The sequence below is a fragment of the Falco rusticolus genome, chromosome 2 (genome assembly GCF_015220075.1).
Source record: "Falco rusticolus isolate bFalRus1 chromosome 2, bFalRus1.pri, whole genome shotgun sequence".
NCBI classification, from domain to species: Eukaryota; Metazoa; Chordata; class Aves; order Falconiformes; family Falconidae; genus Falco; species Falco rusticolus.
In genome coordinates this window covers 92,782,521-92,854,609 of record NC_051188.1, presented here as the reverse complement: position 1 = coordinate 92,854,609, position 72,089 = coordinate 92,782,521, and the positions used below count along the sequence as shown (strand labels likewise).

The following is a 72,089-nucleotide window of genomic DNA, read 5'->3' as shown; positions in this document are numbered from 1 at the left end:
CAAGAAAAAAACCCTTATGCTTTACCTCCCACAGCAGGTGGTGCTTCCTGGGAAGCAGGGGCTCAGCACAAATAGTGGTTGGTTCAGAAGACAAACACCTTAATAACGAATGCCCTCCTCCATTCTCTTAGCTGTTATTGCTAACCATGACATCATATGGTCTGGACTATCCCTTTGGTTGGGCAGCTGTCCCAGCTGTGTGCCATCCCAGCCTCTTGCTCAACCTCCAGCCTACTGGCCCATGGGCACAAGGCGGGTTGGAGAGGCAGCCTTGTTGCTGTGGGAGCACTGCTCAGCAGTAGCCGAAACACTAGTGTGTTACCATCACCGCTCTAGCTACCACTACGAAGCACAGCACAGTATGGGCTGCTAGGAGGAAAGCTAAGTCCATCCCAGCCAGGCTCGGTACAGACAGCAAAGCAGTAAGCTTGCCTCTTGTCTGTCCACCAGTCATGGGAAATGAGTGGCTTGGTTAAACCCCGAGTCCCCGACAGCTCCCCTGCCTGCCCACCATAGCGGAGACACCTGGGACCAGCTTCACCCAAGGGGTCTCCAGATCCGTGGGCCCCAGACCTTTTGAGCTGGTTGGCTCAAAATCGTTCAGGGTTCTGCATGCTGCTTTGTTCCCTGTCCTCTGGAAGGGAATGGGAGGGATCTGGTTACTGAAGCCATCCCTAACACCTGGCACGAGGCTGCGTGCTCCCAGACCTGGCCTTGCTGATGGAGCTGGTGCCCATGGTGCGACATGGCAGGAGAGTGAGCAGGAAATGCAAATGACAGGTATGTCCCCTTACACTCCCCTGTTTTGCAGGTGACACACCAAATCTATCTTCCATTCAGCAATGAGCTTTGAAATGAACCCAGCTGAGCCTTGATTGTCTGAAACTACTGCACTTCTTTTGCAAGTCATTCCCTTCTAGTCATCATAGAAAGATTACTTTAAACGATACTGTTTCCACAAGTTTGAATATATGTATTTTTAAAAGGCACAAGAAAGACCTCTATTATGGTTCCCAGACTGCATCATGATTTCACTTTATTGCTGTTTAACTTTCAAATAAGTCTTCCTGGAAGAGAGAACAGTCTTGGTGTTGCAGAAGCAGATCCTGGCTGAATGCATCATAATCAGAAATGCTTTTTCATGTAAGCAGAATATATATCATCTCAATGGATCTCTGGTTTCAACTTGAAAAGAAAAATAGATAGTCTGATCCCAAGCTGTGTTCAAAGGAGGATGTGCGAGCAGGCTGTGGCAAAGACATTAAAGAGAAACACTATCATTCTGAGATTTGTCAGCTCATCTTTCACTTATGCACAGCGTCATTTATCACCCAGTTTTCATAAGAAGCTGCTATGTATTAATCTGTCCTCATGCAATATTTCATGTTGTCTATCACCTAGTAAAAACTGAAAATAAACCTTGATTTAAAAAAGATATTAAAATTGTGTAAGATCTTTCAAGAGGGAAAAAAAGCAATAATTGGATAAATGCGATCTGGAAATTAAGCATAGATACTAATGGACACAAGTCCTCAGCTTTTATTTTAATAAATATAAAATACAAAAGAATAATTAAATAAAAAAACAAATGTATTTCTGAGGAACACTAAGAACCAAGGTTACTCCATAGTATGGTGTTGAGATTACTTTGGTCATGGTGAACACCTGCACACATAAAGAATGTTCTGGAAGAATTTAGGAGATAGTGGTTCTGGATGAGGCTCCTCAGAAGAGGTCACTGAAATGAGCTGCCTCCTAGGCAGGAGCAAAGCAGCACAGGGAGCAGAACTGCATATTAAACATTCACACCCGAAAACTGCTGGCACTTTTTATTCTCCTGTTTCACTCATATAATCCTGACTCTGCTGTCCTGTTCCTGGTTCATTCTGTCTCTTCTTGTTTGCTTTTCCCCCATTTGTGTGCCTCATGCCGTCCCTATGGCCTCTCTTCCTTCTCTTTGAAAAAGAGCTATTCCCATTCTCTTCTTCTTTGCCTGTTCTCGCTCCCATTCTCCTTGATATCTTCCTGGTCGCTCCTTTTTTAAAGAGGGTTCACGAAGAGCACTAAATATTAAGGACATCAAGTCATGAACTAGCTTGTTCTTTTTTTAAAATCCTGGGGGAGCCAAGAATAAAGCCAGAGGACATTCCAAAAAGCCATAAGGCAGGGCTGGGCAGCTAGCTGTCACAAGCAGTGATGAGCAATGTCTGCATCTGGACACACATAAGGATCTATCAGTTATTAAGGGCATTTTGTGGTGACATACTCTGGAAGGCTCATAAAATATCTAAAAAAGTCCCAGATGAACTGCCAGAATAATAACATCAATGACGGTCAGTTAAACCTCGTTTTAGTTAAAGCGTATTCTTAGAGAGGAGGAAAATCCCAGTTAGGGCATGATAGAAATACATGTATTTTCACAGTGACAGGAAGGCATCTGCACCACCTTCAGACTACAGAAATGTCAAACGTCACCCCAGGAAGCTGCAGTAGAGTCTGGGCCAAGGAGTGCACCTGGGCTAAGGTGTGAGCTGCATAATTTACTTCATACTATACTTAATTTCTTGTAGTGACACAGTGACAGTGAACCTGCACAGCAGGTGGGCTGCTGCCAGTGGCACAGAGCCAAGATTGGGGGAGGCCAGGGGAACAGCCCGTGCTGACTGCATACCCAGTGCCATTGGAAACGGTGCTGGGGAATGTGCCAGAAATACTATCACCAGATAGGGTTTGAAAGGCTCAGACTGGTTATTGTCTGCACCTGGGGCTAAAATGCCTACATTCCTTTTCATTGTAACATTTGCCTGAAATTATCTCTCTATAGATATCTGTATAAGCATCGGGTGATAATGTGTTCAGGAAATAAGGTATTTACTCACTTGTCAAGACACTCGTTCAGCCCCAGGGACAGGGAGCCCTGGGGGAGGACAGCTATGTGGGTTGCTATAATTTCTTTTACTGATCTGTTTCAGAGTGTATCTACATTACTCTTTTAGTTTGAAACGCATGCACTTTTGAAACAGAACTCCTAATCATCCCTAATTCATCTTTGGTTTGCGTTGTGGGGCACACCTTGGAGCACATGGACTAAATTAATTTGCAATGAAATTCAATCAAAGGTTGTCATCCAAGAAGTATATCTAATATGCCTAAGTACTAGCAGCTATTTGGGGCCCAGAGTAACTACTCGTAAGTAAAACCACTAGAAATCGTGTAGTGCAGATGTCTGGTCCTCACTAGCACCAGCTGTTTCACTCCACAGACCTGAAGATCTGACTGCTCTGCGCTGCTTGCTAGCGTGGACATAGCCTCAGTCACCCACTGAAATACCACAGGGGAAGTAATATCTGCTATTTTACACTCTGCATAGGAGGCCAGTCACAGAAGTCTTGCTTTAAGAACACAAAACCATAAAGGTAAAACCTGTTTGTAACCAATGAAACGTGACAGCTAAACTACTTCAAGGGCAAAAGTACAGGAATTGCTCTTCTGCCATTTGAATCTCAGGCTGCCTCTGTAATCATAAGTAACATGTTCCTGGGATGTTCTTCTGGCATTAAAAAAAAATAAAAATTCCCACTTTCAGACAAGGTGGCCACATTACAACTGCTTTTTGGGAACGGCTTGTCCTAACCTGCAAACTGTGCCTGGGAATTGTTTGGGGAGTGCTAGGTGGCTCAGGGCAAAAGCACAACAGAAACTGCTCTTACCATTTATAAATGATCTGGGTGTTGATAGTTACATGACTAGCTATTACTTTAATTTAGGTTTTATATATATATGTATGTATGTATTTGCTTTACTAGAATAAACATAGCCCAAAAGCTCCAGAAATCTAGATGGACCTAAATTTGTAGAGAACAAGAAGTGCAAGATTTGGGCATGCAATAATTTCAGTTTATGGTTTTTATCGTAAATTGACTGTGTGAGACAAGGTGTTCCTCTCAGATGCCGAACTCTCAGCCACCAGTTCCTGTGTCAGAATCTCAGGTTTCAGCACCTAAAAAATAGGTTCCAAGTTTCATAGCTGCTGGAAAAGATCTGTAGAGATTGAGTGTATCTGAAGGATACTAGAGAGCAGGAAAGAAAGAAAATGAAATTGTTTTTAAAAATCTCCTGATCTGGGGGAAATCAGCTCACCACTTGAAAGTATTTGATGTTAGCAGTGCTCCTATTTGGAATCAACTATGACTGAATGAGTGGGGGAAAAAAACACTCAATATTAATAATTTGGTATTTTGAGGTTGTTTATTCTAAACTAGAATTTCAAATATTCCTGAATGTCCTGTGATGTGAAGGGATGGTCATTACGTCAGATGTGGAAGACTCGGCAAGGCTGAGCTGGGTCCGTCTTCAGGAATGGAAAAAGCAAAGACGCATGCCCAGTAACACTGGTGTCAGTTCTCACGATTGCTTTGTTCCCCTTATGAATCATCCTTCCAGCTGCAGTCGGAAAAGCCAGAATGTTTATTTAACCCTCTGCCATAACCACTTTTTATATTTTGTCCTATTAATCTGAGGTTGAGTAGTTCAGAGTTGAATTAAGGGTATCATTACAAGATAGCATAAAACACTCTTGTGATTTATTCCTTGACAATGGACTTCCTCACCTAGGAAAGAGCATCATTTCAGGGACCCTGGTATAAATCTGACACAGCTTCCCATTAGATTTGAGGGACTGTTCTTGCAGCACCTTTCCAATGCAGTGAACTAGACTCCAGAGCAGAATGGCATGATTTGCTGCCCACAGAAATCTTGCCATCAGTAAGACGCTGAAAGCTGGATTCATCTTTTCTATTGCAGCTGATCAAGGCGCAATTAAGGATTTCTTACAAGTCGCAAGCTGCCACCTGGCTGTGATTTAGCTCTCTGGGAAGGAGGCCAGTCTCCCGCAAGGAAAGCACCCATCAGCCCTGTAACACTCACCAAAGAACTACAATCTGAAAACTGATCCCTTTGGCAACTGTCCCTTTTGTGAACGTAACATAGATGGCCTTCATTCAGACAAATATTTACAGTTTTAAATGCGAAATATTAAGGCAACAGTTGGAAATTTGCTACTGCCTAATGTTATGTGTTGCATATACAGTTGTGAATTTGTTGCCTGTTTTGTTCAGTGAATTAGCCACTAACTAAGGGTACTAGATCAGAAAAGACCTCCTTCCCCTGACTGATAGCCCTACTTCAATTTGTCCAAAGGCTTTGTTGAAAAGGGGAGAGAATAAAGGATAAAAAGCAGAACTGCAAACAGGCTCTGAAATTTATAAAATGTGACATTTTATTATAAGTAATAAAGTCAACCTACAAAGCAAAGATAAATGTTAAACGATATAGTTGTGCATTTTGTTATCTAGGCAAATATTTTTAACCATGTCAGTTTTGGTTGGGTCTATGCATGTTCTGGCTGACCACCTCCCTGAGACAGAGAAGATCTTTCTTCTGCTCATAAGCACCACTTTTCATGTGGGTTATCATGCAGTCACACTTTCGGCCATGTCCTTTAATGTATTTAGTTACATCTCTCTCGATTCATCAGTGGTCATGCTGATCGCTGATCGCTGCATTATATTGCTGTTAAACTATCTGCATTGATTGCCATGATTTTTTTTCTCCCAATTCTGCATTTTAATCAGCATTCCACGCATGTAACATCATTCTTTCAGCTCATATAAAAAAAAATTCCCAAGTTATATTTGCTTTTCATAATCTGTCAATCTTAGACCCAAAATTTCCATTTAAACCTTACCAATATTCAAGTGATGTATGACTCTGTGGGTGTGTGAGTGTATATATACATATATAAAACCCCAAACAACATTTCTAAATTCATAACTTGGATTCACAGTTTGAATTTATTCCCTAGCCTAATTCCCTATGTCAAAGTAGATGTATTTTCTAGGCTTTATCAGTAGTAAGGCTAAAGTCTAAATGTTTTTCTTTGCACCTGCCTTGCTTCACTGCTACACTTTAAATTATATTAAGTATTAAATTATTAATATAATCATTATTAATATTAAAACATTTATATTGATATTAAAATGGCGAACATAGGAAGTGAGAGAATATTAAATAGTGCAGGTTAACTTTTAATGCTAATTAAATTTATTGTGTAATTAAAATTCTTGCATTTTACTAAGTCAGGAACTTAATTATTCTATTAAACTCATGTACTTAAGTGTAATATTGCTGCAATGTTGGATAGAACAGACAGTTCTTTTAATACCTCAGTTTAACTTCACATAGACATCAAAGTTGTCACAAGGAGAAGGAAGGGTTAGATTCACCCAACGCCAGCATCCATCTGCCCTGAAGAGCACCAGAGCTCAGTCAGCATGCAGGGGTGCCCAAAGGACTTGGAAGGCCTTGTCTGCTTGAGCTGATCACCCCACGGAGGATGCTGATGGCAGTTGCATACTGGATGCACATCTGGAGAAGCTGGGAAGTGAGTTTGTTATTTTTCCTTCGGATTGAAACACGGTATTTGATTTTGTCACTTTAGTATACTTTAGCCCTTCAGTCTCATTTCCTATCTCCCTCCAAGTACAACTCTCAGTTTGCTTATTATTTTCCTTTTTCCTTCCCTGTGACATAATTGTCTCCTAAACAATGTAGCAAATTTTATTATCAGCCTGTGATATCCCATATGTATACGTTATATTCCAGTATCCTCCTTTCATAGTCTTTGGAGTAAGGAACAGTTTTTATGACTCCGTTAGTATAGACCCTGCACTGAGAGGTATTGCATGTGACCATGTACCAGGTGCATTCCAGGAGCCTGCCAAGGCTGCCTGGTGGGGGCTATGCAATGGACTTCCTTGCCCATACCAGAGTCGCAGTCTGTATTCATATATCTTGGAAAGCCTAAAATTTATTTTCTGGTCATTTGATCACTTGATTGATGCATTCAGTCCTACTCCACCAGGCTCCTTCTAGGCCTTTTCATCCTATAAAACCTTTTTGCATCCTTTACAGTAGAAATCACACTTGTGCCCATTTTTTTCTCAGAGTCCTTGTGTTAATTTACAAAATACATTTTGGGTTGTCTCTAAGGTTATTTATTTTATGAGCTGAAGAGCTGTTGCTAACACCGTCACTTCCTTGACTCAAGTGCTTTTAAAATTTTAGTACTTCCCATTTCTTTGCTGTCCACATTTCTATCCATTGAAGTTTTACCCCAAGGATCTTCTTACTTGCTGAAAGCACATGCAGATGTTTCCCAGCCTCATCTTACGTTTGCCCTTGCTTTCACCTTTTATGGTCTGCAGCCCACAGAAGATACTCAGGACTCAGAGTCCTCTTCCTATAAATGTCTCACAGGTTAAAAAACTTACCCACTTCTTCATAACACATTAACGCTAACAATGCCCCGTTAAGCCTCTGTCTTCCATGCTGACTGGAGGTACTCACAGAGTACTAGTGCATCTCTAGATGGAGTTGTAACTCTTAAATGTGTTCTTGGTTTTAAGAACACAAATTGCCCCATCCACTTCAAGAGAACATTGATTCAGCTATAGTAGCACTTCACTGTTTTTATATATGGATGGGAGATTCTTTGCAATGACTGTATGCTGTCATTGAGCACCTCTGAATTGACACTGTGAAGGTTTTTCATTCCAATTAATGTTTCTATTGTGCTCCTACTGCTGTCTTAAATGGTTCAGAAAATACGTTTTTCAAATTAGAAGTAGGTTTATTTACTAGAAATAGGTTTGATTTACTAGGAATGGGTTTAGAATAGGTTTATTGGGACTTACATGATTCACGCCACCAAAATGAATACCCTCTTAAATTATCTTTCAAGCATGGCATCATTTTTAATGTATCACTTTTAATCATGAACAGACAAGTGCAATTATTATTCACTTCCTGATTTTCTCCCCATTATCATAACTACTTAGCCTGCATTAAGCCACTCCAAATAGGAGTTCTTCATCAAGCTAAGAAACAACATCTTTTGTGACTGAAAATTATAAAGATGTCAGCCTTTTCATCCTTTCAGCTGGGGAACCCCATCCATCTCATTCTTGCTGAAGAAATGTTGTATGAAGAGCTGCCCAGTTTTGGATGGAGAAAGGCAGTCACTGCCTGCATTTTAGGTGAGAAGCAAATTTTGTTGACAGTTTGCATTTTGAATTCCCATCTCCTGCATGCCTTATCTATTGTGTGCAGCGTTTGCAAGTCATCCTGTCCCAGAAACGGGCAAAGTTGTTCAGAGCTCAGTCCCCCTGAGCTATAAGCCTTGGGCATGTCTAGAGGCATTCTGCCCCTGTGACTGGAGAAGTCAGGAGCCACCAAACATCATTGCCAAAAGGTACCGTACTTTCCATGTTGTGCTGAAAAAGCCCAGCCGGTACTATGTCCACCTCCTTAAGATTCTTTTTGGAATATATTAACTAGAATGATTTCAGTAAGTTTCATGGAAGCGGGAACTCTTCGGTATGAGTGCAGTGCTGGCACTATTTTGTGTCCTTCACATCTACAGATGTGTTCTGAGATGTGATCAGATGCAGTTTATTGTATGATTGAGATTTCATGACCTGCCTCAGCAAAATGAACTTGCAATGCACTTTGATGCTGTGCTAGCAAAGAAACTGTTTCTAAAACAGAGAGACTGTTAGGAATTTGTTTATAGATGATAGCTTTCTAGTTTTCTTTTTCTGAGAACCATCCTCCTTTCCTCACAAGAACAGTACAGTCAAAGACCTCAAAAAATAAGTAGTATTTTCACTCCAGGTTTTTAATGCAGGTTTCCAATCTGAAGATCAACTGGAAGGGCATGCTTAAATTAACTCCGCCTCCTCCCTCACCTTCAATTTTTCAACTCAAAGGAGTATTCAGTTATTTGTCTTGGTATGTTAATGGAAGAAAAAATGGATATGAAAATTTATGTCTATCAGGTCACAGTTTTTTAATGTTTCAGTATAGATGGATTTCTCAGAAGAGGAGAAGAGGGAACAGAGTACAGAGCAGCTCAGTGAGCATCAATGCCACAGCAAGCTAGTTAGGGCTATAAATGAGCAGTGCTGCTTTTTCTGGAATATTCACTTCGGTGATTCTGTTTCAAAAGGTAGGTCAGAAACCAAAGTCATTCAAGAATGGGTCATTAAACCACCGTGGTGAGATTTACAGTTAAGGAAAAACTACAGAGACTGAGGAGACTGACCCTCTTATTTTTGGAGAGGTAATAGAAGAGCACTGTGCCACAGCTGTAGAAAGCTACCCACAGTGGGTTAAATTAAAAAGAATGACCTTGGGGATGCAGTGCCAAATGCTCAAAATTCAGGAGGCACAAGCTGAATCTGGTTCCATGAGTGTTTCCAGCCTGCCCACAGGCCTGCCTGCCCTGCCTGCTGCACAGATGTGGCCATGCATCAGTCGGAGCATGTCCTTGTGTCAGCCCAGTCCTTGCAGCTGGGAGGTCCCAGCACTCATCACGTATTTCTGCAGCTACCTGCTGCAGCTCTGCAGCCATCCCTGAGGCGTCTGGGGCTGTGGCTGGGCTGCTTTGGGTAGCTGAGTTAACTTCTCTAAAATTAACTCAGGGACATGTCTCTTTGACTGCTTTTACAGCACCAGTCCCAGTGTAGGCTTACCCACCACTGGTAAATACATGATACTGGTTTTTTGCTAGACACCTTAGCTTTTTTTAATAAAGATATAGCAGCTCTTTGTTGCTGAGTTTTGCTCTCCTTTCTCACTGCTTTGGCTCCATGTTTTACCTCCTGCAGGCTGTTGAAACCACACACTGGAGGCAGAATTATTCATTTGTTCCCATGATATCTATTGATGCTCGATCTGTTAATGACTTGTATTTTTGTTACCCAGCTATTAAGTACGGATCCATTTTGCAAAAAGGGAGCTGAGACACAGCAATTAGGAGTAAAAAAAATAATCAAAAACCCCACCAATTTTGAGTACCCAATTAGTATACTTTGGACTTTATTTTTTCAGAGCATTATGTAACTCATTTGAACTCAAGCAGCAGATCTGAGCGTTCAGTGCTTCGATAGACCTGATCCCAGGGTCTCAAATCACATATCACAGAAAATGAAGAATGTACCATTTCTGACCGTGTATGGAAAGCTCACCATTATGCCTTCCTGGTCTTGCACAGGAGGATGGTGGCAGAGGCAATTATTGTAGCTGATCCTCCACAGCAGCACATAACCATCCCTTTTCCCCCGACTGGCTCCTGCAAATCCTTCCATTGTCTTTAGTAAATGGTACAGAGACCTTACAAGGACCTGTCCCCTCTACTGCTTGTTTGATCTTTATCCCTTAGGAAGTTTAATTCTGTGTTTTGACTGAGGATGTGACATTTGGGCAAAATAATAAGTGATCATATAATCGAAGACTTCAAAATAAAGTGCCGAAGAAAGATGGAATCACTTCACACTGACAAACTCAAATCTATTATTTCTTAGCTCTGAAGTGCTTCATTTCCATTTTTTCATTTCATTCATTCACATGGTAATGGTTCCATCATGGTAGGGTGCTGGGGTTGGATCACCTGTAGGCAACTCAGGTCTCCTGGACTCCTGCTCTATGTGGGTCACCATGACCAGGCTAGGACACCCTGGCCATTGTCCCTCATCTGCCGGTTGGAAGCACAGGGTGGATGCAGCTGAAGTCTTCAGCCTTTCCACATGTGGTGGGGGAGTCTGATTCCCCCCAGTGCCCAGTCTCCTTACCCACTTAGTTCCAGTTTCTGCCTGACCTGACTTTCTCCTCCTTTCTTCCCCTTTCAGCCTCGGCGTCCCCACACTGAAGTTTCCCATGCCTGCCTCTCCCAGGCTGAACTGGACATCGTGAGGCAGTGAACGTCTCCACTGCTCCACAGAAAAGGACACCCAGAGACCTGGACACCTGGCTGCACAGAGCAGTCCTCACAGGGTGGATGGATGCTCAATGGGGAGGAACCCGTTAAGCTCCCAGACCTTTACTGAAGGAGGAGGGAGTGGAGGTTCCTCAGACTGAGGATAGATATGCACAGATTTCCCCACCGTGGCAACAGATAGATTTCTGATGGAAAGCCCACAGTTCCCAAGACCCTAAGCCAGAGGGCTTGGGTTTTAGCGCTCTCACAAAATGAGATCATGGGGGTTTTCATAACACTGAAAATGAGCTGCTCCCTCCAGGCCCCCCTCTCTGAGTTGTTTTCTTCATTCCCAGAAGTGGGTAATCCGCTTTGCCTGAAACCTCCGAAAAAAAATTCAGCTCAAAACAGGCATGTAGCACTGACATTTTCAGCCTGAAGCGCTCATGTCTGACAAGGTTAGAAGCAACTGAAAACAGGGTGTCATAAGAGGAAATACCCAACAGTGATAGGAAGCTGCACCACTTCTGCCCATTGTAATGAATGATCCAGAGAAGGTAATTCAAAGGACTCTCATTTACCCTTTCTCAGAAGACATGTATAAGGTGACATTAAATGAAATGGAAAGGCTAAAGGGAAATATTTCTCACATAGCATGCAGTGCATGAAATTCACTGCCACAGGATAATGCTGAGAACAAGAATTTAGCAATTCACAGAAGAGTCGGTTCCACGTAATGAGAACATCTGATTTGATAGGACACAGTTACAGAGAACATTTTTCTGCATGCTCGAGGGCATGTGGCAAGTGCTAACTGCCTGAAGAAGAACCTTCCCTTACAGGCTATCTGGCCACTGTCAGTATCAGATCTGCTCCTCCAAAGCATTCAGCATTATTGTTGAATGTATTTTCATTGTGAAGTATTCTGACCTACCTGTCTATTTATGCAGACCTGAACAATCTATTTGTCAGATCCAGAAAGGCAATTCCAAGAACCATGATAAGAAATCTTGCCCTTTTAATTGTATCATTTCCCCCTATTTGGATAAACCTTTTGTCTTTGTCAGACACTGCTGGGTGGCTGGTGGCTTTTTTTCAATTTACAAGCAATTTAAAGGGGCATGAGTTGCTCTGTCTAAATGATGAAACATTTATGTTTGTGACTTTAGATACTCTCATAAATGAAATAATTACAGCTTTAACATCAACATTCAGTGTTCCAGGGAAAAAATTGAAACTACGGCTACTTATTTAAAGTATAACCTGTTTTATTGATCACTATCTCCCCAATGATTTTAAATTGTACCGTATGCCCTATTCCATAGTCATTGTATAACAGAATACATTTCAAAGGAAGAAAAGGGAAAACCACCTTTCACAGCAAACATCTAAGGGCAGCGCACTCTTTAATTGCCAACTTGCCCCCACATATTTGCTGCCACTTACCTAAATTGCTACTGAACATTGTTATCAGTGCTACAGTTGACTAGTAATAAAACAAAAACTATTATGTCCCTTAGAAGCTGTTCAACCTGCCTAGGCTGATATGATGAAAATGTACAGGCATTTTGTTTAAAAGTTATCCTTTAGCTACATGGTTCATTGTATCTGGGTAATGATGGGCCTTGTATAAGCAGAATACATTCCCTTTGAACCACAACAGCTTATCACACGCTAGCTGTGAGTGAGTAATCACTCACCGTTATCAAATTGTGCTATATGCGTTTTTGCATATCATTTTCTTTGTCTGGTAAACCTCTAACTGCAGCTAACAGTGGCCACTGATAGTCTTATTCTTCAAATTAATGGTTGGTTTGTGGATTAGTTTCAATTAGTCTTGATTCAGCAATTCCAGCTGGGCTGGAAGTAATCTGAATAATGAGTTTCTTTTATTAGAATATCTCAGTGTTTTGGTGACCTTCAAAATGAATACTTGTGTACAACTCAGGTTAGATATAAATTTTACAAATATTACCAAAGTATCACTTTATTATTTTCATCAGATTAAAAAAAAAATAAAATCACCACCTGCCCCCCGCCCAAAAAAAACCCACAAAACAGCAAAATCCCACAAACAAATGAGAGAGCATAAATAGCTTTACATATCTGGGATTTTTATTTTGTTTTAGATTTATCGGGCTTATAGAAACATAAAACTGTGGAATTTGGAAAAGACCTTTAAGATCATCAAGGCCAATCATTAACCTGGCACTGCCAAGTCCACCACTAAACCGTGTCCCCAGATGCCACATCTACACACCTTTCAAATACCTGCAGGGGTGGTGACTCAACCATTTCCCTGGGTGTGATATGGATCAAAAAGTGATAGAATCAGAACAGTTCATGTTTCTATCAAAGCCTCTGTTTCTCCAGCTGTTGAGGCAGAGGGTTACATAGTCTAGTGGAAAAGATCTCCTTCTCTGGACCAGAAATTCATGCCACTCCTGATTTTGACAGGACAAGCAAACAGGCTGTAGCAGGCAGAACCAGTGAGTGCTGTATCTGTGTGCTTGCTACAACCCCCAGTAAAGTCACCTGAGCACCTGGAAATGAAGAGTCAGCTGGTGACAGCACTGAAACTGTAAAAGAATGGTCAGAATTCCACAAACTAATAATTTAAAGGCACTCAGAGGAAAAAAAGTTGTTCGTTTTATAGGGTCATTAGAGGTTATCAGGGGTTTTTTCAGTGACAGAATCTACCAACCTGTTCCAAAAAGCAAGTAATTTGCCTTATCCATCCTTACTGTGGGGTTTTAGGTTTGGTGGTGGTGGTGGGTTTTTTTTCCCTGTACTGAATAATCAGTGTAGTAATTCAATTCACTGAAGCAACGCTGAGTAAATGCAGCAAGGATGCTGAGACTACAAAAAGCTTCTGCACAGCTACGTAAGCACCAGCAGTATGGGTACCACTTCACTGCTGAGAGAAAAAATCAGAGGGAAGCAGCTGGAAAGCCAGATAAACTGGGAGAGGACTGGTGCAATCTGATATTCGGCAACTTCATGTTAGCTCGTCTCGCCCTCCTGTCTAAATTACTTGCTATTTTCTTTATTTGGCAGTAAAGCCGATAAAATTATAAAAACTTGAATTATACTGAAGTTTCTCATTCTAAGTAGGTGATCCAAAATATCTGGAGGAAAAAGGATACAGAATTAACTTACAGTGCTAATACTGCCCAAAAGAAGAAAAGGTTCTTTTCAAAATATTTTGGGGGTGGTGGTGGGGGGGGGGGGGGGAATTCACAGGCAATGGGACTGAGCAGGACATTATATATACATGGTAAGTATTTCTGGCAACTGCTAGACTTCTATGTGTGTGACTATGTATGCATATATATGTGTGTATATATACATATATTTGTATCTGTGTATGCATGAGTGTACATCTCTCTATACATGTAAGGTGTATTAAATCATTGGAAAAGACAGATGTTTAATTTTATAAGTGGGAGAGATTCTGTAAAAATCTTAATTTTCTTTCTAACCTATCATGAACAGCAGTCAAGGATAATTATCTGATGCTAAAGTGACACCAGTGGGAAAACAAGTGAGAGTTTTCCTTTTCAGTTGCAGAAACATGCGAGATGATGGGTATATTTCAGTTTTTCCTGAGGTCCTGTCTCCCAGCTGAAGAGGTTCTCATCTCTGACCATTTAGCTGTCCTACTATGGATTAACTTGCTGCCCTTTCAACTCAGGCAGTTCACATGTTTGTGAGGCTGCAGTGTGCATTACACAAAGGGAAATCATCTTGGCTAAAAATAACAGACACCAAGTGTATTTTTTGCATGGATATTATTAACCCAAATTTTTCCAGTGTACTGTTTTGTACAGAAACAAGGGGTGGAAGGGAGCAATAAGGTTCATTTATGCAGCAGGAATGAACAGGCACAGAGGAGACCACTAAGGCCAGATCTATCACATATGGACGGATAGAGCTGAGATATAGAGAACTGAACCAAATGGATTGCAATGACTTTGAAAGCTCTGAGAGCAGCTGGGAAGCCGCCTTGTCTCGGAGGAGGGATCTGGCTGTGCTGTGAAGAGTTTCTGGTCTGTGGGGTGGCCTCTGAACTGCAAGCAGTGAAACCTAAAAGCGGGGGCTCCCAGGACGGTAGCTGCCGATGCCATGCAGCTTTGCTGTGCTGCCTCAGCTGCTTGCCTGTGAGCATGATTTAACTTGGCTTGTTTGCTGTTCAGAAGTGAACTTCAGGTCATGTCCCCTTCATTTTTCTCAGTGGATTTCTGCAGAGAGACACACACGTGCCAGCCCAAAGATGGCCGCCATGGGCAGGGCAGGCAGGAGGCAACACGGGTGGTAGCTGTGCACAACTGGGTGAGGGAGGTGGCAAAGCCACCCAGGGAGCCGGTGACGGGCACCTTGTCCCTGCCGAGGACTGGCACTCCTGCACCCTTCACCAGACTTCCAGCTACTCAGGGTTGCTCAAGTACTTCTAGCATTATTGGAAACTATCTTCAATGAAAGCAATTATTTTGTTTGCTTTTGCCCACCATATGCTGGTTCTTTAGCAGACATCAGCTTTTATCAGTTTGCAGCGCTGTAGGTGCATTAATCTCAGTTGTGTTGCCTGTGATTTAGAGCAATACAAGTGAAAACAGGTTTGGGACTCAGTTTGTAAAGGCTCAGGTGTCTTCACAAAAAGGAACAAAGCAGAAATGCTGCCCAGTGCCCCACTGGGCAGCTCAGATGTCATTTCCCAATACAGCCATTTTGTATGCACTGAAAATCCTGATAAAAACAGTCTTTCACGGATGCATCAAGAAGCCCATAGAGAAAACCATGCTGTTATGTCACTTCTGATGAATCTGCACGTTACCACAAGACGCATTGCTGCTACTTCATGACTTGCAGCCACGCTACCCCAGTTCAGTCAGTAATGCTTCAAGATCAGCACATCAGCTGGCATCAACCAGCACAAAATCACTCACCTCAGTAAAACTATGCTAGTCTGCATTCACCATCTGGCCTAAGGCAGTTATTATGTCTCTTATGTCAATAGTTACAGTTTTAGTTCGGTTGGTTTTACTTATCTGTGACATACCAGCTGCTAGACACCACAGCTTGTTGGGTTTTTTTATTCTTACTGCATATGGTAAAGTGCCTGGGTATTTTCACTACAGTCTGACAAGCTTTGGAAGTGCCAAATGGTCCAGGTTCACAGATGGTTAGCACTGTTCCACCAGCCTGCTTAGAAGAAGCATCTTAGGTTATGCTTAGCTACAGAGGTTTGCTTTGGTTTTGTTTACTGTATGATACAGTAACCTGGATTTGAACTGTTCTGCGTCAGCGTAAGCTTTGCACATAACTGCGTAACTATATGGAGTCTATAGCCTTTTACAAGGTGAAAGTCAGCTTCTGGAGAGAGCTTCTCCACCACCAACAACAATGGGAAAGTCGTAGCTCCCAGATTAGTCTATCACACAAGATTTTAATGCTGGCTATCTCTGCCCAACTAATGCTGGCATTTAAAACTACACTTTTTATGGCAGATGAGAAGCTGCCAAGCATATTATTGTCATACCTTTTATAATGATAATGAAAATATGCTGAAAACACAGCTATGCCATTTAACTACAGACAGCATTCTTCTTGCTTCCCAGGAAATGTCTGTGATACAGGATCACCTGCCTCTGGAGCCCCCTTGGATATGTCAACACCAAGGAAGATAAGACTGAGAAACAGTCCCTGCATCTGAGGCCAGCTGGCCCAGAGCTCTGAAATGGTCAAAGTTCCTGAAGAGATGCTGGGGCCATGCAGTAGCCGGTCAGATGGCATTTCATCACATCAGACTGAAAGTGTGTGCTGCACTCTCTGGGGTGGGGTGAAAATATAGGTGGATGTTTGACAGTTTATCTAAGGAGAAGCTGTTAAAGTGCAAAAGTTCCCTACATGCCTACAATCTCATCCTCTCATGCAGGTTGACTCAGCTTTGGGACGTAGGAAGGTCTTTGCTATTTCAGCTCTTTGCCATCATTTCCATAATGAGCTGTCATCTTTGAAATTGTAGGTGTAATGCCTACTTTCTGCTTATTTTTATTGTTTCATTGCTATTTAAAAGATGGGATAAAACTGACAAATCAATGCCCCCCCAAAAAATCAGATGTGTACAACTGTGCTAGTGTCAGCAAATCCACAGGAGGATGTGAATAATAAGAGAAATGTATGAATAATAACAGAAATAAGGGAAGTATTTTCATTAAGGTAATTTCCCTGGAAACAATTTTTGCTTGAAGCAATATAACAAACAGTATTTTGTTTAGACCACAATTTAAATAAATTATGTAATGATTCCTATGAGGGTTCTGTGATTTTAAAATAAACACAGTATGGTCTGTGTCTCCGCTCAGGGAGTTAATGGTAAAACAAAATCATTCAGCCTGGCTCTCACTGACATTAGAAGCATCTTGCATTGCCCTGCCAGTTTCAAGTAGCTGGTGTTCTGCCAGGCTTAAGAATTAGAAACTGTCCTTTTGCACGTTTGGATGAAGTCCACAAAGCATCCTAATATCAACGACATTTTAAGCAGCTTAAGACAGCTTTACATGATGAGGACAGTGGAAATGCTCATTAAAACAGATGACTATGAGGTGCAACAGCTCTAGAGATGCACACTGTGGTCCCAAAGTTGTAACAGCATCATGCCCTTATTACCAATTCCCATTCTTGTCACTTAGCTGCATTCCAAGGTCAGAGATAGCCTTGGGTAGCAATACCACTGGAACAGGTTCAGATGTGGTGTCCGTGACTGCTCCAGAGAGCAAAGAATTATTCATTGTTTCACACCAGTTTGATTTATATGTGGCTGCTTCACACCAATTTGATTTATATGTATAGACATAAATGTGTGTAGAAATTGAGACTGGTGTTCGCATGCATTGTATCAGCAGGTCTTCCTCCTCCTCCATCTCCATCTCTGCTTGATATTACAGCCTGATGTCAGTACCTAGTAAAAGCTTATACACTTGCAGATTGAAAATAAGACTCCTCCCTTAGGGTATTTTGAAAGAAAAGCAGCATGTTTTATTGTAAGATGTGATAGGAATATGTAGACCCACACTCTATCCCTCATTGTGCGCTAACATCATGCAAAGGCCTTCAAACTGAAAGTACAAATTAGCAGTGTTACTTTGGAAATACATCCCAGAACCAGCCCTGCACAAAGAAAAACATGAGTTAATAACATACCGCAAACTATTCTATTAATACTTTTATTAATATGTAATGAATACTTTGAAATCATAACACGAAAACAGATTTGGTAAATAACAAGCCTTTCAAACATCATGGAGTATCAGAACGATCCTGCAAAATCTGTATCTTTTCACAAAAACTGAAATTTCATCTGCTCTCATGGTGAATGAGTAGAGTAAGAAACCTCATAATCACAAAGAAAATTAAAAAATCACTTTTTTCTTTCAGCCTCTTTGAGAGAGAGCCAATTGCTCAGTATTTCTCGTGAGCTGTTTTCAAGTGGCAGTGACTTACATTTGAAGTGTCTCTCTTACAGCTCCAAAAATAGGCATGAATGTAAAACTGAATTTAAGTGGTCATGTCATCTTCTGAATTAGTTATTTTTTTCAGTATTGCTCCCTTCTCTTCTCAGATGTATAAACCAGTCAGTTGCAGAGTAACTTTTGCATATGTAGATTGAAATGAGCATGCACGCTCATCAGTGCCAGGCTCCTGTTTACTTACATTTCTCCCTCTCTCAGGCTGAACTCCTCAGTGTTTCACTGCATGGTATGAAGAACTGCTCCTCTAGACCTGCAAATTGAATCTGGATTTAAATCTGTAATAGCATGCCTAGTCTCTACATCCTTCTGGAGAACTGCATCAAAACAAATAAACAAAAAAAATCTGACAATATAACAAAGAGAACAGAGAATTCCCTGATTAGTATAAGAACATCTCAAAGTCTGGAAGATGGGTTCTTAGTTGCTTCAGCAGACTACGTCTTACAAGCTTAATAGAGGTTCTGTTGTGTTCTAGAGACTGTAGCAAAGTTTTGATGAAGAGGGTATTCTTTGGAAAGTAATTTTTTGCCAGATTTTGTATGTTATTCTGTGCAATGTCTTCTGAATTTTAATCCTGCTTTAATGCTGAAGATCATCTTATGAGAACTCACAGCAGTAAGGGGAGCAGGTTGCACTGTGGAGTGCAGGCAGACTCCTGCTCTAATTACAAAAACAGACCCCTGCTCTTAATTACAGACAGACCCTGCCTTAATTACTGCTCTAGATAGACTAGCCTGTTGCAGTTGCGCGGGACTACAGATACTGCTGAAGAGGAGAGAGAGAGACAGAGACGGAGAGAATAATTTCCAGCATAGCATGGACCTACCCATTTAGTCTGCCCTTGAGGGTGACGTGGTACATTCACAGAGAGCTTAATGGTGGTAAATACGCATCTTCAATATATATATGCATTTACACATTTACACAAGTCGTGAAGAGACAGCCTGGCAGAAGACTGAGTACATATCTGTATGTTTTGTACACTATCATGGAAATGTTTTTCAACATTTCTTTCAAGATATACAACCACTGAAACTGGGAGGGAGGGGAAGGTGTTTGTAAGCCCGATTTGTGTGTGATTCAGAGGCTTTCATGGGCTCCATACTGAGCCCTTAGGGAATTTTACATCCAGTCACACGTCATCCCTGTTGATACTCCTTTAGTGTTTCATGCTAAGGCAGTAACACATAATGGCTAGCTGTAAGTGGCACTCCTTCGCTAAGATTCATTAACAACCTTAAGAATGGTCGCTTCATAAATTGGCTTCAGAGGAGGACTCTTCAAAAGACACTGATAAACAAAGCCTCGCACATCCTAAGTATGGAGGGAGTAGAGTGAAAAGCCAAAATGTTATTAACAGTCAAGGTGAAGGAGATCTGTGTCTCCTCATGTCACACACAGTTACCTCAGTGCACCCCTGGCTTGCCCCAGCACCAGCCAATAACAGCAAGAAGACAGAAATCTCATGAAAACGTCAACGTGGCCAGGCGCAGCTGCCGGTTTGCCAGTGCAGCAGCAGCACAGCAGGCGAGGCTGCCAGCCCAGGTTTAGGTGCAGGGGTGCAAGCACCCAGTGCTGTGGCCACAGTTGCTGAAGACAAGCGTGTGAGAGGAAGGTGGGCTGCCTTGGGAGGAGCAAGGAGAGGTGCAGCGGCAACATTGCCTCTCTCCCATCGCGCTGCGCAGCTCAGCTCCCCCGCCCCTGGGCTTGCCCTCTCCCAGCATTTTCCCTGGGACCTGAGCCATGGCCCCTTGCCTACCCAGGGCTGGGCTTTCCCACAGTGCAAACCCCAGCAGGGGGAAAGGTAGCCCAAGGCATCTGCACACTCTTCCTGTAGACCTGAAAGCATTATCCTAGCAAAACCCGTTAAGACCTAACAAATACTGAATTTACTATCAAATAATAAGACATTCCTCCCTTGAAAATGATTGCTTTTAGTGGAGCAAAGCTATAGCAGACACAAAAAGAGATTACTGCCTCGTAACTAAAATATAAACACCCTTGCTGACAGAAGATATGTCATTAAACAGCCCAAAGCGATGTTTTGCTGAAGCGGTGAAATCTAGCATGAAAGCACAAGGAAGCTGATCTCCCTTGCAAGGGTGTAGTGAAAATTTAGCTCCGCCATACTCTGCCTATTCAGAACGTCCTCACCTAACATCATGACTATAGTAAGTGGCTGGTACTTCAAAATCTGTTTAATCATTGAGAGTCCAGACAAAGGGTGTTACTGGGTAGTCAAGTACAATCTGTCGAGGATTTTCCATAGGAAAATCAGGACAGAAAAGAAGCATGAAATGGCACAGTCCAAGTTTCTGTCTACTTAAGTCTTTTGAAATTAATTCTTCTGCATGCCCTTACATGTCATACAGCCGTCAGCCACCTATGTATTCTCCTACCAGAAGTTAATGTGACATAAGTTTCTGCAAAGGCAAGTACAGCCAGTCCCATTCTGCACTGAAAAGATTTCCCAGCAGACACTAATGACTTTTTGAACTATCCAATATTTTTTTCAGACTGTCACAGTATCCATCAGCATACTTTTTCACACTTTTTTCAGCACAAGTTTCATTAGTTTCATTTACATTTAGTAGAAAGAACTGGGAAAGAAACACTTCAGAAAAGAAATTAAAATATTCAGAACATCAAACAAGAAACTCCACCTGCCTCTGATTTATGTGGAGATTTTATTTCCATATTTGCCATCTTCCACCTGGGAATGAGAAAGAAGGGAAGAAAATAAATTGTATTTGGTTAATACACTCGTTCTCATCTTACATAGTATCAATTTGACTTAGTGGTGTTGAGCAGTTTGGGAGGATGTAATTAATTTTATATGGGATTTTGAGGTAAAGTTATGCTATGAAGCATACGTGTTTGCTGGCTTTGGTCTGCAATTTCAGCTTGCAAGATCCTTTTCACAAACCTTTGTAGTAAGCTTCCCTTTCTCAATATATGATGCAATCATGAAGTCATGTATCCAAGAAATCTTGGTCTCCAATTATCTTCCCCCATTTAAAATGCAAAACACTCAAGCCATTCTATCAAGACTGTCTTTGCATCAGTCTCAAATTCATATTTCTAAATAACAGTAATTTTTATCATCAAATGCTTACTTCTATTATTTGCTGACTGAATCATTACAAATCAAACTGGTGGTAAATTTACTCCTGTTGCGAAGCATTTACAGAATCATTCCATTTTCTGCAAAGACGTTTAATTTCTGTAAGCAATAGCAAATGTTTTCTCTGAGTATATTTCAACAGATGGGGTTTTTTTCATTTTTTTGCCTCCCAGAGCTGTTGATTTGAAGTTGGAGGCAGGTGAATAATGACTGGCACACTCCAAGTGTTTGAAATGCAATGTGGGCTCCATGGTGATTCATTAAATTAGGTAAGAATTCATTAAGGCTTTCCCAAAATTCAGGAAGCTGTCATAGTTACTATAAATGACAAATATTGTTATGAAAATAAATGAAAACTAAATCCCCGCTTTTATTCCTCAGAATATTCACAGATCACTCACAGTAATGAGCCAAGATTAAATACCTCTACGGTCTAGCGGATCCAGAATATTTAAACTCTAGACATGAAATATCCATGCTTCCTGCTGCTGCTAGAGGCTCTGTCTAGGGTGGGATTTCAGACCTCACTAAGCCGCCCTTCCCCACCACTGCAGCATACACCAAAAGGTTGGATAAAGGTGGTGATATGTCCAGGATTAGAGTGGTGATATGTCCAGGTGAGAAAGCCTGGTGCAGTTTTCTTCTGAAAAGACCTGCTCTCCTTGGAGATACAGCCTACATCAACACTAGGGATCGTTGCTAGTGGCCAGGACTTTAGAAACAGGCATGGTTTAGAAGGCAAGCACGGGAAATAAAGTTGACAGCTGTGTTGGCCTTTCAAAAGTCCTAGTCCCAGTGGGGATGCTGGCTCTGGCCCATTGCAGATTTCTCACATGGTACTCGTGCAGAGCAAGCCCCATGGGAAATCTCCTTATTACTCAATTTTCTAACTATGTTTCTACCTGCTCCACATGGATGAGTGGCCCTTTCTTCTCAAATCGTCCAGCCAAAAGCATGGTCAAGCCCAACTCAGCACGAAGACTCTCCCCCTGTCCTCAGCATTTGACTCAGGGGGCATCTTGCAGAGCAAACTTCTGTGAACATAAATTTGTCCCTTATTTCCTGCATAATCCACTGCTCAAAATTAACACCGCTGCTTTTAGCAAGACAGATAATGTCTCTGATGTCGTGCAGTCACTGCGTCGTTACACCCTGTGCGGCGAAGGCAGGTGCTGGCCTACTGTAAACAGGTCAGTTCCCCTTCTGCATCTGAAGCCCATGGGCAGCAGGAACAGCGTGTAACAGCTCCCACGTGGGGCTGTAATTAATCAGGAGGGCTCAGGGACAGCACTGAAGTGTCCAGGGCTGGCAGTGAGCTTTTGGGAGGCCCGAAGGAAAAGAAGGTTTCCCCCACTAAGGCCTGAAAAGGAGAGTGAGAAGGGGTTGCCATGGAGGCAAAAAAAAAAAAGAGGATTATTTGCCTGCACTGTGTTCAAATAAAATAAAAGGATATGCTAAACCTTCTCTAACAGGGAATGAAAGAACCATCATGCCTTTAAGCATTTAAATAAACACTCTACAATTTTGGTCACAAGGCATTTTCTCTGACTGGAGACAGTAAACAGTGACTCTCATAGAAGATGATTTCTCAGTTTGTGAGCCGAGAGTCCTGAGAGGTTTAAGATCCATAGATTTTTCCTTTCTCACTCTTCCTCTGAGGTCGGGGAAAACACATCATGTAAACCCTGAAATGCAAAGATAAAGCGTAGACAGGGTCTCATACATGGAAGTGGTCAGTGGCTGCAAACATCTCCAGCTTTAGTATAAGAAGGTAAGCAATTTTTCACTTCAAGGAGAGCAACTGAAGATTTTAAGAATATTTCCAGTGAGACTCTTTGACAGCAGCTGCCAGAAGCGTGAAGCAAAATCCTGCCCTTCATCTCCACTTCTTATAGGGCTGGGCTGTGTTTGGAAGCCGAAAGCTCAAATGGGAAGACAGCTTCAAAGAAAATTGTTCCAGGTCACAGAAAGGAAAGAACATACAGACAGGACAATCTGTAAGAAAACAATATGGTCTTGATCCTAATTGCTTTAAGCATGCCGTCAGTCTGCCTTACCCATGACATGAAAACCATTCAATATCTTCCATGGGTTTTTTGTGGACAGTTTGTCATGACAGTGTGCTACTAAGCAAAAAATCAGCTGTTTACAAGAACAAAGTAGTGGGATGTTTGATGGACTGGTTAAGGATAAAGAATTAGCTGGTAGAAAATTAAGAAGGAGAAGCTCATTGCCTCAAAAAAAAAGAGGATACAGCTGTCAGGGGCTGGTGATGTAGAAGCAAAAAATGGGGTTTGCTGGAAGTGTTCAGTTGTTTTGGAAGCCAACTGAGACTTCAACAGCCAGTTATTCCGAAGTGAGCAAAACCTCCTTCAGCAGAGCCCTGATATTGCAGAGGTACCAACATTTTTATCAAGAACTATGATGTTGATTGACAAAGTGAATATATTCTCCAGCCACTGGAACATTAATTAGCTGGAAAATAAATTAAAAAATAATAAAAGTGATTAGATGTAGCAAGAAAAATTCACTCTGTCGTAAATTCTGCAGAGTCAGTGTTGTCAATTCATCTGAGACTGGAAACATTCAAATAATTGTATAGCGACAAGCTTCCTACTAAGACTATAATAAAAAGCATTCTCTAGACAACAGCAGTAAGGTCTGTATCAATTAAAGATGCACTGTAGATGCTGGCCAAGAGAAAAACTGACACACTTCATTGCTTTAGCTTCAGAAGTGCTGAAGAGTTTACAGCATTGCAGGTAAATCTGACTAAAAAACTACGTCTGCAGAAGAATTACTTCACTTTTTTGTTCAAAAACACTGACAGAAGGACAAGGAAAGATGACACTTGTGGGGACAAAGCCAACAGCTAGTTTCTAGCTATGCCTATAGGGACTTCAGTCTGAAAAACACTGCTAACTGCAAGAGCGCTTTGTCAGGGTGACTGACTCCATGTGTCTCTGTTACTAAAGAAACACTGTGGGAAAACAATTAAGAAAATAAATTATATAGAGAAGCAAACTGTTCTCATGGATTTTTCTATCTGAAATAGTTACAGCAATAAAGAAGATCTATCTGACTTTAACTGCACCAAAATTCATCTTTTAACAGAAGGGTATATCAGAGTTTCTTAACTGCGCTGTAGCTTTGACTTCGAGCAACTCGGCTATCACCTTGGATGTTCAAAGCCGGATATCCCTTAGCTTACATCTTCAGTTTATAAAAATGGCACGCAAAGCTGATCTTAATCCTCAGTAATTAATTAGGTCATTAACTAGATAAAAGAAACTCATAATTGAGAATATCCATCTCTGTCTCTCTATTTCAGTCGTTCTGTAGATACCTTAGGAATGTTTGAGCTCTGCTGTATTTTTGGGGTTCCCATGCCTTTTTCTAAAAGCCATATTTTGGAATTGCTGCTGTCATTCTTGTTTTGTTCAGGCTCTCTTGGATCTTTAGATTCAAAATCTCATTATTATAGGTGACTGATGCAAAATACAAAGCCAGCATATAATGCACCATCAGTACTGCAGAGAAACAGAAGCGCTCTAGCACCCAACTGTTTGAGTCAAGGATATCCCTAGGATGAACAAGATAGAAACCTACAGAAGCTTTGGCAAACCAATGAATGAACTGACATAAAAGAAGCTGCCTAAGAAGTTTCGCCATGACATGGTGAAAGAGGACACTTTGAATGCCTTGTATTGAAGCATAAAATATGCTCTGAAAAGAGAGAAAGAAAATTGAAGGGAAAGTATCACCTAACACACGAGCGGAATGCACAAACAGCGAAGGAGATTGTGTGGGCCAGTGGAAAGGACACACGTCAGAAGGAGGGCTAGAGAGACAGAGGGTCAAACACAGCTGTTTTTTGAAAAGGATGGTTGGGACGAAGCATTTGCAACACATTCTCATTCAATGCATAACACAAGAGATATGACACAGATGAAAAGTTCCTCTTTGGAAAGGGCAAAAGAAATAGCAATTTTGGGCAAACGTCAAAGGGTGTAATTGCTCTGTTTATACTGAATGAAAAATGTTCTGCAAAGGAACCAATTTACATAATGTGGAGGCATTTAGTATGATTTATAGCCCTGCTTTAAAGGCAGTGGAGTGAAAAAACCTGTTGTTAAAAAGCCTGCTTTTTATCAGAGGAATAACTGCTGTTGGTAAAGAAACTTCAAGGAACATTGGGAGTTTAAAGGCTGGGGAGAAGCTGCAAGCAGCCGTGAGTTGTACACTTAGAGAGGACGCTTTGACGCCGCCTTTTCCCTATTCCTATGATGGGCATCAGGGGGAAAGCACCTTGCAGCCAGAGTCAGTGCACACGAGGCACTGAAGATAACACACTTCCCCCCAGTGCTGTAGTGTGTGGTGCAGGGATGAGGGTACACCATCCACCTTTAGCGTCAGGTAGCGGCTGCCTGCCCCTGAGGTGCCTGCCTGCCTGCCCACGCTTGAGCTCGTGCGTGGTATCTCCCTTGGCAACTTCCACCCCCAAACCAAGGGTCATGGGATGGAGAAGACAAGGTGGTGCTGGGGTGAGAGGAAAGAATACACTGCATCTGGTTAGGTGTTGGAGGTTTTCCTACAGCTCAGAAAGTGGGAGTATCTTTTCCTTCTCTAGCCTTTCTGGCACTCCTCCTCTGTTGCAGGTGTTGGGAGGCAGAGCCCAACTGCACTGCCATCCTCAGGGCTCGTGGTCCCCTCCTGATGGTATCCCAACGTACCATCAGCACAGGAGGCAGCTGCTTCCTGGCATATGAGTTGCCTCTTACGGAGTACCTGGTAGCTCCAACACACACTGAGAACTGGCATAGGTTGCTGAAAGATCCTGCCCTCTATTCTGCAGCACCCAGCAGGTGGGGATGGTCTGGCACACTCCTGCAGCGTGCGGCTTACCCGCTGAAGTCTTTCCAGCTCCATTGGCTCCACTGGCCTTCTCTGGCCATGGCTGGGAGCTAATCTGGGTTTAAAAAATGTTTCTTCATTTTTTGCTGCTCCTGTTGTCAGCTGGACCCACTTCTTGAGGCTGCCCAGGTGCACAAGTGCTCATGGGAGTGCAAAGGTGGATGTGGAAAATGCACGGCCTAGTGGAGGGGCAGGCAGCACCTCCCTTTTGACAGCTGTCCCCCTCTTTTTGCAGCTTAAAGCAGTTGCAGTACCACAACCTCATTCACCACAGAGACCCCGATGGGGAAGAGAGCTAAATCAGTGAGAGAGTTACAAGGCTTGCGATTGTACCAGGCTCCGATAGTAATCCAGCTTTCTGGTCCCAACCAAATTACACTCAATGAAGCTTAGATAACTCAGAAGAGTCCCTGTTACACTGGTGTAAGAGGGCTGCCTGAAATTCATGGCAGGGGAAACCCAGCACAGACCTGGCAGAGCTCTGGGAAAGCGATCCTTCAGGCAGTTTCCAGCTGCCCTGGGCTGCGCTGCTCTCTGCTCTCTGGAGAGCTGGGAGCACACATTCAGGAGCAAGCGTGTGCTGCTGGGTGTCTTTAGGCAGTTGTGTTTGAAGTTGTGACCCAGCTTTGCTGCTGGGAGCGAAGGCACTTTTATTTTCAGGCTACCTCTGGCCTGTGCTTTGGCCTTGCAAAGCGATTGCTTTTCCCAGGAAGCTGCTACCCCAGCACTTGCATTGTCGTTGCTCTCTGTGCCGATGCCTCTGTCCTTTTGCAGCTCTGCAGCTCCAGAAGCAAGGAGGTATTAGCTCTTTGGGACTGGCATGTGGCTGTTCTCATAGGTTCTGTGTGGCCTGCAAGATACCCTCTTCTCTGAGGACAGCACTGCTCACCTTCCAGCTGAGGTGGAATTGGTCACATGCTTATTTTGTTCTGGATCAAAAAAACCCCCACGATTGTCTTTTGGTTTGCCAGGGATATTATTTAGTACAGGCTTTTGAAGGGGAGATTTTTTGCTTTGTTCTGCAAGATGCTGAGCACTCCCAGATCTCACAGATCTAAATGAGAAATCATCATCCCCTGCACAACAAGGGAACTGTCTTGACCATGTTCCAGTGACAGTCACGGAGAAATGAGGGAAAGCTAGAGTACTTATGTATATAATAATAATAGTACTAATGTACTATTTGCTTGCCTGAAAATGTGGGGATTAGGTTTCCTCAGCTGAGTGTAGAACAATTTCTGCCAAACAACTGCTTATGGAAGGAAGCTGTCCATGTATTTTTTTGAGATGGGTGAAAAAAGGAGGAGAACATTTTTGTGAAAATTGCCACAGATAATGTTTTACCATTTACCTTTTAAAAATACAACATTAAGCTAAAGACTGTACTTCTCACAGTCTCAAGAGTTTCTGCTGACTGGGAGTTGGTTGATAGTGCATGTAAAATCAATACCAGATAACTTAATAGTTGACTAATCTCAATTCACATAAGGAAAAATGTACTATCAAGCCTGCTGTGATTTGTACCCTGTTTGGTTAATGAAAAAGGAAAGATTCCTTCCAAAAATATCCAGGCTGTTCATTTTATAGATTGCCCTGTGAAAAACACTGCTCTGCAATAGTGAGGAAAGAGGAATTATGCTTCTGATACAAAGGGCAGTTGGGTAATTGATAATTTCAGCTCCCTTCATAAATATTTTAGCTTTAGAAAGGTAGAAGAAGATTTACTTTCACACATACAATCTAACTCATTATCCCTGTTTGGTACTATAGTCTCCACACATGTAATTTGAGCACTATTCAAATAATTTAAACTCTTAGGGACCATAATACCATCACTTACAGGGAGCAACATCTTACATCATGAGTAGTCTCACTAATCTCACCTGTGGAATAAGGTACTGACCAATGCCAGTACAGATAATGCAGCTGCAATGGTAGCCATAGCAGAAAAAGCAATAAAATGTCAAAGTATTATTATGTCGGTACGAAAGGTCTTACGGTTCCCAGTCCAATATTCTCTGGTCCTGAACACATTCTTGTCACACACTTGCTGTGGGATACTCAGGCTATTTCAGAGTATCTATGACTGAGTTATAAATCTTCATAAACATAAATCATTGCCAGCATGGCACAAGTGAATTCAGCATTTCCAAGGAGAAATAAATAGCTATTAAGAAGCATACTTCTCATTTTACATGTCAACTCAAATACTGTCTCACATCAGTCAGATCTATACGCTTTAAGACTTGTCCAAAAAAACCTGTGTCTGCACTTGTAAATAGGAGCAGAAGTGCTCAGCGAGCTGAAACAGAGTCACTGAAACACAGAGAGAGGGGATGTCATTGGGCACAAAAGCTGGCAGAGAGTCACGATGCAGGACAACATGAGAGCCTTGACAGGGCTTGTGATAATGTTTTACAGGTGTTTGGTTTGGGGTTTTGTTTTGGTTTGTTTGTTTGTTTGTTTGGGTTTTTTAAGGGAAAGAATCTTTATTTAAAGGGTGGTTAAGAGTTTCGTTTATGGCTTCGTTTGGCTCACTGTGTAACGGCACTTCACTCTTATTTCATTCTTTGAATCCCTCAGACAATACTCTGAGCAAGCATTTCTGCCAAAGGTAACACACCTAGCGCTGCTAATTGCCTTGCAGGCAGAGGGATTAGATGTCAGCTGTGTCTCAGTACATCCTCATCGTCTGTTTCTCTCTTCAATGAAAAAGAAATGAGTCACCACGTACTTCACACAGCTTTGCTCCAGTGGCCCTGGAATTGCTGGACAGCTACACTGATAAGGAGCTGCTTAGCTGGCTGAGATTGGGGTTTCTATAAATCATTAGTAAATAGCAGCAATTCCAGAACAAAACATTTCTTATTATTTGTCTGATAAGAATCACATTTGTAAGAGAAGTTACTTCACTTTCAGGGCATAATCCATTAGCAAACATGTTTACCTCTATTTATAGGCTGTGATGTCTGAACCTAAAAGGAAGCATCAACCCATTTTAGACCTCAAAAAAAAAAAAGGAATCACATAAAGGAAGATATATTTTATCTTGCACCTCTCCCCATGCTGCTGGGGCAGGGCCTGTGGCATTAATCTAAAAATCTGAAATTCTTTCCTCTATTTCTAACAAACAATGGACGTGGGAGAGACGAGGAGAGGGGTAGTTTTTTGAATCCTGATATATGTCCACAGACAAACTGATGTGGGTTACTTTATGCTCATGAAGCACTGAATAAGCACTGTTAATAACCATTCTGAGCAAAAGAAAGCTTGGGCAGTGAGGTGAAGGGCCTCCACCTGCTGTGTTAGCCCAGGTAAAAAGAGCACTTCAAATTCCTTTTACACACATAGAGGTTCACTGTCATGAAAGGTATTTGATCTATCAGCTCCCTCACAGAGATTTCATAATAACATTTTCTAGCTTTTCTGGTTCTTTAGTCTCAAATCAGAGATATTCAGATGGAAAATGCAGGTTGTCTTTCTGTGCACAGGTAACGATACTTTTTAGTGTCCAGCTCAGGCAAGGTTTTCACTGCAGGAAGATGGCTGTGGTCAGACATCGGTAGAGAGTGTTCACAGTTCAGCCTACCAGCATGAATGGAAAACTTCCCATTTGACTACTGAGAGTTTGAAAAACATCACAAATCCTGTACTGCATTTCCAGATGTGGCTGAAGCTTTACAGCTGTGCTGGATCCTGTTTCTGTCTGGAAATTGTTTTAGGTACCACCATGGACATGGTCTCATTTTACCTGCATCACATTTAACACACTTGAAATGGTCCATTTACATTCTACATTGCAGAGAGCAGCCTGAACTTTGTATCTTTATTGTTCAGTCTAATCACCCGTGACTTTTTGGAAGATACCATGTACATGATGGTACAGCACCTGATCACGATGTTCTTGCCCTTTTTTCTTCCCTTTTTTCCTTGCCCTTTCTTCCATCCCAGCTTTTAACATAAGAGTCAGGGATAGTTTGAGAGGGAATTCAGCTAGCAGGGAAACTACCAATGATCACAAATTCCTTAAGGGGTTTACTTGATATTTGACATTTGGGTGAAAAAATGCATATTCCATACCACCTAGGAGCTCTGTGTTGTGTGAATAAGTATTAATATTGTAGCTCCTGCCCCATGGCTGCTGAAAGGTGAAGCTCTTCTAAAAACAACATATATCTGCTGAGCATACAGGAGCATAATATGATCAAATCAGTTTAACTCAGCCAGAAGCAATCTTTGTGTGCAAAATGTTACTGACAGCTTTAAAAGTTCTTTTGCATTTTCTGGCACAGCATATTGTATCCAAATTAACACAAGCACACTATAAGTATGTTAATAAGTAGATTGCATGGTGAACAAAAGTTACCCTGAAGTAAGTAAATGCCCTACGTGGTATGTGCATGTAAACTAAGAACATGTTGCTACCACAGAAATCCTTATTTGTCTGAAACTGTAGTTCCCTTTCATTGCCTTTCTGTCTAGCTAATTAAAAGATCTGATAATGGTGAAACTAAAATCTGACTTTTACATTTTTTCCCCCTAATATTCTGACTTCTTAAGCTTATGGCACCTCTAGCAGTCAATGTAAACTTTGCTGATGAGCAGAGCTGTGGAGCTCTTTCAGGTGCCACTGAGGTGGTGATTTCATCAAACATCAACTCTCTCCTTTGAGCCCCAGGAATGAGTACTGATAGACCGTAACCTTCATCTCAGCTTGGATTCTGAGATATTGGGATATTCTTGACAGTGATGTATTGGTTAGCACATTGGCAGAGCCCAGGGCTCATACCTTGTCTTCACAGATGAAATATGAGCGTCTATGAGAGAACATAAGCCTTGGATATGTCAATATATTAATTAGAACAAGAATGTCAAGAGCATCCAGAGATCATAATTTAAAATTTAATCCATGTTTTATTGGTTCAGTTGATCTACAGCCACCAAATAAGAAGCTGGCTGCAGATGACTGGATTCACAAAGCATTTTGGTACTTAATCCCCAGTGATCACAATGGGACTTTTATTCCTAGATGTTTTTGCGGATCTGTGTCAATGGTGGTTATACGTCTTTGTGGTCAGCCTACAGTTGAATTCGGGGGGTATGGACAATAATATCCATGGGTTTGGTAGCACATAACTCATTTCTCAGTATGAGACAATGTTAAGTATCCATTCAAAAAAGCTAAAAGCTAAAAGATCACCAGCCAGTGCTTCAGCACTGTCCTGTTCTCTGCTGCATTGTAAAAAAGTATGTCCCAGCAGCTTCAAACACTACCACGTGATAACTGCCTGCAAATGCAGATTAAGGCATTTCTTGTCATGCAGAGCAGTTCCCATTCTTTAATACAATTATTGCTACATTTTGCAAGGGACAGAAAGCCCAGGCATTAAAATAAGTGACTTGTTCCCTCCTTATTCCTTCATTACTCCTTCCTCATTGTTTAACTTTAGGTCTGTGTGCACCGAGCTGACATTTTCAGGGAATTAATCACAGTGATTCCAAGGTTGCTTTTCTTACTGGAAACAGGGTGTTCAGATCCTGTCAAATATGGATACGATTAGTCGAAGACATTTATTCTCATGAGTATGAAACTGTGTTTCTTGTCATTTATTGTCCATCCCATCAACCCAAACACCAAATTTTCTACCAGTCTTAGCAATCATCTTTCCTTGTCACTGCCTTGAGCAGCTCAGGACCACCAACTGACTTTGGTCCCTCACAGCTCACTCCCTTTACCAGATCACTTCCGAATATTTTGGCCAGCACAGAGTGCAGGGTGGCTCCCCAGCCTGCCCCTCATTGCCTTTCTCCTTGGAAAAGTGCCTCATTCCTACTCTTGGTTTCCAATTTTGTAACCTTTATTAAACCATAAGTTTCTGAAAGCTTTCAGAGAGTCCAAGCTTTCACATATTGTCTGATTACCCTTATTTACAACCTCATTGACTTCTAACTTAAATAGTATGAGGTTTGTGAATTATGACTTCAATGAACATTGTGTTGATTTTCCCCCAACACTGTTTATTTCTCCACCTAGCTACTGGTTTTATTTTTAATATACTGTCTTCTTCACACCCCAAAAGGAAAGTGTCTGTCCTGCAGCACCCTGGTCCTCTCTCCCCACTTTTTAGACATCAGTGTGACATTTGCACCACCTTACCCTCTGCTACCTTTTGCCAGAGCAAACCCATTTCTTGGCACAAAACCCAGCACTGCCAGATTCATAGGATGTGTTTTAAGAAACTCAGCTACACTGGTAGATGGTTTTGCTTTCCAGAAAACCCAATTCTTCCCTTGCTCCTCAGACATGCTAACCTGCACCCTCATGTCTTAAATTCAGCTGGAGTTAAGTGATGAGGATGCAACCAGATGCTCTGTTGATGTGCACAGCCACTAAAATGAGTCCTGCGAATGGGTGGTGGGGATAAGGGAGTACAGCCCACACAAATAAAACCAGAGTTAAATCAAACTGAGAGAAGAGCAGAAGCTCTGTCCAACTTCTGCCTCTTCTTCTCACTGCTGTAGGAAGATCCTCCAAATCCATCACCACCAGCACAGTTCAGTGAAGTGGAGTAATTTGCTGGCATCTCATTTCCCCATTTCTCTGTGTCCTCCCAAGAGCATAGTGACATCCCCTCAGTCATTTCTCTGTCCCAGAGGGTGGACTTGTTGTCAAGTGCTCAAGTAGGATGCTTTCCAAATACCTCCACAGCTGGCTCTCCAGCCTTCTTACTTTCATGGCTTTATCTGTAACCTTCTTACAGATTATTTTCTTTTTTTGTGTGCTTTATGGTTTGCCACCTGTTCCTTGCTGGCTTATCTCTCCTGCTGACACACTGACAGCAGAAACGGGGCAGTCTGTAACTACCCACTTGTGCTGTCCCCCCAGCTCTTGCTACCTGTGCTCAGATAGTCCTGGGGTTGCTGTCCTGAGCGGGAGGGAGAATTCCCGGTGAGGAACACCCGGCCCCGGCTCTGCAGGGCCTTTTCCTCGAGACGAAAATTCGGACCTTGCAAGGAGCCCCCCCCCCCCCACACACACACAGCCCCATCCTACCGCCCCCAGTAAGGGGACGCGCCACCGCAGGCAGCGGGCGCGCCGCGGGGGGGAGCGGGCAGCACCCCCCGGCCCCGGGGAGCCCCTCAGCCCTGTCCTGGGTCGGGGGGAGCGAGGAGGGGTGCCCGGCTGCCCTGCCGCCCCCCCACCCCCACCCCCCCGGGGGCGGCAACCTCCCGCCCGCCAGCCCCGGGGAGAAGCGGTCCCGTCCCAGCCGGTCAGCCTGAGCAGATCGCAAAGGGCTTTCTCGAGCGCAGCGGTAAGGGTTGGCGTGGGTTTGTCCCCCGTGGGGATGCGGGTCCGGGCCGGGGGTGCAGGGCTGATGCTGGGCTTCACCCAGGGCTTGGTCCAGAGCATCCCCACTCCCCCCGGCCGGCAGAAGGCAAGTTGCTTCCCTCACCCGAGCGCTGCTCTCCTTCTCATGGCAGAGACGGTAACAGAAAGCAAATCGGATACTAGATGTAAACAGGAACAACTTGTTCAGAGTCGCCGTTATTGAATGCCTCTATATTATGTGATTTTCTTTCTGAAGCATCCCTCAAGTACAATACGAAGATGGTAAATGGTAACATTACATTGCTGTGTGCCTCCAGTACATTGCTTGGTGAGTTTGGCCAGCTAGCTTTGAATCGCTTGTTCAGAAAAAAAGTTTAAACAGCCTTCTTGACAATGAGTTTTACCATTTCCCCCCCCAAAAAAATATGTATTTGATGCAATGTTGTTTCATTTGTTCCTATCTCCCAGAGTATAGTTTTTATTATTAATAATAACAACATTTCAATTTTTGTCTGCTTTCTGTAGCATGGGGAATTGTCCTTCCCATGACAACTAAGATGGGGGGGGAAAGCACATCTTCAGCATGCCTTTCCTTATAAAAGAGAGAAAATAACATGTGTTCAGCAGTAATGTATTGCACCAGCTGCTCATCAGTGACAACACTGAAAGAAAAAAATGTTCAAAACCCAGAAGCTCACAGGAGGGTAGTGTGATGTAACAGGGAGTGGAGCAAAACTGGCGGTGAAACCATCAGCACTGCTCAGCCCAGGGAAGGAGGTACAAGTGCTGGCGGGTCCAGAATGCTGTGTCTGCATGCCAGGGGCCAGGAGGGAAGGTTTAGTCTTCTTAAATAAGCACCTACAGGTGCCGGTGAAGTGACCCAGCTAAGGGCTGATGTGCACAATTCGAGGTCTCAACATAGATCTTATGGCCTTGCCAAATAAACACTCAGCCTGACTCTGCCCAAATTTCACCTACCAAGTAACTTCTTTCAAATTGGTGATGAGGTAACCCCTAATGGTTCCAATGGAGTTCAGCACGCTCTGATGGTCTTGAAAAAATGTAGTTAATCAGATGGGTTTGTAGCCTTGATGTTGTTGTTATGGTCCTGAGGCTATGTGCCTCACAGCATGCACGCCTTCCCATGCTGTGCTCTCAGCTGTCTCTCCAGGGAAATGCTTCCACATCCCTGCTAAGGACCAGCAGCTGCAGGGAAGTGCTGTCTCTACTGACAGCCGAGAACAGGAGATGTACACCTTCCAGGAACTTCTGACCAAAGTGCTGTGCTATAAAGTGCCCGGCTATAAAGTGCCCTTCAGGAAGAACTAGGAAACTGAGGACAAGCATGGGGTATGTGTACTTTCCTTGCTCTTTCTAATGTTGCTGTCCCCAACCTCGTTGCTGTCCCCAACCTCCTTGCACCCAGCTTCTTTTCTTTTTCCTCTTACCCTGGAAAACAAACTGCATGGAAGAAAAACGTCTTCTTCTTTAGCTGCAGCCCAGACTTTTAATCTGGTTTCCTTCCCTTCCACTGCACTGAAAATTCTTGCACCAAAGTCTGTAATTCTTTCTTTGTAGCCTAATCTATCCTAAACTGGGCCACTAGCCTCACTTTCCTTGGCCAGGCAGTTACTTAGGATGATATATTTGGTTATACACTTAACACAAAATCTTGGCTTTCCCTGCTTTTCTCAGCTGCCCTCTCTTTTCCTGCCCACTTTTTCCCTTCTTCAGGATCTTTGATGGCTTCTTTTCGTCTCCCCTCATCTGCTTATGGGATATTGGGATGATCTTCCCTTTGTACCCTTCTTTGCCCCTCCGAGCTGTCCCCATCCACAGATTTATGTCTCCTGTTCATGCAGCTGATTTTAAATCTCTGTGACTTTGCCTACATCTATCAGGATGGGAATTTTGTCCTGCAGTGTTTCCTTGGGAATAATCAGTTGCCAGCAGGAGCTCAGCACGGTTAAAAGAGATGTTAATGTTTCCTCTGCACCAAGGTGTGGCACTTTTCTTGATTGCTTATCATTCAAGCCCGTTTTCCATTTGTTCCTCTCTGCATCCTCAGGTCTGTCTGTCTTGCAGAGGTAGGTCTGTATAAAGTATGTGCAATGTGGATTTTCCTATCCCTTTTGTAGCTAAGGTTTATTGACCAGATGTCCATTATCTCACATCTTGCCTACTACAGCATTCTTTGCTCTCAAAAAATGCAATGTTGCTCCTCCAGTCTGTGCAGACAGCTGCTACCAAGGCCCTTTTCCTTGCAATCAGCTCACACCAGCACTCTGTGCATCTTTTCCAAATGCCCCCTCCTTGAGGACATCTCACACAGGCAGCAATTTTCATTCTCCCGTTCCTTTTCATATCCCATTTGCCCAGCGAAGGCTGGGTCCTTGCTCCTGCTGGCCCGCCATGCAAACATACTCTCTCAAGCTACATTTTCAGATGCCGTCATGGCTGTGTTGTGCTTCAAGCCTAGCAGGAGGTTACTGTAAATAAATATCTGCACGGTCTCTCCTTCAAATACTTCCTTCCCTGTGAGCACGCATCCTAGGCGTTATGCAGTTCAGGCATCCCTTCCAGCTCTGTCAGTTTTTGATGACTGTGTGTCATGAAGAAATGCTGGGAGTAAGTAGGGGATGTATGAAGTTCAATAACAAACTGAAGGAGCTGTCTAATTTAGGATGAATAAGCTATTTTCAAAGGCACAGTGGGAGTGCTTCACATTGTGTGGCCCGCATCTTCATTTGCACTACAGGCTGAGCATCTGCAAGGCTGTTCGGTGAAGGAGAAAACATGACAATGCCTCATTTCCATTTCCACACATGCAAGAAACCAGCACATAGTATCCACTCAGGGAGCTTTTACAGTGTGGCTTATATTCAGTTCCCTCCCCATGTCCTTCTAACCTCCAGTCATGCAGGGATGAGCCCAGGTCACTGCTTAAAAAAAATAAATAAAAAATACATATTTTAATGTAATTACCTGTGTGTAAAGCTCTTCTATAAATCAGATCCTTAGAATGGACTGGGTTAGAAAATTAGTCTTTTGTGAACATTCACTGTTAACTTTGCTGACTGAAACAGGGTGACAAACTGAGACATGGACTGTGATATGAGCAGGTAAGGGTGACAGCAATAAAACTGAAGAATTTGCTTGAAGTGATTATAGGTGGGATGCTTTCCATCACTTTGTTCCGCCTGGGAGATGAACTATTTGCAGAAGGAGGATATTTGGTAAATCAGTGGATGTTGCACTCCACAAGCTCCGAAGGGAGTAGTAATCCCTGGTTCACTGGCTCCTAGTTCCAGTAACCCAGCTATCAGGGACCAGTGGACCCCTAAGCACAGGGACATCTCTTCTGACACCTGACTATGGAAGACAGTTTATCCATCTCCTCTGAGGTGATGCAATGGCTATGCCAGCCTCGGCCAGCCTCAGGGTCTGCAGCGGCATCCTCTGACTCCCACCACCACAGCATCTCCCATGGGACCTCACAGGGGCTCAGAAACCCTCTGTGGCATGGGATTTTCAAAAGAAGACCATTTAGGTGTTTAGAATAATTGATCAGTGTCTTTCAAAAGACCTCGGCGCACTGGATGTTTGGGCTCTTTGAAAACCAGCCTGTGGTGGCTGCAGTTGTCCAAGTGCCTTTGCAAAACAGGTCCTCGTGTACTTTTCTCAGTGCAGACTGCATTTGTTTGAAACTCTGGCTCCATTTCTGAGTGGTGAGCTCATCGGCAATGTAGGAGCCTAAATGTCATTACCTTTCAAATAGGTTTAACTGCTTTTGAAAATTTTACCCATCAAGCTCTTTCACAAATCTCCCCATTGTGCACAATTACAGAGTAAGAAGAGTGTCTCTTTGCAGCTGTCATTTAGAGGCTGGCTAAAGGTTGAGAGCTGAAAAAAGCATGTATTGAAAGTAGCTGTGGAATCTGTCATTGTCCAACAGAAAACCATTATAATGCAGGACCAGTCTCGGGAGACCTGCATTATTTTATTTACAACTCTGCCAACAGCCTGTTAAGTAACTTTGTGCCGGTCACTTCTTTTTTTGTGTGTATGTATGCATGAAGGTCACTCCACTGGTGAAATATGGGTATTGATGCTTACCTTTCTTTGGAGAGAGGCTTGGGAGTTTGGAAGGAACACTACAGCAGAGGTGGCTATGCTCAAACAAATGTCCAGACACTTCGCCTGCTCAGGGAAGATAAATGCTAGAGTGACATGATGAAAAAGGTACATCATTTATAATAAACAAAACCTCTCACATGCAATTTATGACAAAACAAAAACACCTCTGGGAAACATCCTCAACATTTCTAACATTTCTAACTAAACTCAACATTTACTTCTGGGGAACCTCTGCAGGTTAGGCAATTGTGAATAAAACCTGTGTCCATGTTGGTAGTAGCCATGGGCCCTGGAACAGCCTATTAGATTTGACATAAATTATGTATGTTTTTATAATCTAAACTAAGTTTCAAGCTTCACAGAATATGGTTTCGTTTGGGGTTTTCTGTTTTGCTTTTGTTTCAGCTTTTCTGCATTTGCCTTTTCAGTTTCTTATTCTTTATGGCCAAAAGAGGTTGTTGTAAAACCTGAAGCCTGGGTTTGTCAAAACTGAAAATGATAAAGCTGTAGCTGTAGAGTTGAAGTGCTTCCTGGAATCAAATACCAGTCTCGCAAAGATGAAGGCAAAGTGAATCCTCCCAGAGGTCATGAGAGCCTCTTCTGTCACTGATGGAGACACCTGGGACATGGTGATCTGCCCACACTCACCTCAAAAGAAGAGTGATGAATACCACGGTCAGCTGGAAGATAAGAAGTAGTGCCAGCACGTATTCTCTTTCCTCCCCTTTGCTCATACTTTTTCCTCCCTTGCCACATACCGTGCTTTGTAACAATATGAGAGATTTCAGTGCAGAAGTTTAAGTGGTGATGAATGATGTCTTGGTGGTTCTACTAGAGGGGTTTCGGCAAACAGACCATTCTGTTGTCCGTCTGGAAAAATAAAGGCTCATGATGGGAGCTAGAATTGTTATGTCGCTGGGTGGTGGGTTTACAAATCCCAGAGTCTCAAGTTATTTGAATGGGAAAGGACCACAGGAGGTCTCTGGTCCCACCTCCTACTCAGAGCAGGCCACAGTCAATTGCTGACCAGGCTGCTGGGCACCGGGGCCTATCAGGATTACACTGAGTGGCCACTCCTTCCTCTTGCTTCCGAGCAATGCCCTTTCCACTTTATCCCAAAGCTCAGAAAGCAAAGAGGGGGAAGCATGCACCCCTTTGTCATGCAGCCCCTCTGACCAGACTCTCAAATATCCTGGAGGAAGTTCTGGGAGATATGTTCCACCACGTGCTGTGGCTCAGCTGCTTCAGTAGCTCCCATGGTACCTCCCCGTGCCTTCGGCAGATCCTGCTGTGCCGAGCATGGTGCTGCCTCTGGATGGCCTCTACCCAGCCTGGCAGCCTTGCACAGAGCCGGTCCTGACCCACAGAGGTGGTTTCGCCTGCAAGCCCTGATCAGACTGAGCAGTCACTCTGCATCCTCTGCTTTTAACAGCAGCGACTTCAGGTCTATTTTTAAAAACAGGCTTTCTTCTGAAAGGAATACCAGAAAATTTGGCTTCCTTTCTGTTCCCTCGAGCTCTCAGCACAGCACTCTCTTGGGTATTTGGCTTGAAAAAAGTATGTAAGTAGCCCTACTTAAAGTTAAGGGTACACATAAGTCTTTTGTTGACTTAAGAGTGAACAGTGGCAAAGCAGCTGAAAACACTGACCTGGGTCACAAGAGTGAGGCAGAAAAACAGCTACTGAAGTCTCCTGCTTCGAGTCCCACTGTGGGACATGGCTCCTGAGCACCTGGAGATTTTCCAGATTGTGTCCTGAAATGCTTCCTTTATCTAGAAACCAGTGATCACACCCTAGTGCCTGACTTGGATCGCCTCCCTCGCTTCTGAGTAATTCTAATAGTTGGTAAAACATTCCTTTGCCTACAAAAATGAGCTGTTGCAAGACAGAATGTAAATTACAGCTCCATTTAATTCTGCAGGCTGGTTTCCAAATTAACTGCATTTCTCCACAATCCAGAAAGCCCTTGCATATAATCATAAATAGCCTGTTGTAAAGCAGTGAGGCATCAGTAATAGTTATATCTTGATTAAGCTCTAAGAAAGAGCATTTTTAGACTGTTATAAGCCAAGGAAGTTTCTCTCTTCTGCGTCTAAACACGCATTACCTATAGATGCCAGTGTGATGGACACCTCCTAAACAGAAATGATGACATTGACCGGTAAGCTTTGTCCAATGTTATTGCTACCTCTAAATTAAAACATTAACAAAAAATGTGCAGAGTTCAGGCTTCCCTGGTTAACTACTGGTGAAATAGAGCTAATACTCCTTTGCTTACCTTAAGTATAATGTTGATTTTATCTTAATTGTCTTTATTCAGTTCATTTGCCCCGGGGGGATTGAATTTGGCTTTGTATCGTTATCCTCCTTCATCGGAACAATTGAATACCAGCGTGCAAACAAAGTGTGTGTGTGTGTGTGTGTGTCTTATTTAAGGAGGTATGATTGCTTTCCTGATCACATTATTTGCAGTAGGAAACAAAAGTACATTTTTTTTCTCTCTTTTTTTTTTTTTAATTTCTTTTGGCGAGGCTCTGCAGCCCATCTCACCAGGTATAAATGAGCAGATTGTTGTTGCTGTCGGTGTTTTTTCCAGCTAAAGAACTAAGGGTGACTGGTGTGGGGGTCTCCCCGCCCCCCACCCCCCGGCAGTGAGCAGCTTGTCCAGCAGGGGGCGGGCGCGGGCGGCGCCGCGGGCGCCCTGGGAAGCCGCCGGGGACGGGAGCGTTGGCGTCCGGCAGCCGCTGCCCGGCGCGTCCCGCCGCATCCAGCCCCGCGGCCGCCTCGCCCCGCATCCCGCCGGCAAGTGCTGAAAGCGGGGGGGTGGGAGGGGGAGAAATTGGGGCGGGGGGGGGGGAGGGGGGGGAGGCTGGCAATGCAGAGCGACAGCAACTACCAAAAGTTCTCGCTTTTTGTAGTAATAGCTCCCTTGTTCCGGACTTGGTTCTGCTCAGCAGACCTGCAGCTGGGAATTTAACAAGCCTCGGTTTTGAAAATGCCTCCCGCTTACCGGTCTTTGAATTTGATCAATGGCCTTCCAGAGCTGAGGAATACCTAACAGCGAGACAAGTCAATGAAAAAAATGCAAGTTTCAGGATCCAAACTACACTAAAAGATGTTCTCCCTTCACCTTATGGGAACAGTGCTGTCGAGCAAGCTGCAGTTGCTTTTTGGTTTGTTTATCGCCAAGATATGTCACAAAGTGATGTGACTTTTAAACTCTTCTGACTGTTCAAAGCCAGCAAGCAGCAGCAAAATTAAAGCAAGAAATTTACTTGAGGATTTTCAAAGAAGAAAGCTGTCTTCCGAGAAGAGCTAAGTAGGACAATGGCATCTGGAGAGTGCCTCCTGCTAGACCTGGAAACAGATAACTTCATTCTCTACAACATCTCTGTCAACCACAGTACAAACCTCTCCCTCCTCGGTGATGACTGGTTCTACCCAGCGTTCTTTTACGCCATCCCCACGATCTACGGGATCATCATTTTGATAGGCCTTATTGGCAATATCACTTTGATTAAGATCTTCTGTACTGTGAAATCCATGAGAAATGTCCCTAATTTGTTCATCTCCAGCTTGGCTCTGGGAGACCTGCTGCTTTTAGTGACTTGCGTGCCCGTGGACGCCAGCAGGTACCTTGCTGATGAGTGGCTGTTTGGCAGAACTGGATGCAAACTTATCCCCTTCATACAGCTCACCTCGGTAGGGGTGTCTGTCTTCACCCTCACTGCTCTCTCAGCTGACAGGTAAGCCAGCTGCTGTAGGCTTGAAAAGAAGTCTGCATAATCATGACTCCGTGAAATGCATGATTCTGAATGTATATTTTCAGGTAACAAGTACGTTTTTTAACTAATGAGGGAAAAGGAGCAACTTCAGTTAATTTCTAGTTCACAGAACACACAACTTGGAGAGGACACAGACTGAAGAAAGCAATTTTTTTCTAGGCTAAACTAAATGTTTGTGCAGTTTAGCAAAGAGTCTAGCTTAATTATAAGGAAAACAAAAGCAGATGAAGCCAAAGACCAGAGAGAGAAAATGCCATTAATGAAGCCCTGTTAAAAGACATCATGTCCACATTTGCCAAAAAGGTAGTTGATCCATATTTCATGAAGTGTGAAGGTGCTGGAGCAGCAATTTAAAGTGCAGTTAGAACCAATTCTTTCTAGTGGCTTGCTTTCTTAAGGCTAATTACATGTGAGGCAGTATTTCATGAAATATGTTTCAAATATTCAAATGAGGATGTCTGAATCCAGGAATCTCAGTTCACTGTTGCCAGTGTACTTTCCTTGATTAAACCATTTGCCCCTTATCCAATCGAAACTGATCTGTGCTGTTGGTTCGGAAACTTTGTCTTCCAGTAAAGTTTGGTAAAAATAACATGTGATAGCTATTTTAGAGTATCTGAAAACAAGTTTGACTTTAACAAATGATATGCTTCTAATCTATTTTAGGTTTCTGTGAGGCTTTTGAAAACTGTCTCGGAGCACTCAGATTTAAATTCAGAAGATATTTTAATTTGTATGTTATTTGGAAGGATGAAGCCTACCCTTCTGGAAAGAATTTATTAGACTGTTGGCTTTTATAGAAACTCCTGTGCACATCAGAGGAGCCAGGATATTTTGTTTCTAATTTGGATGCTTCAGAAGGAGATTAAGGAATATATTGCCACTGTGCTAAAATTAGAAAATCTCACAGAAGTATGAAGATTTCCAATGAGAAAAATCATTTTGGTTTTGGTTTGCTCAAAAAAAACCCCCGGGGATTGTATTTCTTGGTCACAAAGAAGTGACATTAGGTTTGCTTTTGGTAGCCCCTTGCATGCCACTCTGTGTCTCTCCTCCTAACCTAATACAAATCAGCAGACTATTTTTGTTCAGTTTTCAGGGTAGTTCATATATATTTCAATATACAGTACATGACCTCAATGAAAGCAGGTGACTCCATAGTGCTTCACAGACAGAACAGCCAATATGTTTATTAACTCCTCCATGCTGGGGTACATATAAAAATAACGCTCTCAGTCCCAATAGCAGATGACAAACAGGACTATGTGTAGACAAAAGTCTTTAAGCACTTTTCTCTAGAAGTGTTGGGGAAATAGGACAACTGCACAAATTCCCTAGGAAAGGACTACTCTGAGTTTTGTGCAGTGGCTGGAGCCCCTCTGCCTGCTCTGAAGAAAATGTTAGGAAAATAATAAATCTTTATCCAGGAAATTCATCTTTCCAAAGCTGTAACGTAAGTTGTTTTAAGGAGTGTAAGGAAAAGAAAAATACATCATACGGAAGATTATGTTAGAGAGATTTATTGCTCTCCAATCATGTGCCACATAAAGTAAATATCGCAAATGCTTTTACTGAGCAGCACATCAATACCATTTTTGCATGAAGTGGACGAGCAGAACAGAAAAGAGCAGCTGTGGCAAGCTTGGGGTTTGGTGACTTTAAATTCTGAATCTCAGCTTTATCTGGATCCTGTTAACCATTGTGCTGCACTGGTGAGCAAACTTTACCACACATTTCAATGCCACTTGGCTATAAGGGAGAGGGGCATGCATGTGGGAGAAGACTTTATATTCCCATTTCCAAGAGATCAGTTTACCCTCTTATAATGCATCTATTGTCCGCTGCAGAAGGAAACAATAATGAAACTTTTACCTTTCTTAGCTATATGAATCTGAAATGCTGTGCATTGAACCACAAATGGCCCTTATCTACTATGTTTGCTGAAGTTTTTGTTATAGTATATTAACAGCAGTGCTGGGATAATTTTGTTACAAAATAATCCAATCTATATTTTGTCAGCTTACAGCCCATTAGTCTATCTTTATTTTCTTAAAACTGTCACCCTGAATTCTAGGCCCCAGTATTAACCACATCAGAATAATTAGGAAAATAAACTTAAAATGTACAGGGAAAACTTCTGAGATGCAAGTTGACTGTGACCAGCATGGTGATGCCTGCATGGGTCTGCCTGTACCTTGCTGTGGCCCCTGGGGCAGGGAGATGCTGACCCTGGCACTTGGGGTTGGTTTCGTGGATAACCATTTCCAAGGTCAGACACGGTGTTGCATGAAGGATGAGTGGCAGCTCAGCACTGCAGGGAAACACCTGCAGAAGTCAGGGCCATGGTGGTGAGACCAGGGTAACACAAGAACCCAGAAGTCCAGCAGGCAACACTGCTCAGGCACAGCTCATCTCACTTGGCTTTTGCTGTCTGAGGTGAGGAGCCATTCCAGGATAGTCAGCAAGGTGTCCCCTAATCCATGGAAAGAGACACCTCCAGAGGAGACAGGACAAATCACCATGTCAGGATACCTAGCTCCCTCCTTGGGTATAGAGGAAACCTTGTGATTTAGCACAGATCAGATGCCCGTATTTGAGATGGCTAATGATCAGTGATGTGAACCCGATCTGAGCTGCTCGCATGAGGCATGTGAATGTCCCTGTTCTCATGAATCAAAGCCATAGACCATGGCAGAGAAAAAAACTCCCTAAACCATCTGCTGTGAATAGCATCACATGGCACCGTCTTCAAGGAAGGGGAGACCTGTCAGTCCACCACAGGCCTTTTGTCTATAATTTATCTTCTGCAAAAACTAACAATAAAACACCCTCAGTTCCAGCTCCCTTCCATTGACAAAAGCAACTGAGAGCAACTGCTGGCATTACTGAAGGAATTGTGGTGATGCCTAGAGAGACCTGGCATTGCAGGAGTCAGAAATCTGCTGTGTAAAGAAAAGCATTGCAGTGTGATACAACAGGGTCATTTCAAAAGTTGTGACCCTTGAAACACAAGATGAAAGGCAGCGGGTAGGTGTGATGGCAGATACAGTACATGAGCGAGCGGTGAGACACATGCTACGTGTTATGACAATTGTACAAATAATGTCAGTTGCTTTGGATCACCTTCTGAAAATGAGGGACTCAGTTTTAATAGATTTTTGCACAGCCCACATCAGGGGCACAAAGGCATGCCTCCCCAAGGCACACTTTTCCTCTCTCCATTGCCACTTTCCCGTGTTTTAGGCAGGGTTAATCGTACTGAATCGATCCTCTGTTGGTGACTGCAAACACTCAGCTAAGTGCCAATCTCCCACACGGAGCAAGCACCTAAAGCTGCTCAGCGGTTTGAGCTGCCAAGACGTAGTGGTTGTCCAGAGGATTGGCTGCTCACTTGCAAACTTTTCTCAAGGAGAAACAGAGGGACAAACTGCTGATCTCAGCTTTTACTGTAGCAGGAGCCTCCCAGCCTGCCAGGTGCTCTGCGTGCACGGAGGCAGAAGAGGATGCCTGCAGAGGTTGGGTTAGGTAGGGCATAGCCAAAGGATCCCCGGGTGCTTAGGTTGGCTCTGGGTACAATCATGAGATTGTATCAGGCTAAAGTTAAAGTATTTGAGACAGTGTGCAAGAAAGGGAGAAAATTAAAAAAAAAATGTTAATATTAGAAATGTGTTTTTTGTGGTACTACTCAGCTGGCTGTGTGGTGTCTGCATCTCTCCAGCTGCATTTGCAGGAGCAGTGGGACCTGTGGGCTAGACCTGTTTCCCTGTGAGCTTGGTGAATTTACAGAGCGGGCAGGAGAGGGTTAAGGCCTGCGGTGTGCTTACAGCCACCCCCCATGAGTGATAAGGCGCCAGGGCCAGTATACAAGAGCAAGAAATCAAGCAGTCGATGCCTGTGTATGTGTGTTTGTGTGTTTTAGAAGGACTGTGAATGAGGTTGACAGGGGAAGGACATCTGTCTGCCCTGCTGCTCTGCTCTGTCGAGGCAGCACATTTCTTCAGCTACTGCTCAGCTCATCCCAGCAAAGAGGGAGTTTGGGTTCGCCCAACAGCCTGCCCTCCTCCTCCTCCTCGGTGCAAAGGGAAGGGGTACAGAGGTGCCTGTGAGAGCAGTGACACCTGGGCCACTAGCCCAGGCAGAAAAGCCAAGGCTGGCTCAGCAAGTGGCAGGAAATGAAGGAAAATCTTTGCACAGTAAGAAGAAAAGCAGCCCTCTTAATTGCCCTTGTCATGGGAGATGTCTTCATTTAATTGACTGTTTCTCCCATGACTGACAGGGTTTATACATTTGCATTTGAATTACCCAAGCTGTCAAGCACTGATCATACTTCCCCACTGTTCTGCTGACAGTAAAAAATCAAAATGCCCTGGTGCTCATGCAGTGAAACCTTCCTGAAGTAATGCTGGCTTTGCAAGCACACAGCAGGGTAAGCGTAAAGCATAACTGGAGTTTACGAGCAGCATCTTTACTTGAAGCACCTTGGACTATCTGGATTTTAGCACCAGAAAACTGCAGCAATGCCTGCCAGCCAGAGCTATCTGCTGTCCTGTAGTGGAAGGGAGTGACAGGGTAGTGAGACACATCGGGTGACATCACATGTGAGGTTAGGTGGCTTACTTTGGTAGGACCAGCTGCAGACAGCAGGAATTGCAGTCATGTGAGAGACCTGAAATGAGGATGTTACCTTTGGAAATGTTGGCCCCAGTGCTTGGGTGCAAGGTTGGTTGCAGGGATGCTGCAGTGCTTCCATCTGTGCTGGGTCCCTTGGAGTGGGTCACAGCCAGAGCTTTTGATGTTACTCTGAACTCATGTGACAGTTTGTTTATCTAAGAGATAAAAACTTTAAGCAACCCTCTCTTCTAAAAACACAGTGGTGGAAGGAAAGAAACAAATCCAGAATCTCTAGAAACGTACTTTTAAATATGCAACAATCTTTGTTTAGTGCACTCATCTCTTCTGTGATTTGGTGTCTTCATCCCCTACTATAAATATTAGATACAATACCAAAGGAAAAGTAATATCTACATGTCAGTTCATGTGTTTTATTTTACAGTCACTGGGTTATGTCTCCACAAGAGGATTAAGGGAAATGTGCCACCCACCCTAAAATAAAGCTATGGAAAGCCAAACTGGATTTCCATCAAGTTGATTTACAGAGAGACACTTCTTTTTTTTTTTTTTTTTTTTTTAATACCGTCAGTTGTAAAGTGTCAGGTCCATAGTGGTTATGAGTTTATTCTGGGCAGTCTAGTCACAGCATTCATGAAATCCCTTCAGGTCGCTAAAACACTATGTTGGAGCAATTTACTTGCGCTGTAATTTACTGTGCAGCCTCAGGAAAGTTTTGAAAGGGTGACGGAGAAAAAGCTACTCTCTGAACTACTGAGACAGCCTCTAACCCAGCCGATGTGCTTTGGCAGAATGATACCCCAATGTGTACTTTGAATCCACCGATGCGATCTCAGCTGGAACATCGGTCTTCCCAAGCCAGGGAAGAAAACCAGAGGCGTGTTGGACCCCAGCCCAAAGCCTTCCCTCCCACTGAAGCATTGCGCAGCCCCTCCTCGACCCTTGCTGCTGGCACGGTGTCCATGCCTCTGCTCTTCTTGTGCTGATGGCACAGGGTGTGTGAGGAGAGAGATACACAGACCTCTTTCAGCCACTGTACAGAGTCTTAGATCCTGTGTTGCTGGCCACTGTGTCAATATAATATAAACACTTTTAGAACCCTTGGGTTTAGCTCTCATTTCCTCCATCCCTGCATCCATCTGCACCAAGAGAAACAGATCAAACAGCACAAACTGTCTGAATATCTTGATTAGCTGGAGCAGATGGGCAAAACACAGTAGATGCACTTCTATAACCAGGAACATTAGAGCTTCCATTTATATCAGTGGGACCAGTGCACAAATCCAAGGTTAGAGTCAGTGCTAATGTGCTGGAGACTGTCAATATTTAAGCAATCAAAAGGAAGAAATGTTAGATTACCTGTTGTTTACATTTCAGCAAAACGTGAAAACCCCAATCAGTTGTCATGGTCTCATGGTATGAAGTGCTGTACACACTGTTAATAAGTAGAGCGACTGGCCACGGAGAATTTGCCGGCTGTGTGTCAGACTGAACGTGGTGAGCTGGGACGTCAGCATCGCTGCAGGGAGACAAGCTTACAGTGGTCCTATCAATTCATGTGGTACTACTTGGTGTTCAGATGTGGACGACAGCCTTACTGAGAAGAGCAGGAGGGAGTTGAGCTGAAAAAGAGAAGCAGGCACAGCCTGCCCTGTATATGTTGTGAAACATTCAGTAGCTGCCTTGCTCACAGACAGCCCTTGCAATAACCTGTTTTCCTCCTGTTTTGAAAAAAAGAGTGCACCGCTAGCCCGGTGGAGCCCCCTCACCTTGTTTCTCACCAGTTCTGCACCCACATGCCCACTTCACCCCATACCATGTAGGACACCATAGGCCATGAGATCCTGCCTGAGCTCCTGCTCCCAGCAGGCTCTTTGATTCCCCCCACACTGCCTGCATAGGACCTCAGGCAGAGCAGGGGGGGTGGTGTCCAGAAGCCCAGCCTGTGCCCTGGGGCAGAAAGCGAGGGCAGTGCCTGGGTCCCCCACATTGCTGAGGCACCAGAGGGCATCCTAGCAGCAAGCCAATTGCTGTGCTGTGAAGAAAGGCAGAAAGCTGGAGTCCCTTGCAGAAAACTCTCCTCCTGACACCAGGCCAGTGACCAGTTTAACCAGATGGTGGAAGACTGTGGAACACCAAAAGAGAAGTCTTGCCAGAGTTCTGCCCATCCTGTCTTTGTCTGCTCTCTGGGTACGGCCAGTCTCTGCAGCTCTGTGGGAAGGCAGGACAGAAAACAGCACCACGACACCCCGAGAGGAAAAACTATCTGTTCCCAGCTGAAGACAGCCCTGAAGCATGAAATTTAGACATGTACGGTCAAATGACCGTCTCTGTTCTCCCAAGATCAAGAAATGCAAATGCTGGACTAGCACTGACTGCACTAGCCATCCACTTCAGCAGCATTTCTTGCCTGTACCCATACACCGAGGCTGCTGAATAACTCACAGCGTTTGGATTAAAAAAGATCTTTTCAGTGACTCTAGGCAACTTTCTGAACGTTCAGACTAAAGGTACACATATCACTCTGTCCCCTTCATGTGCCTCTGGCATCCTGTTATCCTCACGGCTTAAAACTTGTGTCGTATTCAAATTGAAATTCATCTGACCTCTAACCACTGCATAATAATCTAACTAAGAGCATAATTGAAAGGCTGAGAGAGTTGGGGTTGTTCAGCCTGGAGAAGAGAAGGCTCTAGGGAAACCTTACTGTGGCTTTTCAATACTTAGAGGAGCTTATAAGAAAGATGGAGAGGGACTTCTTACCAAGGTATGTAGGAATAGGACAAGGGACAACAGATTTAAATTGAAAGAGGTAGGTTTAGGTTGAACATAAGGAAGAAATTTTTTACAATGAGGGTGCTGATACACTGGAAGAGGTTTCCCAGAGGAGTTGTGGATGCCCCATCCCTGGAAGTGTTCAAGGCCAGGTTGGACGGGGCTCTAAGCAACTTGTTCTAGTAGATGTCCAGGGGGGCTGGACTAGATAACCTTTAAAGGTCTCTTTCAGCCCAAACTATTCTATGATTCTATGACAAAAACAGTCAAAGATGGCACTAGATTGTTCAGCCCCAACATGCAGCTGAAAGTTCATATGGAGGTGATGGTCTCTTTTGCCTGTTTACTGAAGCCACAGAAAGGACTTAAGCGTCATATAACTGACTTACTCTATACTAGCTAGCTCAGGTACTGATCACACTAAAGCCATGACACAGTGAGAATGGCACAGGATATCTCATTTTGTCAGGTGCGGAAGAGATGTTCCAATATCTTCTCTCGGTTTCCTCTTGCCTTGAAAAATCGCTAGTTCTTTGGCATAGTCTGCTCACTTGTGTCTTAGATTTACTGTTTTACACCTGGCTGAGTTAAAATGGCTTCTGTTAGATGATGGTCATTTACCCCCATGATTCTACAATATTTTTACAGTGTCATCTGCAAATTTTCCCAGCAAAGGTTTTATAGCCTGCTGAAGGCAGCTGATATACACAATAAATAACACTGCAGCTAGAGCAGGTTCCCAGGACCCAGGCTAGAAGTGGCTCCACACACTGCTACCTTTCCACCAGCATGTTTGAGGTCCTCCTAGGGATTTTAACCCTTGTCCCATAGGAGAGAGGAAGGGATTGCATGGATGTGATTAGGGGAGGATGGACCACGCATGCCCTGGCACACACACGTGCATGTATTTACATGCATGGTCACTTGTGCCAATGTGCCCATGCAGGCTGTGCCTCCCTTGTACACCAGCATGGCCCACACCCTTTTTACATCACCTATAATGTTGTGACAATATAAAAAAAAATCCTAAATTTGCCATGTATTAAACAAGACAGGCTTATACTAATTATCATCTGTTAGCAGGATTAATCTCACCATTATTCTGTCTACAACTGGCCTTGGGTTACCCAAATTCTTGCAGTTTTCTTGGTCACACCTTCCAGCTTTCCAAACTTCACAACTTTGGAGCCAGTTCTCCACTTCTGATGAAGTTCTCCACTTTTTCAAGATTTGTAAAAAAATTAACACCGGTTGTTCCCTGTCTGGTTCCTTTAATACTCCTAGGTGTAAATTATTTAGGCCTGATGGTGTGAAACTGGTTTGTGTTAGCAAATGTTGGCTCACATCTTTTTTAATAGAGCTGACAATTTTCTGCTACATCTATAGTACTACACATATGGTATAGATCCCTCCTCCACATTTGGTCTTGAAAACAAATATGTAGTAGTCGTTTTCGCCTTGTTTCATCATTGTTCGTATCTCCACCATTTACATGGATGCCTGACTTACTGGTTATTTTTGCTCCTGATTTATTTAAAAATGCACGTTTGTCTGTTACACAGCGACCTTTGATAATTTGTTGGCTCCTCCAGCTTCCCTTATCAGTCACCAACATTTTTAAACTCTGATATTTGCTGTCATTTACTTTTGCCTTTTTTCCCATCTGTTGTATATTGATTTTTTTAATTACTTCTTTGAGATTGTAGCATGGATCCTCATTTTCTTTTATTCAGGGCAGCTTTTTGTCCTGCATGGTTTTTTCAGGGCAAGGTGTGGGAGACAAAGGTGGAGACTGGGTGTCAGCTGCTAATGTATAGTTAGCATTGCCCCTTTTATATTTATATTCCCAGTCAGTTGATCTGAGAGCTGCTTTTCACTTCAGGAAAACTGTTTCTCTAAAGTTTCATACGTACATATATATATATATATGTGTGTGTGTCTGTATATAACTTTTTATTATCTTTCCACAAAATTAAGGTAACCACACCACAGCTGCTATAACTTGAACTGCTAATTTTAAGGTCAATGATGGATTATTTTTCTGTCAGAACAAGGTACAATATTGATTTATTGTACATCACAGGCAGGACTTTTTGGGTTGAAATACTTCCATTTTTAGAAACCCCAATGAATTTCTGTAACTGGCTCTGTGAGACACCCAGCAATTATGCCACTTGTTAGGTTACCCAGTGATGCTGGTTTTATGCACCAAAGGTGATATTTTCAGGAGAAATAAGGTTGATTCTCTAGTGAGATGAGGAGTCCCTGTCTGAAGCTGCAGCTTTAGTTGCCCTGGTAAGAGTTCAGTCCTCAGGCATGCAGAGCCCCTGGTCCCATCCCACTGAATGCCGGAGACTTGTGCTGAGACAGAAAAGCCTTGGATGGAAAGCATCACTGGGGCTTGTTCCTTCCTATGCCTGGTGGCCCAGGTGCCAGTGCCAGCCCTCCCAGCTCTGCTCTGGGCATACATCACATTGCAACCCTGGCACCAGCAAGCTACTCCACCAGCGTGTGATCTGTTGCCGTGTGGCACGAACAGGTACGTCCCTCTGCTGAGCAGGGCACATCTCTCTGACTGTGCTGAGCGCTGAGCATGTAGAAATGTGCACAGCAATTAGCTGGTATTGAGGAGCTGGGGCACTGGCTGTGTGTGTGAGCTTGCTGGTTTTGAAATCAAAGGATGTTTTTCAATGAATGGGTCCCACCCCTCCTTCAAACAGCAGGTCTTACAACCATTTGCCAGGACAGTGACAAACTGCGAGGCTGGCCCATTGAAATCTTTGACTTGGGATCGAGGTTTCATTCAGAGGCTTGGCTGAAGATCACCTACAGCGAATAAATACTCTAGGTGCAAAGGGGATCTTTCTAATAAGGAAAGCACTATCCATGGGACTCCTACTGTTTCATGCAGTAATGTTTACATCCGTTGTTTTCCATATGTATAGTTAATTCTGAAATATTTTATGCTCTGGATGGTCATGATTAGGAATAGAACGTTCACTACCAAATGCTTACTATTTAAGCTGTCCTTCCCCAGTGTGTAGTGCAGTTCAATGACCTCTAAAACAGTCTGTTTCAATTTTGACCTTAGTCATTCCTGGCCTGAAATTCCCATTTGTCTATATTCCAGGATGATGTAGCAGTATGCAGGTATAGACTGAAATGTGAATGCACACTTCAAAAAGTGAGAACTATGTCACTTCCATCAGTGCCTCCTTTTCCTTTTCATTTAAATGTTAATTAATAAAAAAAGAAAGTAGGCAGTACCTGCCAATGTATGTAAGACTAGCCCATTAGAGATGTCTTTGTGCCCATATGCAATTTACTGAAGTAAAGATTTTAATAACAGATGTTCACCCAAGAATCATGCTTAATAATGATAATCTCAACTAAGTACGCAGAAAGCACATAGACTCAGAATAGATTGTCGTAGTGTGTTGATGCGTTAGACAGTCTAGCAATTGTGTGGATTTATTGAATTGTCTTCAGAGCTATAAATATTCATAACATTCATGGTGGAAACAATATAAAGAAAGTTTGGGGCATTGCATTTCTCATAAATTTCTTGGGATATTTAGTGAGACTTTTTCTTTGCTTTCAAAGTGGAGCTTCACACTCAACAAGGCTCCAAATGCTTCATTTATGCAGTTTTTGCATAGCATCAACTTTGTCTCTGTTGCCTGAGGCTTTTTTGTATGGTAATTGAGCCAGTCCTTCATATTATGTGGGCAAAACAATAATGTGATGCTAGTAGAACATAATTACAAAATCTTAATGAAAAGATTCTCCTTCAGTCTATTGATGGGCCAAGATCAGATCAATGTGGGCACATTCAGCTTACAGATGGGAAGAGATGGATGGGAATCAGAGGAACTGTGAATTGCACATCTTTCCTCCCTCTTTCAGTTACAGGTAGGAACAGAAGAAATATGGGGACATGCTAACTGAGAGGCAGTTCTTCTGTCATTGCAACAGGAAGTCGTGGCAATTTCAGGAGCTCATTTACTAGGGATGGGAAGAACCCAGCGTTTTCACTTCACAACAATTTAGGTGACTGGTTTTGTAAGACATCAGTCCATTCCCACTGATCTCTGCTTTTTTATTTAAGTTTCAGGTTCACATTAGTGCAACATCTCAAAATAGATCTTAGTTTAAACAGATTCAAAGTTTGTAAGTGGATTTCTCACTTCAGAGAAAAAAACAGAAAGCGGCAATATGGCAAATCTTTCCGCCAGCCCGATGCAGTCTAAACACTGGGAATGGTAATGAAGGAAGGACGGGCAAGCCTTCTAAAACTGTGTTTGAACAGGTTTTAATGCACTTGTTTTTTAAAATCATTGTACAAATTCAGGAGTGGAGCCCAGGATCTTTTTATGTAAACAGCGTAGGACATCATAATGGATGATACTACTGGGAGGAAACTTTACTTGAAACTTAAGTACTCCTACAAATTCATTTTTGAGAGGCAGTGTCCCATTTGCCTGTAGGAAGGATGGTGAGGGGTTTTTTTTTCTCTTATATTTCTTGCAAGCATGAGGTTCAGCTGCAGGGAGATGGGCATGCTTGGAAGGATTGAGATAAATAAAGGGCAGTACTCTGTGGCAGAGCCTCTCTCAGCTGTTTTCTCTTGTTATACTCCTGCTGAAAAAAGTAAGGAAGAAAAAGTTATGAAAGCAACTTAGTGCCTCTTTTAAAGCCAGATTCAATAGATGAGAGGGATGTAGTGGCTGGCACATAGCTGCTGTACAATCCTTGCTGTCATATTCAGTCACCAGAAACATCTCTGACAGCCACCTACCTGTGTGACCAGCTGCCTTCGCTGCCATGAGGGAAGGATGTTTCTTTCCCATTGCCAATGGCAGCAACTGCAGTTATTACAGAGGACACAGATTATTGCAGCTGAAATTAGGATCTACTGACCTTCCAATTGTAAAGACGCTGCAGAAGGTGGTATCTCCCAGCTTAAAAAAGCCTCTTTTTTTGTAGTCCATACCTACCAGGTATACAATGAGGGCTGATTTATGTGCCATCTCTATTAGCTTTAATAGCTGACATAAGGGAAGGGGAAAAGGATTAATACAAAGCAATCATAAAAGAGGAAAGCAAACTAAGGCTGCCTACAGCACCAGCTTCCCCACACAGCATGAAGTTACCTCCCTAAAAAAAAAACCCAAACAAAAAAACACCAAAAAAAAGACAGTGAGATATATGGAGCAAAGTTAATTTATAATCCAAGGGAAAGATCTGATTTTCCTCCTATGCTTTAGTTGTTTTAATTTATTTTTTGTGGCTATTATAGCAAGCACAAGTAAGTGGATGAAGGTGACAGGAAGAAAAACATAAAGGAGGCACTGAAGCTGCAGCCTTAGGGATAAGGTTATTTCTTCCCCAGTGTGAGAGAAAAATTGCCACCCTTCATATCTCTCTGCTTAGGAACATATAGGCAATATGGCTTTGAAGGCAAAGCATGTTTATACCTCAGCTAGTGTGCATTTTCTTGGCTCAGCTGAGGGCCACAAAGGTGGCTAAAATATTTTGCACCAGCAGAGAAGCTGCATCCAGGAAATTCTGACATCCATTTGGGGCGTTATTTTGATCTGTGTCTTTGGAGAATATACCTGTAATTGTCTTTTTCATGATAAAGCTACCTCTGTGTTTATATTTGAAGTTGCAGCTTTGGGGCTAAGTGTAGGGTATTAACCAATGTTTGCATAGTCGAAGTTTTAGAGTACATTAGGTGGTGTTATCATTAGTTACATTATTATTAGCATGAGGTAATGGCACAGTTTTCCAGTTTCCCTGGTACATTAACTTCAGTGGGAAAAGTATTTACCAAAAAAAAAAATAGTGTGTGTGTGTCACATTTTAGCAGTTTATGGTCATTTCAGTAGTTTCGGTTGTGAGAAACGATTACTCAGTGAGCATGACAGCGATCCTAAAAGACATGTAGAAGACATTTTCCAGGATTCAATGGAGAGGCATGCCTCCGTGAGCTTCTACCAATCCCAAAAGAATTTTGGGAATTAGGTTGAGAAGTGACCATACATTATAAGTTATTGAATTTGGATGTTCTGGGTTGAAGCAACCCTCTCACCAAGCTCCTGGAGGCCTGGTGACTGACCTGGAGAAGAAGGATGGCAGTGAGGTCACTGTGGCTGGTGCAGGGGAGGAGTGCCTTACAGGGCAAATCCTCACAGTGCCTAATGAACTGTGATTATATTATTTGCACTTAAGACAGCCCCACATGTAATTTATTTGTGCAGGCTTCTTTGAACAAGACTGCAAAGTAGAGAGAGCACTGGCATCCATCCTGGTCAGAAGGTCATTGGCAGCTGCTGTGCATAAAGCAAGGTTGCTGCTTCACAAGCGCAGTGGGAGCAGACACATTCAAAGACTGAGCAGTAGAAAAGGTCAACATCTCTTTCTTTCATATTTCCTATCAGATTGGCAACCCAGTCATTTTCATCTGGGCCGTTTGACAACTGGAGAGAGACTGGCGCTGATACAAGTTCTTGACTGTACTATTTTTTATTCAACTCAATCTTCGGAAGGCATATTTTTCTTTTAAAATTTTGGCCTTTGTTGTAGGGCATGAGTCATACCTCTGGTTTTTAATATTTTTCAAACATTTCTTTGAAAGTGGGTTGAGAAAGGAGTTCAGCTGAAAAAAAGTGGTGTCAAACAGTAATTAGAGACAATGTGAGAGCAGCAGAGGTGATAAAGCCAGGGCCATGCCTAGATCTATTGCAGACAAGCTGAGCATGCAATGTGACACGTACTCTCAGAGCCCGTGCTGCTGCATGGGTTAACAATAGCACTGCTGTAAGACCTTTGCGTGAGAGCTCACTTGCCTGGCCACCTAGGTCCACGGCTCCACTGAGGTATATAAGCGCATTCATCAACGTCCCCTTAAAAGTAGTTTGGGTGATTCCGATGCTGGATGTTAAGTGTTGGGAAGTGATGTGCCTCAGGCTCACTCATCCAAAAAACATTGCAGAGGACAAAGCTGTGGAAAGCTTGAAACAATATTTCAGACACAAGCTGGAAATATAGATGCTGAAAAACAGAACCAACTGCTGCTCAAATCCAGTCTACCTTGCTGAAGTTCTTAAGAAATGTCAAATAAATTATAAAATCCAGGGTTGACCCTATCTGGAAAATGATGTGGAAAAGGAGTAAAGAGGTTTCTGAGTCCCACTCAGAAACCAATCAGGAGCTGCAGCTTTTCCACTCCCTGAGCACCAACCACAGGCAAATCTTCCAGTGGTTTCCCAGACCAAGCCCCAACCCAGGGATCCGATCGCTTGTGCATCCCCCCACTGCCCATACACAGAGCAGCCCTCGCAGCTGCTGTCCAGAACCCAGGCTGGTGTGGGAGAGCAGAGCTGCTGAGATGCAAGCTGGTGAGAGACTCAACGCATCAGCAAGGTGGCTGGAAATGGAGACTCCTACCAGATCATGCTGATCAGTTAAGCATTAGTACTCAGAGGATAACATAGATTACCGAAGATTTCTGAGTGAGTGAGCCCACCATCAAAGAAGTCATAGAGATAGTCAGCAAAATAATTTGATTCAATTATCAGGTTCTTAAGAAAATATCAACCTGTGTTCCCACATCTGAGAATCTACATTTCAAAACATATTTTTTATGTTTGTTTTTGCTGGTTTATGTTTTTGTGCTTTCAACCTGGTGCTTTTGGTCTACATTGAGCCCCTTGCAAGCAAAGCATCTCTCAGATCTTCTTTTGTGTCTGCTGTAGTAGGCCTTAAAAACAAACTAAATGCCTAATAATCAATGCCAGCATTCCTAGCCCTTTCTAATTATGTTATTTCAGAATTATATTGTTTGGAAATGCCATCTCTAATTAAAATGTACCAATAACTTGAAACAGATTAATATTCTGACTCTCCCTACGCCATTAATGTTAATAAAAACTAAACAGAATCTGTCTTTCTCTGTGTTCTTTAACTCATTCATGTTACTGGTAATTAATATAGGAAAATATTCGCTCAGCTGGCTATATTGTGTAAGAAAATCCCTGAAATAATTATGCTAACATGCCATGTTGATAAGCATACAATAAACATCTGCAGAAATAACTTTGCATTAGCTAGATTTATGGATACCTTGATATATAGTTAATATTCTTTTGCATTTGTCTTCCTTAGATTTTACTGAAGATGTTCAGTTAGCTAGTGTTCCGTCAATAATCTATGACTGGTGAATCATATCATAAATTGAGCTGTTTCAGCTACTTTGTTTTAGTAATCTGCCTATCTCTTCCATTTTATTACTGCAATAGTCATAACATCATATTTGCTGAAGTGCTGTGATTTTCTTCACCTGAGATTATGATCTTGCACTAGATTTTGCTTTCTGGAATAACACCACTTAATTCCCAGTTTCAGAGTGCAAGTTAAAGAGGTGCTAAGCAAGCCTTAAAAATACTATGTCTGGCTCCTGCATCTGTATAGCTGAAACAAAGGGGAGCTGGAGAGGCTGGAGAATAAGTGATTAAACAGAAAACTATTGAGCAAAGTGTTTGCAGTCCATGAAAGGAAAAATCATTTACAAAAGACACCTGTATGAAGAAACATCTGCAAATTATGAGATGTCCAGGAACAGTCTTTATAAAAGTAAATATAAATAAATGTGAGCATGTATGTACTTATGTATACACATATATACATGCATATGTATAAAATATATGCATCTAAATGTGTGTATGTATATAAAACACACACAGAGATGTAGACACTTATACACGTATATTCATACATAGAGGGAAAGAGTAGGTATGATGAGCAGGATATTGCTTAGAATTAGAAATGGAATGCTTATCCTGCAAATAAGGAGATTACCCAGTTAAAACAGTGCAGGACTGAGAGACTCCTCTCTCAAATGCTGAGCTTTAAGGTAATGCAGGCTATTGTACATGCAGCATCAGTTGCATACATTAGGCATCCCTAAAGCAGGGGTTTGGGCTGCCAGGCAGATGGAACCTGCTGTGTGCTGCCTGGACTCAGGCAGAGTGTTATGCTTACTACCTCTGCTCCCACCCCAGTGCCCAATTCAGCCAGCTGAAAAAGCCAGGATCCTGGTAGGAGCTTAGAAATGGACTCCAGAGCACCCACATGGGGAAGGACCCCACCATGCCAAAAGTGTCTGGGACAGCCTAGCACCCAGGCACCCATCCATCCCCGGAGAGCTGATAGTGACCAAGAGGGGACCAAATGGGCCATGGGCAATGTGGGATAGATCCTGAAAGAAACATCTAACAGATCGCAATTGTTATGTTGATGACCCTAAATACTTATTTATGAAACCTGTAGATATTCCTTCCTAATTATCTTTTTTTCTTCTACTGTGTTCCTTAAACACTTATGTGAATTGTGATTTACTCAGAGTGTGGATTCCTGCTGGAGCAGGGCTCCAGCAATTATGAAGCTCTTCTGTTTTCTGGTCCTCTCATTATACACATCAAGTCAAAATAAATTGGATTCTTTCATTTTCTTGGATTCTAAAGTACAATTTTCTGAAAGGCTGAAATCATGAAAGACAAAATTGCAAATCAAAAAAAGTCTTCTACATATCTAGCATAGCAAGCAATAGGTTTTTTTTCTTCAAGAAAGTCACTTAGCATCTCTGGCTACTTAGCCTGGGTGCACTGAGTTATGGACAACTCTTAGTTGCCAGCTGCACCACCAAATAGCAATTACAGCAGGCAACATGCTCTTCGTAGCTTGAGAAAACATAAGATTTGGCTTGCCAGAGGCTAGCGTACCCACAGCTCGAAATGTGTGGCAAAATTTCAATCCAGTTTCCTTCAACACTATTCTGTGAAGGGATGTAAAACACTGCTTGCTTCTGAAGAGGAGTCTATGATTGCACTTCCTATCTTAATGCTATTTGGACACATACATACAGGCAGCACCCTGCTTTGTTGGGTCAGTTACAAATTAAATGAATGCAGAATCAATACATATGAAACTGAATGGACCCAAGACAAGTGGCTTCGGTTTAAAATGAGAAATCTATTGAAAGCATCAAAATTTAAAACACCAGGGAAAAAATCACAGTCTTGAGTAAAGAAGGATTTGGTTTGGTTTTGTTTGGGTTTTTTTTTTTTTTCTAAATGGAAATGAGAAGCAACAATACGATGCCCGAGTGTTGAGGTCAATATAATATTTAATTATTTATTTTTTTTTTTTTAGGTATAAAGCTATAGTAAGGCCAATGGAGATCCAAGTATCCCATGCACTGATGAAGATTTGTGTGAGAGCTGCTATAATCTGGATTGTATCCATGCTGCTTGCCATACCTGAAGCAGTGTTTTCAGATCTGCACCCTTTCCATGACAAAGTGACTAATAAAACCTTCGTCAGCTGTGCTCCTTACCCTCATTCGGATGGGCTGCATCCCAAAATTCACTCAATGGCATCATTTCTCATCTTTTATGTCATTCCGCTATCTGTCATTTCAGTATATTATTATTTTATTGCTAAGAATTTGATCCGAAGCGCTTACAACATCCCCGTGGAAGGAAACATGCACGTGAGGAAACAGGTAGAGACTTAACTTTCTTAAAAAATCCACATTCCCTGTGAATCTGGGAGTAAAGAGGAAATACAGGGAAATTTATACAGGAGCAGACTGCATCTGTTGTGCTAATTTAATTGGTTAGGTGGGGTAAAAGATTTTAAATGGTTGAAAAAAGCCATGACACAGGAATAAGCAGTTAAAGCATCTTCTCCTGTTTCTAAGTTCAGAGATTTTGGCAGGGTGGTTACCATGGCAAACACAGCAGGAAACCCATGCCAAAGCCCTGGAAGGTATTGACTAGGATGCAGGGAAAGAGGCAGAGCTTGCTATGGTGTTTGGAGATTGAAGCTGAGGTGTGACATGGGAGAAAATCAAAACTTCTCACAGCTGCTTCGTCAGAGAGAGGACTTGGGATAAAGCCTTGCTCTGTGGAGCAGTCCCTTTCCACACAGAGGGAAATGCTGGCTCTGTAATTCAGTCCTCTGGACTAGAAAGGCAAATAGGACACAGCAATAGGGAGTGGAGGTGAGGGAAGCCCCTTCTGCAAAGCTCCCCTGGGCCAGGAGCACTGGTGTGTCAGGGAGGTGCGTGGCTGCTCCACAAGAGCAGTGATGCCTGCTGCGCTCACCATGGATCCAGCCCTTCTCCGCTGGTGCTGTACCATGTTGAGAAACCAGTACGGGCTAGAAAGGGACTGAGGGAGTGGAGATCAGGACAGATGGTGGTGGATGCAGGGTGTCCAGAAGGGAGGATGGAGCAGGACAGTATAGGGTCTTCACAGATGCACTGAAGTTATGTGCCTTGTGGGTGGTGTGATCTTTGCAGTGTGGTATCCCAGAAGATGAGAGTCCTGGCTTCTCCCCTTAAACTCTTTGGTCATTATAATTGTCTCTCTAAAAACGCCTCTTTCCTAGGGTCTCTGGAGGGGAGTGGTGCTGGACAGAATGACCTGTCCACCTGTTATTTGCCCTCTAATAAGCCAGACTGGTCAATCTTCTGGTCCAATAGCTGTAGCCTCAGATTTCAATTTTCTTCGATTTATATAAACAGGCCATTTGCTCTGGCATAATGCAGCCTTTTAACCTTCCCTTTATTATTATCATTAATAATTAATATAAATATTAATATTATTATATATATTATTAAACTTCCTTTATTACTATGCAGAATTACCTCTGTTACTGTCACTTGTGAGTGGGTGGTTTTATAAAAAACCCCAAACCATCCCACTGCAGAGCTCACAGATGGGCTGGCTCAGCTGGGACCCATGTATTTCAAGTGAGTTTCACGCCCTGGTTGACAATGTGTGGCTGAAAATGTGAGAGTCCTGAACCAAGTGAGGGGATTTAGCCAGGATTTGGCCCACCTAACTCCAAGCTTTCAAATGGAGGCTGCTTCCTCTTGACTGCTCCTGTTGTCAGCAAGTGGAGAGAAAAAGTCATCTCCAGGGGGAAACTGGGTATTTCAGGTCAGTGCTTAAATCTGAATGCATCTGAGCCTTGGGTTGTCCAAGTAACAAAGCAACAGCAGGGTAACTTGTTTCTAAACAATTTATTTACCTTGACATATTTACCTTATTTATCTTACCTCATCCTTTCAGCTGAGGTGTGCTTCAACCTAAGCTAAACTAACACAGCTGTTCTTCAGCTGAATGATTGCCCGTATAATGCACCCAGCTGCCATCACCTTGGGCTGACCTAACACAATCATCTCATGCAGCCTTCGGCTGCTAAGGTGAAACAGTAGGGCTGGAAAGCTGTGTTTTCTGCCCATTAAATGATGTGCCATCCCTGAAATCCTTACCCTTTTCCCCTTCTGAATGTGTGTAAATCTTTCTCCCCTGCAGGCCATTTTTCTGTTGATTTGATGACTGGATTAGTGACAACAAAGCGAGTAGTCAAAGCAGCCCTTTCCCCCTTTGGTTTTGGGGAGAGAGCTCCAAAGAAAGCCAAAGGCAGGGCTGCAGTCTAGCACCATCAGTCCATCATTCCTGTCCTGCAGTGCATTCAGGAGCTATAGGTCTCTATCTGAGATAACTGGTATCGATTTCTTTACTGTGTTGCTTCCTTTCTTTATAGTGCAGATGTGGCCTCAATAGCCCTCTATCAAATTAAGGATACATTTAAAAAGAATATATCGTTCAGCAAAGGAGAGCCCTTTCTTAAAGGATTTAATTTTCAGCCCGCTCTCTGGAGACATCATCATCTGGTACATGTCAATCCCTGAGCTCGGTGGCTGATTTTCAGTGGGGCTGGTAAAGAGGCACAAAATAAAGTCAGAATGGGTTTGTGCGGTCTCTCCTGCCTACTCCCTGCTTGCAGCTGTCCAGAGGAAAGATCAGCCTGTGTAAGATGCTCGGTTTCTGCTTTACCTGTGCAGCTTGGAAGGGGAGTGAGGATGGGGAAGTGTCCCAGGAGCGTGGCCAGACACGGGGGCAGGAGCGAGGGCAGCAGGGAGCTAGGAGCTAGAGGCAGTTTCAGGCCGTTCAGGTCCTGCTCAAATACAGGGAATGGGATGCAACAAATTCCATAGCGGGGGCTGGGAAGAGGTGCAGGGATTACCACGGAGAAGAACATTACAAAGCCCTAAAAAGCCAACAGTGCTACACTTTTTGTACCTGCAAACTTCTGACTGTGCAGCCTCTCCCAGAGAGCAGCATATTTTAGCAGGTCTTTCTGGGCAACCCTGTCTGTCCTCTCCTTTTGGGTGACCTCTGTCATGGCTCTTGTGTTTGTTAGGAAGAAAGATGTGGCTTTCACTGGCATTGTTATCTTAGTGTGCGGCACTGGTGGACAAAATACAAGGTATGATTTACCTCAGCTCCCCTCAGTTGAGTAATACCCTTGGGTTGACTCCAAGCCCGTACACATAAGTAAAATACAAATGTGGCTTGTCCACATGAAGGTTATACTGCATGCTAGCTGACATTGTAAAAGCACCCTTCCGTGACAAAGCTCAAGCTATGTTAGGAGAGGTGGTCATTCATCTGTTCACCACCTAGATCTGTCTTTTCCTCGTAACCCCAGCTCTTTCAGCTGAAGGGTTCACCTCACCGCTGCCTTGATGTTTCTCCAAGTACAGAATTTCCTCTCTCTGTTTCTCCGGTTCCTTTGGCCTCTGAGTGCTGCACGTGGTCTCCAAGGGCCATGAGCTATTGGCAGCATTTTTGTGTACATATACCACATGGCCCCAAGGCAGAAAGTCCTGCCTCTGGACTCTGTGAAATATCCCAGACCCCTACACCATAATTAATAATAATAATAGTAATAACAACAAGATAATACATATAAATTATCTAAGTTTGTATATATTTTATGTGGATAACTAATGCAGATGTCCGCACTTTTGTTGGCTGAGCTGGGATTTTACAAAGTGACAAGCCTTTGGAATTTTATCTCTAAACAGGACAGGAATGACTACTTTTGTAATAATTTTTCATGATTATTTGCTTTTAGGGGAAGGGGATTGAGGAGAAACACGGAGGGTTCTTGACTCTGTGTTCTCCTGCAGTCCTGGTTGCCCTGCTCCAGCTGTGCTGCCTGCCACGTGCTAGCCCCAAAGCTGCAGCACTGGGAAAAATAGTTACTGATCGGAGCTAGGACTAGCTGCTAATCTGAATTTCTTTTTCTTCTTCCAGATTGAGTCCCGTAAGCGCCTGGCCAGGACAGTATTGGTCTTTGTGTGCCTCTTTGCCTTCTGCTGGCTTCCCACTCACATCATCTATTTATACCGGTCCTACCACTACTCAGAGGTGGACACCTCAGTGCTGCATTTCATTGCCAGCATCTGCGCTCGGATCCTGGCATTCACTAACTCTTGTGTCAACCCATTTGCTCTCTACTTGCTCAGCAAGAGCTTTCGGAAACAGTTCAACAACCAGCTACTCTGCTGCAGAGCTCGTCTCCTCATGCGGTCCCAGAGCATGGCCAGGAGCACCACACGAATGACCTCCCTCAAGAGCACCAACCATTCCCTGGCTACCTTCAGTCTTATCAACGGCAATCATGTCTGCCATGAAGGCTATGTCTAAAGGGCACAGTCAGGGACCAATGCATCAGGTACTCAGCATGGCCGCTTGGTTTTGCTCCATGGGGATGATGAGTAGCGCCACACACACACACGCACGCGCGCGCACACACACACATGCGCGCACGCGCGTGCGAGGAAGCCCGATGTGCTCAGAGAACTCTGAGGAGCTTGAAGCATCCAGTGTTTCATCCTGGGCTGAGGCTGAAGCATCCAACCCATTTCATCCTGGACTGAGGCATTGCCAGAGCAGCAGACCATTGAGCACCAGCCCACAGGAGCTCCCTGGGAAGCGCTGCGCTGCTTCAAGACCTGCTGCTTTTAATGAGAGCAAAGTGAGCATCTTAAGATCAAAACTAGTTTGGCTCTGCAGGTTCTTCATCACTTTCTGCGCAATCCCAAACTCGGCAGACTTACAGCAGGGACAAAGACAGTATCAGGTGCACAAAATCTGTCAGAACAGTTGCATCCAGCAGTTCATGGTATAATATATATTGATACCAAAATAAATTCACTTAAATAAGGTAAATACTTTAAAAAAAGAGTTCAGTGTAGGTCATTTAGAGACTTTCCAAGTATTTATTAATGATCTGAGTACAGTGTTAATTCATGGTATAAAAGATGTCAAGAGTTTACTGGGGCATGTCGGTAGCCGCATCTGAAATGAGCGGTATCTTGCACCACATCAATGTGAAAGCAGTAACTTGAATAAATGTGAGTTGGAATACGTTTACAGTTTTCCAGTGTGTGAGCTTTTGCCATGTTGTGGAGGAGACAGCAGGGCATCCTCCAAGCATTACTATTTTCCTCTTCCTGTCTTCAAGGTGTGAGATAGTAAATGTTTCATCACCTAAGGGATACCACAAAATTTTAGTTGGGTTTGTCTAATGTCAGGCAATTAACAGAAAATGAAGCACAGCTATTTTTCATGCAGTGGTGTTTTGTAAAAAACACTCTAGTCTTTCAGTAAAAGCTAGCAGCAATGCAAGGTCTGATCTCCAACCGACAGGCTTTTTCCATCTATCTTCACAGAAATCTGTGAAGACAGAGTGCCAAAACTGGCTAACAGATTGGAGACTCAGGTCTTCTGTAACGTTTACTCCAGAGCAGTTCCTGTGCCAAGTACCAGCTATTCTGGAAATAGGAGCATGGTGTCCCACAGGTAACAAGTGTGTGGACTATAGGACAGGCAATGAAGCTGCACACCTAACAAAGAAAGCTGCTGCAAAATGAGACCATAAACCAAACGCTGTAGTGGAATATTGAGTTTTCAATGGCCCTCATCCTCTTTGATGATGACCCTTGTCCTTACCACGGCAAAAGAAAAATGAAAGCTAGTAAAACGTTGTGTTGAGCTCACTCTGTGAATGTAGACAAAGTCATGTGTGCAGTGTGAAACCACTCAGCCCTGTATGTGCGGCTGCCCAAGGGTGCTGGTGGGAGCTGCTGTCTCCAGGGGCTGCAAAAGGGCTGTGATGCCAAAGGTGGAGCTCTGAAAACTTGGACTGATTTTGCCTTTGAGAGCAGTGCCCTCTGGGTGAGGTTCAACATGCAGGTACGTGAGCTCAGGATGTGGCCACACCACCATGCTGATGTGCTGCTGAGGCCAGTCCTGCCCTGTCCCCCACCATCCCTGGGCACCACCCACCTGCAGTCATGAGTGTCCCCACACCCCAATCAGGATGAAAACTAATGTCATGGTGTTTTTTTACAGCTAAGTCAATTGCCTTGCTTTGCTGTCTGTGTAGATATGGTGTTAATTTCAATTTACTGGGCTATCTGAGGTCCTCATTTACTAAACTTTTCAGCAGGACGGTGCTTTCCCTGATCTTTAACATTAAAACCACATACTGTACCAGAAGCGTAGTCTGTGACCGTTTCAGAGAGTTTGGTCAAGTTTTGAGCTGTTTATGGCATTTCAGAATGAGAAAAAATTATCTGGCCTGAGACATTTTAACAAAATGTTTTCTTCTGCCTTGTAAGAATTTAATCAAGGCAAGCAGAAATTACATGCTTCAACAGCAGCCACACCATCTGTACATGATGTGTCCTCCTGCCTGGTAAGGTTACTGTTGTTCTACAAAAGGCTCCAATAGTTACTGAATTTTTGTTTCTGAGGGAAAGGGAAAAGCACAGCTATGACGTAAGAAAATCATAAATACGGGGAAAAGAGTATTGCTATATCTTGCTCAGGGCTAAGCTGAATCCAGACCCTGCCCCCTGAGAAAGATACAGGGGAGTTACGAAGATACACCAGCACAGAATTAAATAAGTGCTATTGATTTTACTCTCTTCTTCCTAACAGAGCTAGTGAACCCTCCAAGGACAGAAAAGATGGTTGGCTCTGGTCTGGAAAGTGCTTTCCAGAAATGCAGCTGCAGGTGTCTACATATGTCACAGCCTCACCGTTGCTTAATTTGCTCAGTATTCCTTTTCTCTTTATTTTTGGAGCAGGTAGGCAAAAATTTAGAGGGGAGTTCCATGCAAAATGTAATCCTTTCATCAGAATCTAAGATATCTAACAACTTCTTTTAATTTTTAGCAACTTAGACAAAGCCTTTTCACATGAGATGTAAATGTTCATTAACATTCTTCATTTTATTCAGATCACTGCCCTCCCATATAATATCTTTAAGACAAATATACAGTTCTGTGAAGAAAAAAAAAAGATCTACTAGCAAAAGGTTACCTGCAAAAAATATTTTGGAATCTGTTTCACAAAAATGCACTCAATTTTTAATACCATAGAAAGAGCAAATCTGAGGTTGGCATTGTTTCTATTTCATCCTTGTATTAAAATAATGAAAAAAATCAACACAGTAGTGGAGGTCAGGGGAAGAAGATTCAAGAAAGTTTTCTGAAATATCCCAGCATGTAATTGAAATATTTGTAGCTGTAATTGTTTTTTTGTTTCCCGCTTCTTGTCTCATTACCTTGGTTTCAGAAACATGATGTACTTTACACTGCTGCAGCAGTCTAATCCCTTATCTAGAGATATCTCGGTGTTTGCTGGCACAACCACAGCGCTGATTCTTTCAACCTGAAGCATTGCCCACAGTGTTTCATGGGTTTGATAAATTTTCAAAGTGGCCAAGATAAAACCCCTGCCCTGGCAGGTGACTCCAGCGCCATGTGCTTGGGTACTGCTCAGTCCTGGGAAGCTTTGCAGTCCTCAATGGGGAGCGCCCTTGGCTGTGACCCTGGGGTCACACAGACACCTCTAAAACTGGAAACACGTGAAATTCCCCTTGAACCAAATAGCCCTTTGGGTTCAGTCTCCTCTGTCTCGCCCAAAACGTGGCAGTTTTGTCATGTTCAACTAGCTGCAGGGTGTGGGTGGGGGGAAAATGGCCTCTGGGTCAGGATGCTGTATGTTCCGCACCAAGGGAGTATTGCTGTTTACTACAGTGCAGCTATGCCTTCATCCTGGGTCAGAAGTACTACAGGTCAGAGGGTTTGTAAAAATATGTAGCTGCCATTAGATGAATTGGTGTGAAATAAAAAACTAATATCAAACAGGAACATATTGAGTTATGTCCATGCTTTTCTCAGAAGAAATTAAATAGGTCAAAATGTTGTTCTTCGTTAGGAATTTGAATTTTTTGAGATCCTTGAATTCCCTTTGCTCCCATTGAATGTGGTGGGAGATGAAGATGCTGAATAAATCACAGTTTTCAGCGGTTCTTGCTTTATTCAGGATTATTCAGGGCAGTTTGGCTCTAAAATGATTTCTCATAAGCTTTGGAAAATCACTGCAAAGAATCAAAAAGTATGGAAACTTTCTAAGACTGACGCCAGGTAAAGAATCCAGAGTTCCTCAGCTCTGGCTATGAGGAGAATTTGTATTGCAGTGTTTCTAAATATTGCCTTTTAGGAAATGTTTAAATATGAAAAATCAAAGGTATGTGATTCTGCTGCATGGCAACAATACCTGTGAGCTAGAATAAATGCCACATGGTGGAAAGGAAGGGTTATATTGTTGAACACAAATATGTATAGAAATATTTGTTGAACACAAATAGTTATTTTAGTAGAAAACCCCACAAAATAATATATAAGGTAATGAATTTTTAATTTGTTTTAAACAAACAAACAAAAAAAAAATCAAAAGGTCTATTTACCTAGCAAGAAAACAAGAAATCTGTTATTGGTATGTGTAATCCTGATTCTCCCAATGAGCTTGATTTATATGGAATGAATGCTATAGTTAAAAACCAGAGAGATCACAGGTTTATGCACGGTTTGGTAGAAATAATATACCTTCTGGCTCATTTTTCTGACAAAATACAATATTTTTTATAGCAGAAAACTATCTGTGTGTATTCAGTTGGGGGAAAAAAAATGTCTTTCAGCCTTCTTTAAAGGCAAGGAATTCAGTATTACTTATCTGAGCAGTAAGCAATCCCCCGAGCATTAATTGCTTGGCTCAGTGGTAGTGCTGGGTACCATGATGGTAACAGGGTAGCTTATCCTCTCTGTCCTGGGAAACCACAGCAAGTGATGGGCCTGTATCATTTACAATAAACCTTTAGAGATTTCTTATATTGCCCATTCCAAGAGGAAGGCGGCAGAAGTTCAAGGAGGCAACGAAATATTTAGATGGTATTATTCAAACCTGAAAGTTTTCTGCACCTTTATTGAAATATTTGTGCTATTCCTACTCCATTTTAACTTTTTTTATTTATTTTTATGACACCATCTTTATACATGATACTAACTTTTAAGCCTGAAAAACATGCATGTAAAGAGATAGCTGATTTGGGTCTTCTGTAAAGTGATACTTATTTAGGAATAGAAAATTTGCTGTTGGGCTATAAAATGTATTTTACCTTGGGTAGGTACAGTCACCTCTCACCAGAGTTCAGCCAGCCTGCAGCTGGGTCTCCGAGATAGATGATGAGCCGGACAAGCTGCTCTTGCTGCAGCCCTCCCTTGCACACAGCATTTCTTGCACATGAGCTATACAGCTCGCATACACAGATGTCACAGCACTCTCCAAACTATCAAGCTGCAACAAGGTCTTTTTACCATCTCATACCAACATACTCTTAATACCAGTCCCTCTGCTGCCTTCTCCTCCTCCCAGGCATAGTTCTCTCTGCTTCCTCTCCCTCAGCTGCTCTCCCTTCATTGGCTCTCAACCACTGAACAGCACCAGCCACAGCTGCGCCTTATCTACATCGGCCAACCCACCGCCCCTGAAGCCAGCCCACAGTTGTATATTATCCGTGCTAATTAACCCAGCTTCATTCCACTACATACAGGCTGCAGCCTGACTGTTCCCCAAAGCCAGTAGCCCTGCACCAGCTGTGTGCCTGCGCATCTCTTCTGGAGAGACCGAATTGTCCCTATTCTCTCTCTCTTCCCAAAAGAGCTGGCAGGGTTTACTCCTGCCATCCTGCCTGCAGCTGGGGTTATAAGCAGCTGGGTGGGAGGGGTGCTGGGATGTGTGGAATCCTGCTGGACCGCTGGAAAGAGAGGCACTCTACATCTCCAAATGTCACTTCAGGCACCCCAAGTGCTGTTAACTTGGGTCCAGGTTACAGATCTCCTATAACTTATTTCTCCTCTGTAATAATTTCCCTAGGAAGCCTGAAGTTTATTTGCCAGGCTGCTTTGAACAGCTCGATACTTCAAAATTTTTGGAGCTGGATGCAGATTCACACTTAACCTATGAGTCCTCACTCAGGTAGGGCATCTGTGTAGGTCATGCCACAAAAGGGATGGAAGAGCTCCCTCTGGGAAGAGTGCCTTCCTGGAAAGTCCATCACTTCTGGCCGACTGGATGAGTATTTATGTCTACTTAGCACTTCATAATAATTGATCACTGCAATTGTAAAAATCTTTTAAGAATAGAGACTGAATAGAACTCTGCTTAATGCTAAAATTATCAGTGAAGAGTATATCTAATTTTATACTAAAATCACATCCAAAACATTTCAGAAGTGCCTAATTGCTTGTTTACAGAAATAGCTACTTCAGATGATTTCTGTGATTAGCATGACTGTTTTACCATAAGTGAATACAAATTAAAGAGAATTGATCATAGAATTCTTTTTAAATAAAAGTTTTAATCTATCTTAATGTAAATTAATTATGCTCAGTGGTAAAATGCCTGCCTAATGCTAAACATCTCATTGCAAGTGCTGCTCTGTGTTTTCAAGGCAAGTCAGTCCCTCAGGTCTCTCCAGTATGTTGCTTTGGCGCGGGTGGACCTGTGCTCTGTGTCAGCCCTCCCAGGTCCGCAGCCAGGCGGTGGGTGTATCACTGCTGCTCACCACCACCCTGCCGCTGCTTTGCAGTCAGTGGCAGATCTGACACCAGTCTCCGCACTGCGAGGCAGAAAGGATGATTCTAACACCTGTCCATTGAACAAGCCTTCTTGTCCAAAGGGTTCAAGGAATTTTACAAAAAAAAAAAAAAAAAAAAAAGTGATGTTTATATTTGTGTTTTATGACTGGTTTAAAACCAAGCCAAAGCAGGTAGAAATGGATGGCCTACGGGCCCTGGAGGTCACCAACAAAGTCGAGCATAGTCCCCAGGGGTGGGGTGCCTCTCTCCTAGCTGTTGCCCTGAAAAAACAGGCGCCCAGCCTCAGTGAGCTGCCATCTTCCCTCCACCATCCACGGAGATGGCACCACATCCAGTGCACACCATACCTCCTGTTTCGGACACCTTCTTTTGCATGAGACACGGTGCCCCATCTCTCACCACTCAGACCAACTCTAGATGACCAGCATAGGCTAGATGACTAAATTTTAAATGGCTGATGTCTGTCCAGCCAAGTCCCACCGCACCTGAGCCTCAGCCCAGGGCCCCTCAGTGGCCTGCCCTGCCTCCAGGCTGGCCAGCAGAAGGGTGCACATGATGCCCCATTCTTCTGTTCTTACTAACTGCTGCCTCAGACCTGTCAGCATCATCTGGTGCCACATTAGGCAGGCTGTTAAGATGGTGTAACAAGGAGAAAGGGGCTTCTACTCCTCATAAGTAACCTTGATTAGGCACATAGGACACCTCTTCAGGTGGTGGTCCAAGCCTTTGCTCATTTGGCTGGCCCTCTGTGGTTGTCTAGCTCCTTGCTGCCATGATAGAGGGAACCTGCTGTGGATACACTCTTAATGGCCACAGTCATCCTTTGAGATGACTCTAAACATCTTGCTCAAGTTTTGTTAGACCATAAGTCTAACAGAGAAGTGGCCTGACTCCCCTGTGCCATGTGATTACTCATGTAGCAGACTGAATAAGAGGAAAACTCAGAAGAAAAATGTCTTATTGCCATAGACTCATTCAGGAGAAGATAATAGGAAATCCAGATAATTCTCAGACCAATCTCATGCCTAAAGTGCTTATACTTTTGCTATCTATGCCAGAGGTTGAAGGTATAGAGAAAGAGCAATGGTTAGTCATGGCCATTGGTCTGATATTCACTGGTGTTGTATCTGCCATGAAAGGGGCAACCTGTAGGAACAACATAATTTATTGATGTCCAGAAGGAAATGTGTTGCTCTTAGGGAAAGTTGGGTGTGTTTCTCCCTGTAAGTGTTGTGTTGCGTTTCAGGGAAGAGGTAGGCTGTGCTGAATGATGTGAGGGAAAAAAATTCCAATTTTACAACAGTGAAACACTTCCTTCACTCGGCTGTTAGGAGTCTCCAAGTGGACCCATCTCATTTCCAAGGAGTGCCCTATGAAAGATAGGTGAGCACTGAACTCCAGAAGGGCATTTCCAGTTCAGTTGGTTGCTCCTGGAGAAAAAATCATTGTGCACTTCTAATTGTTCTGAATGTGCATTCAGGGCCAGTTGCTGGTAGTCTAGAACAAGCCAGGAATTGATACAGGAAGCGTGGTGATCTATTACCATGTCACACACTTTAAAAATATCTTAAAAAGACCACACAGTATTTGCTTTTTATAAAAACTATGACAGAGAGAGTTACATATCATAGGCTTTACCAGTAGGGCACTCTGAACACAGCTGAAGACATGACCCACTTCATATCAGTTTCCGAATGCATGTGGGCAAAAAGCTTAGTTATGAACTACAAGACTGCACATATTTCATAAAGTATGCATAAATTTAATATCTCCTATGAATATAACTTATTGCTTTGTAATGTATGTGTGCGTTCAGCCATCTGTATAGAATGCAAATGTCTTGAATTGCTTTGTATAGAGGCAATGCAGTTTATTTTACTTGAAACATGCTTTGCTTTCTCTTTTCCAGAGGCTGTGTAATCTAGTATGAAAACCACTGAAAAGTAATTTCCTTATCAGATGAAAATTTGCATAAATGTTAATGTCCCAGCTCCCTTGAAATAACATTTAGAAGGAAATTTAGAAGAAAAAAATTCAAAAAGTGAAAGCATGTGTTCTCATTTGGAGTTTTTTCTTTGCCTTTGGTTATATTTTCTAATTTTATACACCATGTTTTTAAAAATGCTCATGAGTGGCCTCTACAGAAATAAGCACTCAAACTGAACA

At 43.0% G+C, this 72,089-nt stretch overlaps 1 protein-coding gene across 1 annotated transcript; it reads left to right on the top strand.

Moving 5' to 3' along the window:
* The first annotated feature begins 40,794 nt into the window (after positions 1 to 40,794).
* On the top strand, positions 40,795 to 64,330 carry GRPR (gastrin releasing peptide receptor). The gene is made up of 3 exons (XM_037377540.1): positions 40,795 to 41,599; positions 59,258 to 59,609; positions 63,223 to 64,330. Exons 1-3 carry the CDS (start codon positions 41,181 to 41,183, stop codon positions 63,613 to 63,615), a joined length of 1,164 nt encoding a protein of 387 aa, XP_037233437.1. The 5' UTR covers positions 40,795 to 41,180; the 3' UTR covers positions 63,616 to 64,330.
* Positions 64,331 to 72,089: the final 7,759 nt, after the last annotated feature.

What these genes read in the sequence shown, in the direction of transcription:
- GRPR (XM_037377540.1), top strand. Translation starts at nt 41,181, where the DNA reads ATGGCATCTGGAGAGTGCCTCCTGCTAGACCTGGAAACAGATAACTTC. An exon ending in ACTGCTCTCTCAGCTGACAG is followed by an intron (nt 41,600 to 59,257) that starts GTAAGCCAGCTG and finishes TTTTTTTTTTAG; the next exon opens with GTATAAAGCTATAGTAAGGC. An exon ending in ACATGCACGTGAGGAAACAG is followed by an intron (nt 59,610 to 63,222) that starts GTAGAGACTTAA and finishes TTCTTCTTCCAG; the next exon opens with ATTGAGTCCCGTAAGCGCCT.